Consider the following 72,089-nt stretch of genomic DNA (forward strand, 5'->3'; position numbering starts at 1 on the left):
TGCTGCACACCGCTTCTGATTGAAGTGTTTGGACCCGCTTTGTATGTTCATGGAGTTTCGTGTTTTGGACCTGGTTTCTTGTCTCTTGTATTGCCTCGACCTTGCCCTCTTGTCTTCCTGCTTCCGCCTGCCCCTTCCTTATCTCGTCCTTGCTGCTGATCTCCCCGTTAACAGGACTCATTTTGTGGCTTACCGGACTGCCTCTGCTTTGTGATTTTGTCCTTCATTGCCCGCACGCTGCTAACCCATTCCTGCATACCGGAATGCCTCTGCTTTACGATTCTGTCCTTCATTGCCTGCACGCTGCCAATCCATTTCTGCATACCGAACTACCTCTGCTTTTGTGTTTCTGTTCTACATTGCTTGCACATTACCAGACCCATTTACCCTAACGGAATCCTTCGGACTGCTGCTACTACCATCTGTGTGCCTTGGTTGGAACCACTCCTTCCACAAGGAAACTACTAGCCACTCTACTTGCAGAAATACCAGCCTCCTTGGACCCTTGGAACAGTTCCTGGAACCACCTCAGCTTTCCACCGCACAGGATAATCAAAGACTATAGACCTTCTTTTGCTATATTCCTAGGCGTCCTTGTGCCGTCGGGATAGACCTTGGATATTGGGACTTGCTGAAACTCTCAGGCGTCCTCATGCCGTTGAGGTAGGGCTTTGGACCTTTGAACCTAGACCTGGGATCACAGACAGACTAAGAAACACCTAATGGTAAGAGCCATTCCCCCTTCCATGTATATTGTACTCTGAGAATTCTTACGAACAAATGCCTTGAAAACCTTTCATTTTGTTCTTGTACTTGCCTGCTTAGGAATTCCCTGGCTCTACTGAGGATACCTCCACTACCCTTCTGTGATATCGGCACTGATTGTAGCCATTCAGGTTGGTGTAGTTTTAGTATTCTGTTACTTATGTTCATACAAAAATAACACCATTACTGATCTTGGTTTTTCTCTGTTGTTCCCAGTTGGTGTCCACGGGTTTGTGTGTCTCCTCTTCCAACTATTAGATCCTTCTGTCTGTAACTTTTACACAGTAGATGGTTACAATTGTGGGAAGAATTCTACAGCGACTCCCAGAGCTTTTTGCAACCAGTGCTCCTGCCGTATTTGCATTCCGGTGGTGATTCCTAACAATATGACTCATCATATAATATCAAGCGCGTCGAGACTATAATAAATGGTAAAAAGGTGCTATATAAATGACAATTACAATATTTATTTTCCAATATTCCATCACAACTGCCGTGCAAATTCTTCTCGGAGTTGAAATCAATTCTGAAATTTGTCTGGGAGGTGGGGGTAGGAGCAGCAAAGTTGGGAACCTCTACCACTCCCATTTAAACTGAATATTCCTGATCCGGAAGTTTATGCTTAAGTGTGTATGGCGCAATATTCTTTCGAATGGTTTGAGTCCCACTCTAATAGTCTCGTTTTATACTCGAAAATGGCTTCACGCGCTGCCTGACCCCACTAGAGTTTACCATTCTATCTCCTCCCAAAACCTGACCTGGTGAGATCAACGCGATCCAAATCGTGAATTGGACACTGCAGAGGCAACACACTAAACATAAGCATCGGATCCATTTGCAGGCTTATTCCTCACATTCGACAGAGGTATCACAACTGAACTGCGTAAGCTAGACGTAATCAAGCTAGAGGACCTACCTATTGATAGCACTTGTATTACCTTGCTGTGTGGAGCAGCGACTTTCATACACATGTTAATGTATCGCAGAACAAGGGTGAAATGACTGCTAAGTTCCACACGTTCCCTACATCACCTACCCCAAGCTCCATTCTGACATATATATTCCAACCCAGCTTGCATGGGCGCAATGTATCAACGATGCCATGTCATCAGATTGGAGAATGGAGACTTCTTCTGGTTTCAGAAGGAAATGGGAAGGGGCACTGGGCAATGTATTAGAACAGAAAATATAGGGGAGGCGTGCATTCAGACCAGCCACATATCGATATGAACTATAGCGACCACACGGGGGCCAGGATCATGGAGTTCTATTTGACGGCTCCCAGAGCCTGTTCTGAAGTGCAAGAGGGATGTAGACCTTCTACACCTGGCATTGTCATGCCCGTCTGTGCAAAGCTTCGAGTCTGACATCACTGATATGCTGCCTCACGTGGTGACCGAGACAGAACCCTACGGGACCCGTTCCCATGCCTGCTTGGCACACCCCCCAAACCCTATTGGAAAGACCAAGAGCAGGTTCATACATTTAGCATTTCTGTTTGCTCAAAAACAAATTGCGCTTACCTTGATACTCACACCACTTAAAAAACCATGCATTAGGGTACTTTAAAGAGCAAATAACTCTGAAAAAACAAACAGACAGCTAGCCCATTCTCGCTCATGCACGAAGAACATATGGTGGGCACTTGAAGCCTCCTTATGCAATTCTACCCATTAATGTGCATTCCCTTGGGACTTGAATAACTCCTTGGTGACTTCTTGGAGTATGAGGCTTACATCTTGTAACCCTTTTTATCATGGCTCCCCCGATATGTAATACAATCTGGATACATTGTTATGTACACATTTTTTTTAATTCTATGCATTTTCTGTGTAATGCCCTGATCTTCCAAAGGCCGAAGCCTTACGGAACTTGTAACACTAAAACTTACTGGTATTGATTGTTATTGTTGTTGATTTATGATAACAACTTGAATACAAAATTAAAAAAAGGCCTCTTTACTCTGCCCTCAAGACCCAGAAGTCCTGACTACACCAAAAAGCTGGGTGAAAAGAGCAGCCATGAAATTGGCTATCAAGGAATTGCAGGAAAAAGAGGTGCCCCTGAAACAGAGTGGGCAGAAATATTATTCCAAAATGTTTCTTGTCTTAAAGCCATCAGACAAGTTCAGACTAGTTTTGGCTCTCAAGGCACTGATGCTGTTTGTGAACAGGGAGATATTCAAGATGGAAATGTTGCAGATAATAATCCCTCTGATGCAAGGGGAGACTGGGTGCATTATCTATCTCTCTATCTATTTATCTAGGTTTTTGTATTGCGCCACTAACCCGAAGGACTCAGGGCGCACACAGAAGAAGAAAAGAGACAGACAACAGTGACCAACAGAGAAACAAAGAACAGAGAACCGTGATAATACAGTACTCACAGAGGCCAAAATGGTGGTAGGATATGGCGGGAAACAAGATTCAGTGCAAGAGCACTGTACCAAAAGAACAGATGTGTCCTAACCTTTGTCAAACAGGAAGGTCTTTAATTGTTTCTTAAAGATAAACAAGGAGTCACTAATAGCAAGATATTTAGGAAGTAAATTCCATAGAGCCGGTGCTCAAGAGTCAAAGCTTGCACCTCCAAATCTTTTCAGGGTAAATGGAGGTTGAACCAAGACAATATTACTGCTTGAGCGCAGAGGATGGGTAACTAGTTTCTTTTTTAGCATAGCAGTAAGATAAGATGGAGCTTTACCACATAGGCATTTAAACACAATGGTTAAACTTTAGCATTAGCATTAATAAATCTGCAGGATGGCTACACCCATATATCAGTCAAACCAGGTCACCAGAGGTTTCTCAGATTTGTCACAGGAGAGAAGTAGTATCAGTTCTTGGTTCTTCCCTTTGGGCTAAAACCAGCTAAGAGGGTGTTTATGATTCTAGTGGCCCCATCAATAGGATACTAGTGGCCCTTTTGGTAGCTCATCTCCACCTGCAGGGTATCAAAATCTTTCCATATGATTGTTTAGTCAAGGGGATGGTGGAGGCCCGCCTTCAGAGACTATGCCATGCATTGGCAGATTGGGGCTTTCTGGCAGTCTAGGAAAAGTCTCAGTTATCCCTCTCCCAGGACCTGACATTTATAGGAGCCATGGTTTGTACCAGACAGGGGAAGGTGTTTCTTCCATTGGATAGGACCACGCGACTTCAGTCAATTCTATCAAGAATCTATCAAGGGGAGAGAGGCATCTGCAAGGGAATTATTGTTGAAACAGGCTCATATGGCATCATTTATCTTGGGCCAGGATTTATCTCAGGCGTCTAGTGCCACATTTACACAGACACTGATCGCCAGAGTTGCAAGCGTTTGAGGGGCACCTCCCCAATAACCTAGGAGATGATATCAAAACTGGGTTAGTGGCTGAAGTTAGAAAATATTCCCATAAGGATCACACTTACTACAGATGCCAAGAGCTTGTGCTCGGGAGCCACAATGTGGGAGAAACATTACGAGGAAAAGTGGGATCCCTCCGAAAATCCATTCCTCACATTGGAGGAAATTGGAAGTTCTTGGCCCTGAGGACCTTTGGACACGAAGTTGGGGTCAGGTGATCTTAATGTAGGCAGACAACTCCACGGCAACAACATTCATAAACCACCAGGGTGGAGACGAGCATGTTGGAGACCAAGCCTGAGAGATAGGGGAATGGGCAGAGTTACATCTAAAGTCCCTGGGAGCAGTTTACATTCATCAGGTGGATATTGTGTAAGCAGACATGTATTTCTCAGCTCTACGGAAGTATCCTTGTTAAAGGAGACATTTCGAGAAGTGTGCGAGAGGTTTGGTGTTCACAAAGTGAACATGCTTGCATCTCTGAAATCAGCTAAGGTGCACAGTTTGGCTTGAGGTTTTCAGACAGAGGTGGCATAGGGGAGGATGCAATGACCCTAGACTGGCCTCCGACTTTGGTGTTTGCATTCCTTCCTGTTCCTATAATTCCTATGGGAATATGAAAGGTCAAGGACAGCAGGTCTGTGGTAATTCTGGTGGGCGCTTATTGATACAGAAGGGGTTGTTTCCCGACTGATAGCTGCCAAACCTCCTGTCTCTGAATCTCTATCGAAATGTCCCTGTCCTCTACAGAGGGGTCAGGGAAGCAAAGTGACCAGCAAAATTCAATGGTTGATACGAAAATTGAGCAGAGAAGGATACAGGAAGTAGGTTTGTCGGATCCAGTAGCAGAGACGATTCTGCGTTTTAAAGAACAGCCTCTATCAAATTCATGTAACAGACATTGGAGGAATTTCATTGCATGGTGCAATATGCATAGTGCTGCTGCCTTGAAATGTGCATTCGCAGCAGTGTTGCAGTTACTATGGAACGTGTTCCAGAAAGGGCTGTCAGTCCCTTCTCTAAGAGCACAATGGGCTTCAATTAAAGCACTCAGAGAGGATGGGGAGAACTAGATGGGAGGAGAGAAATTGTTGGAGGGACCATCAAGAACAGCCTTTCTCAATACCACCACCTCGCCATGAAGGTTCGGAGAAATTAGGGCTCTTCTTTGTTGACATCCCTTTCTTAAGGTGCAACCAGAGGCATTGGTCCTAGGATGTGAGCCAGGATTTTACTAAAGGTAGTCTCTATGCATTATAGGTCACACAATGTGTCCTGCTTTCTTTCAGGATCCACAGTCTCTGGAAGGCAAAGCACAGCCTAAATGTGAAGAGAACAGTCTTGGAGTATATTCAAAGGACTGAAAATGGCAGGAGATTGGATAACTTATTGGTGACCATTGGCGCTTCTGGGCATGGGATAAAAACATCAGTATTATCAGTCGATGGATTAGACTGGTCATAATTGGCTTATGAGGAAGCTGGGCTGCAGCTACCGGATAACATACAGGGTTCCACAAGAGGAATGGCAACTTCCTAGGCTGAAGCTTAGGGTGGAACGGGGTTCTATATCTGTAGGGAACAAATGACCCAAATACTTTTATCACACACTATAAACTGAATGTGAACAATGCAACAGACAGTTCTTAAGGTGTTGTGCTCAGACTTAGTATTCACTTAGGGTTCTGGGAGAGAAATGTTTTAGCAATAAAGTGGTGAATGGGTGAAGCAGTATACTGAGGGTTGGCATGCATATAATTTTCCCCTTATATATCTACAGGTTTAGTCGACTTCAAAGGTAAGTACTGCAACGAGGAAGAGGCACATGGAGGTAATGGCACGATTACTTACTGGTAATCTTCATTAATCCTTGTCCTTTTTTTCCTCGTCACAATAATAGCGTTGCTCCTCAAACTCCCACAATATGGAAGGGTCAATGATTCTATTCGGAAGAATGATGGGATTGTGGATTGTGGTGATGTTATACAGTATGCTTCCACAGGGGGAGTGGCAGCCTCAAAGAAGTTGGAAAAGCTGTCCCGGCTGTGCCTCTTTAAAGCTATGTAAAGTGACGTGTGTTGTAAGCCGTGGGGCCTTCAGATACGGTAGCCCCTGACACCCCCACAGAAGACACAGGGGCACTGCTTCTCGGTCTGTTGCTCGTGCACTGACGTGCCGATTCGGTGACGCCCCAATGGGGTGACGCCCCATTTATTGATGTGGCAGAGTTACATCATTCTGTTGCGACCATCTTTAAGCGGCACCAACATACTCCTTCTTTTTCATAAGAACAACGAGTAATAACCAATAACCAAAATAGTTGTGCCTCCCCCTCAGAGAGAAACATGACATAACTTGTAAACGGTTTATTCAACAGGCACCCTTATGCATCCAGCACACAGTCATTCAAACAGGATGGCTGGCTCCTTGACACTCGTTGGGGGTATCTCCTGCCACCCCCCCAACTTGATCCTCCATCATCCCCCGGCCCTGGGTCAACAGGCTCTTGAGGAATCCATCCATCCTCAGCTCCCCCACCTTCTTCTTCATTCTGACTCATCAAGGTTATCTCTGTAAGATCACTTTTGCCCAACCTCTTGAAGAAGCTTGGGTTCCTTGTTACTGTTGCCCTTCCATCTGTAGCCGTTACCATGGACTCTTTTACATCCACCACGTCCATGGCCAGGGGCTCATAGGTCACTGGGAGTTTTCCTTCAGGGTGTCTGTTTCTCACCAATACTTCATCTCCCAGTGACAGATCATGTGACTGCAGTCCTCGACAGATGTTCTCCCTCTCATTCTTCGCTCTCCTCTCTTCTGACACTCTCACATCATCGATCTCACCCAGTGCCCTCCTTTCCAGGTCCAGCAACAACCTGCAAGGGCATCTCCTGACCAATGCCTCTGGAGGGGCTACTCCACTTGAGCAGTGGGAAGTTGCCCTATACTCTCTCAGAAACTGGTAAAGGGCCCTTTTTAGGCACTGTCCCTGGCCATGGGCAATCCTAAACACCTTGTTTACGGTCCGCATAAAACATTCTGTCTCGCCATTTGCACTCGGCCACTCTGGGGAAATCTTGCAGTGTCTTAACTTCACCATGAACTGTGCAAAACTGTCCCCTTGGAACGGCGCCCCATTATCTGAGCGTATTTCCTCTGGGAAACCATGTGAAGCAAAAACCTTTTCCATTATCGACAATATGTCAGCAAAGGACGTGGAATACACAAATTCCATTTCCGGATACCTTGCTCACTGATCAATGAACACCAGAAAATGTGTGTCTGTGCCTGCGGACCCAAAGTCCACATGTACCTTCTCCCCCGGGTGCAAGCTCCTTGGCATGGACTCAATCTCTGGCTCCCGTCAACACAACTCTCTAGGTTCGGGAACCACACCGTAAGTCTCAGGCGCGGTGTCGTCTTAGCCAAGCCCTGATGTATCTGATGGGCCAATGCAACCACATGTGGAATCAGGACTGAGGGGACCACCATCTTCTGCCCTCTTAGTAACAGTCCTGAACTGGTGAACGATAGTTCATTTGCGACCTTCCACAACTGTTCAAGTACTACACAAGCCTCCTGAGTACATTAGTCGAGTCCCATGAGGACCAGCTTCCACTCGCCTTTATGCAATGCTTCTCGAAGAAGGCGGAAACATACGTCCCCTCCCGATGCGTCAGCCAACTCCTGCACTGACATAAACTTCGGAGTAGCAGAGTAGAGTCAGCAACCAATTGGACTAACTCCTCCGCCTCAGCTTCACCAACCCAGGGTAAATCAAGAGATAGTCTGCCGCATTGTTCGACCCAGGCGGTATACCAAGGACACCCCATGCTCCAGCAGGGCAAGCATCCACCACTCAATGCGGGCCAGTGGTTTTGACGATGATCCGGCATTATGGGCTAGGGGTGTCACGGTATTAGTTTTATGACGATACAATAACCTTCTTGCCAAATGACGGTATATCATGGTTATCGCGGTATAACAGGTGGAGTGAACTAATCTTAACACATATTTTCTAAAAAAGGTCAGATTTATCATCACAAACAAAACCAGGCACCAAGGGCCAGAATTGGGCTTTTCAACATACTTTCCACTGAAATGCCACTCCTTGCTTCCACCAAACACACGTGTGGAAGAGGAGGAGGGGGGGGAGCCTTTCTGCAACTGGCAGAGCAAACTGAATAGCTCTTCTTAAGTAGTCATTTAGGCTATTAGCTCCCCCACTGGCTACTTGTGAAGATGAACATGTTGCCATCTTGATAACCTGCATGTCACAGATCAATGGAGGCTGATGGTAGTATACGCTTGTGCGCATACACACACACACACACACTATCTTTACGTTACAGCCTTTAGTTTACTTGCGGGCCAAAAGGTGATCAGTAATCACGGACAGGTTACCCTTTGGTATGGCAGCAGAGAATACCCACAGAGATGAGTGAATTCTGTGGTGTGACTTATTATATGTAAATTCAATGATGGAACCAGGGAAATCCCCCATTGTCATATGTTTAGCAAACATTATCCATTATAAATATATGAACTCCAAAGCCGCCATCCCAAAGTAAACCCTTTTCCTTCTTGGCACTGTATTTATTCTTCCTATTGCTAACATATTGATTTTATGTCAGGCAAGTGTAGTTTATGGAATGGCATTAAAAACTGCTCCAACTGAAACTACTTGGCAGACGGCACATCCAACAGTGCAAGACCAAGACAGTGCAGCACTTGCTTACTGCAGCCTTTCCAAATCAGATTGAAAAGCACACTTAACGGTATAAACGGTATACCGGTATAAACAATGTGAAAGTTATTATTGTTCAATGAAGTGGTTCACGGTATCTTTAACGGTATACCGTTATACCGTTACATCCCTATTATGGGCACCAGGGGTTTGTTGTCTGTGACCACCGTTAGAAGCCTCCCAAAAATGTATAAGTGAAAATGACAGCACCCCCATAGCACTGTCGGAACCTCCCTCTCTATCTGGGAGAATCGCTGCTCTGTCTCAGACAGAGCCCTGCTTGCAAATGCTACTAGTTTTACGACTCCATTCGAGTCTTGCTGAGTCAATAATGCACCTAACCCAAACATGTTTGCATCCGCCACAATCTCATATGCCAAGGTCGGATCAAAGAACACTATGGTGCTGCTGCTGTGAGAGCGTCTTTGATATCGTCAAATGTAGACTGTTCTGATGGGCTCCATAGCCACACAGTGTCCTTTTTGGTCAGATTTTTCAGGGGAATCTGACAACGTGGCCAAGTTCTTAATGAAGTGCCCACAGTATGTCATCATACAGAGGAAGCTGCGTGCTTCTGACACAGTCTCCGGTGGCTTTGCATCTTTTATGTCCTTCACGTTTACCGGGTCCAGTGACACACACTCTTTTTGAAACACAAATCCAAAGAACTCAATCTTTTCTTGGAAGAACTCACACTTTTCCTTATGTAGCATGAGCCCCAGCGATCTTAACCTTCCCAGGGTCTTCTCCAGTCTTTCCATGTATTCTCTTTCTGACCTTGCAAAGACCGGAATGTCTTCACTTATGTTTAACTCACTGTGCAGTTTAGCCAGCACCCCTCTAATAATGTTTAGAAATACCTCAGCCGCTGACAAGACACCAAAGCTGAGCTGCTTATCGCAGTAGAGGCCTGTGTGTGTGGTGAACGTTGTAATGTACCTCGACTCAGGGTGCAGGAGTACCTGGTGGTATCCTGCCCTTAGATTGCGCTTCGAGAAAAACGTTGCACCCTGTAGGTACGCAGCAATGTCATCAATGCTGGGCATCAGGTGCCGTTCTCATTTTATGGCCTTGTTTGGTAGGCGCATGTCTACACAAATGAGAACCGATTCTGGTGGTTTGGGTTTCCGTGCCACCACAATAGGAGAAAACCATGGGTCGGTCCTTCCACTTTCTCAATAATGTCCAGCTGAATTAGGTGGTCTAGCTCCTTGTCAACCTGTTCCCTCACGTGAAATGGGGTCCTCCTATGCTTCAGGGCCACTGGACGTATGGATTAATATATATGAAGTTTCAGGGGTTCGCCCACAAGCTTTACAATTCCCGCGAACATGTCTGCAAACTTCTCCAACACACCCTGAATATCTTCCATGTAGACCCAAAAAGCAAAACTCACGATCTCCACGCCTCTGCAGCAGCACAGCTCAGCAGCATGTCCTCGCTGACATCCGTGACAATAAATCTTGCCTTAATGGTGTTCTTTCCATGGTCAACGTTCAAAACAAATACACCCTGGAGTGGCAGGGGCCTGTGGCCTCCAAATGCAAATATCTGAACCTTTGATCGATTTAGCGCTGGAGAACCAGGCAATGCTTTATAGTGTCTCAGTGCCATAACATTAACGGAGGCACCAATATCGACCAACACTGGCACCTCATACCCATTGACACTGACCCACACCTTGGCTGCCGTCGCTTCCTTGCTTTAAGTTTGCACAGGCTGGAGATGAAAAAGGCCTCTTCATCTTCTTCTTCCTCTTCCAACCCTTGACCCATCTGATCCTTCTCGTGACCCATCTGGGCTACATTTTGGGGATGGGTGTGGGCAAATGTACCCATTCTGGCATGTCCCCTGTGCTTAGCACCAGGACTGGAGCTCAGTACATCCATGCAAAATGGTTGGGCGACCCAGACCTTCCGCACGTACGCCCTTTTGCTGGACACTCAGCCGCATGTGGGATGTCATATCCACACTGTAGGCATGGCGCTGACATGTCTGGCCCCTTTTCCTTACGAGGAACCGCACTTCTCTGTGCTGTCCTGGTCCCTTGTTGATGCCCTACGACACATACCTTATCAATCTTCACAGTCTACATGGCTGCACCCATTTCTGATGCCCTTGTGTTCGCTAGCTCATGAGAATGGCCCAACTCCAGAATGCGCGCCAGAGTCAAAACCGTTTCTCTTAGCACCTGGTGTCTAAATTTTCCTGACACACATCCTTGTATCAGATGCTGTCGTACCAGTCCTTCTTCATTGTCCCATGCGCAAGTGGACACCAGTTGCCTGAGCCTGCCATGGAATGTGTTGAGTGACTCCTTATGGTCTTTTTGCTTTGCGGCATACATGACAAACATTTCATAGTTCAAATTTACTAGCGGCATGAAATACTCTCTCAAACAGTTCTTTGTTGCCACATATGAGTCGTCTGCTGGCTGCAATGTCTCAAATATCTTGTGCACCGCTGGACCAGCAGCATAGATCAGTGTCGACTTCATCCCCTGGTCATTCACCTCACCAACAGCATTAAAGTACATTTCCAGGCGTTTCATCCACAGGTTCGACCTCCGTACTAGGCTTGACGGCGCACCAGATACATCAATCTCCGGCATGGGTGCAAGTGAACCTTGCTGACTGGGCATCTGCACCACAGCAGGGGCTGCCACGGCCACCAAAGGGACATTGCCTTGGCCCCCATCCATGATCCCATTGCCACCAGTGGATTAGCAGACCTTCTGAGCATGCAGGCACCCCCAAAATGAGGGCTGCAACTCAGCAGCATGTGACGTGCCCCCCTTGCACAGGCACCTTAGCCACCCCTCCACGAGGATGACAGGGAAAAATCGAGCCACTTCTCCACTAGTCGACTCCACAAAGAACAGATATTCACCATGGGCACATGAATGGCTGACAGCAAAAGAAAAAAAAGCTTCACTTTTTTTAAAATACGCGCCTCACTGGTGCTCCAACAATTGTCCCCTGTGGCGCATGCGCACTCCCCTCATGGGTAGCCGCCACCTCGGAATGGTGGGCACTGCAGGGTGTGTCTCACCTCCTCTCCCGTGCAACGGCAGTATGACAGATCAGATCCACAACTCCAATTGTAGCCAACGGAGGGCATCAGTGCTCACTGATGCATCCAAGCACGTGGGTAGATGACAGCGACTCCCTCATCGCCATTGTTGTAAGCCGTGGGGCCTTCAGATACGGTAGCCCCGGACCCGCTCCACAGAAGGCACAGAAGGCACAGGGACACTGCTTCTCGGTACGGGCTCTGCTCGTGCACTGACATGCCGACTCAGTGATGCCCCATTTATTGACGCAGCAGAGTTACATCACTCTGTGTCCCTGTTAAAGTGGCAGCACCACCATATTGTAGAAGAGTAGGACTAGGAGTAATGAAGAATATTGTTAAGTAATCCCACCATTTACTTGCATAGTACAATATTTAAAACTGTTATTATTACTCCTGGCACAGGATCATGATTCATATGTTTTATGATATTGCATTGCATTACATACAGTTATATTATAGAAAATAATGTGCTATCTCAAGTTCACCCACCAGATGGTAGCAAAAGACTACTGAAAAACTTTTTTTTCCCTTAGGCTTTTCTTCCAGTGTAGAAACTGCACAGTTGCTTTGGCGTTTTTTTTAAATTATATAATTGTGTGTTCTTTTGCTCTGGGCGGTGATACCTTGTATTGAAGCAACATAAATAGCAAACAAGTGTAATTGTGTCTAAATTGTCAAGGCTATGCAGAGTCCTTCTGGTGCTTGGATGTATGTCCTCTGAGGTCGCAGACCTTAATGTGAAAATAACTGGATTGCACTGTTTCAATTGGGCAAATCGAACAGATGGGACCCCGCAATGCACACAACTATTTTACAGAAAAAGAATGTGAAGGCAAACAGGGACTAACATCCGAGACGTTCCTGGCAATGTCTATGTCGGCTCGTTGCAGGGCAAGCGTTGTACGGTCTCCAACCCTTTGCGTGTGCTAACTTCAACACACATGTTAGGTCATTTACTGGCCATTCTTGCATTTTTCCTGGGTAAGGTAATGATGCACGTGGAAGGCAGCGTCAAACTAAATCCTCCCACATGCTTACAAATATTGGCAAAATATTTTCGTTATTGCATGAGCAGCAACCCTTGCCAGGTTTATGTCAGAAAATAGACAACTAAGCGTTCCTAACCTGAAGAATCTACAAACAAAATAAGCCATTCATTAGCACTATAATTTGTTTCCTCAAAATCCCCTTTTACAGTTTGAAGGCAACTGAAATAGTTATGTACTATAAAGTGGTTTCTTGTAATACTCTTCTGCCATATTTGTTGACTCCGCTGCACTTGAAGACAAAAATGCATAATTTATGTACACCAATCTCTAAAGATATATATATTCAGTAAAAAACTTTGTAAAGGGACGTTATGGTTAAGTTGCGCTACTAAAAACCTATGAAATTCAGTAAATAAACTTTGTTAAAGGGACGTTATGGTTCAAAATAAAACCGAAAAACCCCTGAAATTTGCTAGTTATGGTAAGCTAAGCAACCATAACTCACGCCACCACCGTGCATTGCTAAGACTAACACCCAGGACATCAAAGGTGACATCATAAATGTCATTGATGACATCACTGATGACATCACATATCTAACTCTTTTTTGCTTTAATGATATATCTTGGCCAGTAATAGTTTGGAACAAAACATTCAAAAAGTACTATACTTGTAGACTTATACTTCAAATATGTTCTTACAATAATTCACTTAGGGTCCACTGACAGCATATGAAACATATACTTAAGGAAAATACACACTTGAAAGACAGCAATGCTTTCTGTGTATGAAGAGAATCAGTAAGGTTATCAACACTTTCTTATTGTTCTGCTGTTTTTTTATTACTCTTTTTCTGGATATGCTCATATTTGTATTTGCATTACTTTCTTTAGGATGCAGTCACATCATGTGATAGTTATTCATAGGGAAGTAGTAGGTTTGAAGCAGAGCAATCATTTCTGTGCATACAGATAATCAGTTAGGTTATGAACACTTTCTGGTTGTACTGCTGTTTCTTTGCGTACTTCATTTTCTCTTTATATACTCATATTTCTATGTATTGTTCTGTCTTTGTGTTTTGTATGTAATAATGAACTTATGTAGTAAGTGGGTTTTATTAGTTACTTATTACATGTTGCACAGTACACAAAACTCTAATAAAAAAGCATTTATCATTTCACTATTCAACATGGGAAGATTATGAATATTGCACCTCCATCATGTATGTTGCAAACAATGCTTATGTTTATATATGAGTAGCTTACTATACTGTAAAGAACTTCATAATAGAATGCCATTTCTATCAATGCATTGCTTAATGCACTACATAGCTCATGATATTTATTCCAATGATCCTTGACACTTTTTTGTCAACATTATAATAAGAATCCCTTGTACAGACTTTTCATGAAAAGTAAATGCACATGTGATGTCATCAGTGATGTCATCAATGACATTTGTGATGGCATCTTTGATGTCCTGGGAGTTAGTCTTAGCAGTGCAGGGTGGTGGCGTGAGTTATGGTTTATTTTGAACCATAACGTCCCTTTAACAAGGGTTTTTTTTTACTGAATTTCAAAGGTTTTTAGTAGTGCAACTTAACCATAACGTCCCTTTATCAAATTTTATTTGACTGAATATACATATTCATATTGTGAATTTGATACATGTTTCCTAGGATTCCCTGACTTTATGTACATTTAACATAGAACATACTGAACCCTGAGCTAGTGATTTTGATGTCCGCGGACTGTGCGTATGTCCGCGGATGGACGCGGACAACAGCAACACTACCCAAAAAGTCAGGGGGTATCTTAAATTGTTCTATCATGTCATATAAACACTGCACACGTTCAAAAAGCAGCACGTAAACACATTATATGTAATAATAAATAATATGTGGAATCTATATATCTAACACATCAAGCATCCATTTAAATACCACATGTACTAAAATGGAATATACCAAAACAAAAAAGATATGCTTTCAACATAATTACCTCACAGAAACTGCACAGCTAGAAGCAACAGCACGCCTACAGAACAGTAAGAACACAACTTACCAGAAGCCAATAAGTAAACTTCATTTTTCTTATATATTTCTAAACTTTCTGTATTAGGTACACTAAAAGTAATATATATTCATTATTTTTACGCAGAAATGGCCAGCACTTTTGAATGGCTTGAGGAACATTTCCCACATGAGGAAATGACTGAAGAGAGTGATACTAATGGTAGACACTTCTGTATATAAACAAATTAATAATCATTACGTTATGTGTACTTAACATTTATATTTTTTTTAACAGACCATACAAACATTGAGAATAATACACCAAAAGAGAGCCTAGAAAATACTGTGCAGCGCATGGAACAAAAAATGGAAATGCTCATGGAAAACTTCAATCTTCTGAAACATTTTGTGGAGGACCACATAAAAGAAAACATTAAATATCATTGTCCCACATGCACCTGTTCCCCCTCTCCATGTCCCAGTCTGCTATCCCCAAACCCTCACCACCAAGAAAAACGTTAACGATGAGACTTCCATCCCTTCATCTCCTCTCATCCATCCTCTCCAAACCTCCAATTCCCCTGTGTTTGTGTCAGTTTCTGCTTCCCCCTCTCTTTCATACATTTTATATCTGTATAAAAATAAAAAAAATATGATATCTGTTTTTAATTCAGTCCTTTGTGTCTTATTTTTTTTTTTAAAAGGCAGTTAAGATGTCAGTGGACAGAACGGGTGTCCGGAATGTCCGTACTTATCCAAAATGGGGGTTGTCCTAAGGACACTATTCCTGTCTGTACTGTCTGCCGTCAAGTTGAAACTGTTCTAAGAACAAGCGCGGTGTCTGGGATGTCCATAATGATCCAAAATGGGGGTGTCCTAAGAACACTAAACCTGTCCGTAATGTCCACAGGAAAGTTGAAACTATTCTAAGAACGCACGTGGTGTCCGGTATGTTCGTAATGATCCAAAATGGGCGTGTCCTAAGGATACTAAACCTGTCCGTAATGTCCGCAGGCAAGTTGAAACTGTTCTAAGAACACGCGCAGTGTCCGGGATGTCCACAATGAAACAAAATGAAGGTGTTCTAAGGACACTATACCTGTCCGTAATGTCCGCAGGCAAGTTGAAACTGTTCTAAGAACACGGGCGGTGTCCGGGATGTCCGTAATTAAACAAAATGGAGATGTCCTAAGGACACTGTCCCTGTCCGGACTGCCTGTAGAACATCTACGCACATGCGCACCACACCCATAAGTCCTACGAACATCGCGCCTGTCCGTAACTGTCTGTCTCACTTGTGTCATACTTTTAATTAGTTTCAGGACCCGAAACACTGTCCGTAGAACACCCACGTGCATGCGCACAGCTGTTCCTGTACATTTGGTGTCCTGCGGACACCCGTTCCCTTCGCGGACGTGTTCGCGACATCATCATGTGACCGCACCCATGCTGAGCATGTGTCCTGAATTGTGGACAGTGTGCGGGTCCCCGAACATTTTAAAAGTACTTTTTCAGACAATACAAAGTATTTTATAGTAAAAATTCACCATAGCACATGTCCCAGACAATGACCCTGACATTCTACATACTTTTTGTAACTTTGTGAGCCTTTTTTAGGTGTTCGATCTGTCTGCGGACAGCGCGGGTGTCCGTGAAGTACGCACCCACACCCCTATAAAAGGCCACACCCCAGAGCTCATTCTCATTGTGCATTTGGCTATCTGACAAAGCATTGTCTACTTTGGCTGGTATTTTGCTGCTCTTGCTGCTGCTTTCCATCTGCCCTGATGGCATTGATGCTTGCTGCTCCAGCTGGTGCTACATCTGTCTCAGCACCACCCCCACCCCCTTGACCCCACCACCTCCCCAAGGGCCTGAAGAGGGGAACAGGCGTGAGGGTGTAGAGGAGGAGGATGAAGAGGATGATGAGGATGAGGTAGTGGAAGTCCCTACTACCAGCACTCGCCGTGAGTCTTGGGTGTGGCGGTTATTTACCATTCATGGTGATGTACCAAAAGCACGTGCAAACAAGGTCACCTGCAACCAGTGCAAAATGGTGCTGAGTCGTGGGAGGCCTGGTTCGTACAGCTTTGGTACGACATCTATGAAGCAACACCTAAGGTCGTTCCACGGTGGGGCCGTTCGCAAGGTTGTACCTTGCGATCAACGTAGTAGGTTGAGTTCCTCTACCACATCCTCCTTGTCCGCTCCTCTCACCACAAGAGACACTCCTGTGGGAAAGCGCATCCCTCCAGCTGCCTCACAGGCCATTCACGATGCTGTTGACCCTTACCTTTCGAGGGTCACAGTTTTGTGTATGTACTGCGACACAGTACTCTGCAGGGGGGAGAATCTTCAAAGTGCTTTCGAGACTGCGGTCAAGGAGCACGAGAAGACCTGCTAACTACCTAAGTAAGGTCCACCCTACATCTTCCTCTCTCCACCTGCCCTTTCTTATCCCTGTGGTTGGTGTCCCCTACCTTCCTTTCCCCACCTCTCCTAGTGTGTTGTGTGTAAACAAATAAAAAAATATATAAAACAACAAAAATCCAACAAAAAACAGGCTCTTTTCAGAGCCGCCATTCACAGTCTAAAAATAGAAGTGGCAAATAAATGGATCAGGGCCCTGTGCATTTTTTAGAAGTCCGCGGACAGTCTGCGGACATCTAAAATTTTGGGATGCTGCCCTATTAAAACCATTGCACTTTTCTCTGGGAGGAAGTGTGGCTCTGAAAAGAGCCTTTTGGTGGTGTTTTTGTGTGTTTGAATAACTTGAAATATCTCAACACCTACTGCAAAATGGATGACTGTAATTCCAAAAAAGGTTGCAATGCATTTTGTACATTTCTCAGAAAAATCTGATTACCAGCATAAGTAAGATGAACTCCATCTCTGCGAAAAATGTATGTGCTACGAAACATAATATTTTCAATGTTAAAAGAGGACATGCCAACATCTCTTAGAAAGGCACAAACAGCCTTATTGACATTGCACCTCGCTTTCTCCATTTGTGGACCAAATGTAGAAGAACGCGGCCACATTTGTCAATACGAGAAAAAATTACTCGGGAATTTGGAAACATGTCCATGACCTTCCCAAGTCCTTCTTTCATCGCAAATTGCAAAGAAATTCCAGACACATGTCCTAAACTGTTCCCTCCACAATGAATTATAATTATGTCTGGATGATGCCCTGTCTCCAAACTAGCACAGAGAGGTACCAAGTCCAACCACTTCATTCCACGCACTCCATGCCAGTGCACTTCCACATGAGGGAATCCAATAAATGCAGCTACTCCACAGTGTTCTGCATGCACCTCCAAACAATCTATCCATGAGTCTCCCAAAATCCCGATAATCTGTTTCTGAAACATGCATCCATAGCTAACTGTTCTTCTTTCAGGAAAAAGACTTTCTGACAAACTCTCTCCTTACGCAACACACCCAGTAAACTTTACTGACCAATCCATTGCTCTGTTCATTCTCATTTGCATGCCTCTCCACCCCAAAATCCCCATATGTAATATGCGATGTCCGCGGACAACCGCCATGTCCGCGGACATATCAAAATCTGAGCGTGGTGAATGTAAATTTAAATAGTGTGCCCCATTTCCCCTTTGAGGTTGGCTCTGAAAAGAGACGTTTTTTTTTGTTTTTTTGCAGATGCTTGACAAACACCTGTTATTTTGTATTTTTTTTGTTTACATTTCCTTACTTTACTCCTAAAACATTCCCATAACCTTCTCCAAAGCAACCCTTACATTCCAAAACAGAATGGCATTTCCCATAAAAGATAAGGAAATGCCATCTTCTTTAAGATAAAGAGCATTACTGGAATCAATATTCTCATTATTTCAGAAAAACATACCAGTTCTAAGCATGATAGCACACATGCCTCAGTTGATTGCACACCTAGCAATGTTTTGCTGAGGACAAAAAACAGAATTACTGTCCCATATTGCCCTAGGTACTAATGCAGAAAAAATTACTTTGGCATTTGGAAGGATGTTCATTACTGCTTGAACCAAGTGTTCCAAATCTGCCAACAAAGTCGGGGCACTGACATAGCCCAAATGGAAAACTCCATAACGCAAAACTACCACATGGGCACTGTTCATCCTGCCCATATCTCCACAAACTTGTACAATTCCTTGTACATTGCAATCAGGCACAGTGCTCCACACCACCTCCACTCCTTTAACATCAAAATTGTTTGCCACACGCCTGCATTGAGCATACTGCTGAAAACCATTCACAAACATATCTCCAAGCACCAACACCCTGACTTTCTCCACCTCTGCCATCTTCACAACACTCAGAGGGTAATTCATAGAATCCAGCGCACAAGTAGCGCACGCGGCTGGCGCACAGCGTGCGCCTGCGATAGTCTGCGCCAGGCACGTGCGCTAAAACTGATTTCCGCGCACAGCGTATTCATGGATTTCATGCTCCCAAACCAGCCGTGGCGCAGAGAATCGCAGCGAGCCTGCAGCAGCGCCAGTAACGCCCCCAAGAACGCCCTCGCGCAAGGAAAAGCCATCAAAATCGCCAAATCATCGCTAAGGGCTGCGCTAACCCTGGACCACTTCACAGGGCAGGCAAACAAGGAAAGCAAAGCGGGCAATCTTCAAATCAGGAGTACGCGGGAAGTTCTACACGCGACTAGGCAGGGAACGTGAATTACAGGGGTACGCGGGAATTATCACACGCGAACAGCCAGGGTGCGTGTATTACAGGGGTAGCGGGAAGTTCAACACGCGATTGGCCAGGGTACGTGTATTACAGGGGTACGCGTGAAGTAGAACACGCGATAGGCCAGGGAACGTGTATTACAGGGGTACGCGGGAATTATCACACGCGAACAGCCAGGGTGCGTGTATTACAGGGGTAGCGGGAAGTTTAACACGCGATTGGCCAGGGAACGTGTATTACAGGGGTACGCGTGAAGTAGAACACGCGATAGGCCAGGGAACGTGTATCACAGGGGTGCGTGGGAATTATCACACGCGAATAGGCTGGGTGGGCCCTCACAGGTGTACCCTGTACACCCTCCACGGCCCCTGCAGGCAGCCCACAAAACAGGGGACTACCCTGCACACCTGATCATGTCCCCCTGCACCCCCATCCACCAGGGGCACCCTCCACCAGGCCCCCACCCATGTCTCCCACCACCCCCACCCCCCAGCAGTGCAGGGGCACCTGCCAGCAGGCCCCCACCCATGTCTCCCACCACCCCCACCCCTCATCCACCAGGGGCACCCTCCACCAGGCCCCCACCCATGTCTCCCACCACCCCCACCCACCAGCACTGTGGGGCACGTGGCCAGCAGGCAGTCAGGCAGCAGCAGATGGCAGGTGGGAGCGTGCTCAGGGCTCTGGGGGACTGTAATTTGGCCTCCTGGCCAGGAGCGTGGTCTTTCGTGTTTGAACGCGTGGACAGCCTGATAGGGAGTGATTTTGCACGTGAAAACCCCACACTCAGCGAATCGCGCGAAAACCCGTCACCAGCATATGTGCGTCTATAGTTACCTGCACGTGCAGTGTCAAAGCGTGTGATTGGTGAAAATGGATCTACACGCAGGAGTGACAAAGCGTGTGATTGGTGAAAATGGATCTACACGCAGGAGTGACAAAGCGTGTGATTGGTGAAAAGTGAGCTACACGCAGGAGTGTCAAAGCGTGTGATTGGTGAAAAAGGATCCACACGCAGAAGTGACAAAGCGTGTGATTGGTGAACATGGGCCAAGCACGTACACGCCGTAAGTGACGCTGTACGTGTGGGCCTGTATATAAGGTAGTGTAGAACACCATTTCCTTGTACGTGCTTTTCGTGGAGAGCGAGTGGGTGAATTCTGAACTTCTTGTCGTTTCACACGCGATTTACTTCACGCCGTTTCCAGTTCGTACTCCCTGTTACCTCTGACAGCTTTTTCTCTTTTTCCTCTTGTACTGGTTTACCTGGGCCTGTTCCCTCAAACAGTGTCCCCTTCTACTGTTGTCCTGTCTCCTCAGACAGCGTACACATCTTCTTTTGGCGGGGGTGTTGCCAACCAAACGCGCTCATTTTTCACGCTCTTTTACCTGGCAGACGGTGAGTCACGCACGTATCTAACTTCTGTGCTTGCCCCGTGTGTAGCCTACCCCTTCAGAGGTCATTCTAGGCTGCGTGTGACACACATACGTTCATTGTGTTACTGGATGCCACAGCGTAGTGCAGGGTTTTCCATCAGCACACGTGGTCTAGGAGGGGTATTGTGCACGTTCCTTAACTTTTCTGGGGTGCCTGTGCGTTGCGTGACCCGTCATCTTTCCCCAGGGGTGTCATATAGCCTTGCCACTGCACTAGGGTACGAATACCATCTGGTACCCAACCCCTTTGACACCCAATTGCCCAGGACAATTGTGCACACCGACTCCCATACGCACAATAACATCAGTGCCATGGTTGGGAGGCGTGCAAGCCGTAAGGGTGGCAAAGGTGGCCGAGCCACACGTGGTGGCCGTGGAGGATCCACTAGGGGACGTGGTTGTGACTTGCAGGGTGCCCCTGTCCCCCCCAGTCTGGAGGACCAGTCAGGGACACCCATGCCCCCCCCCCCCAGTTGAGGGTCATGTGGCTGATACCAACCCTGATCAGCCCGTGTCGGACCAGCCCATTGTGGCAGCAGACCTGTCCGAGGGTGATCCCATTGCTGACATCCAGGTCAGCAGGTCCACTGCACGTGCACCGGTGCACATTGGTGTCATCAGGGCACGCGCATCTATGCCAGATAGGTCATCTGCTGGCCCCCGTAGCCAGGGTGTGGCTCCATCCACCCCACCTCTCATACACCCTGCCAAGACTGTGTCGGTCCTAGTTCATGCACCTCAGATCAGGCCTGACCCCATCCCACTACCCCCAATGCCTGCACCTACTCCCATGCTGAGTGTGCAATCCCACACACCCAGTACTGAGTCCACCACGGCTCCTGCCCCTAGTGTCCACAGCGGCGTAGGACACTCTGGATCCCCACCCCCTTCCAAGCGCAAGAGGAAGAGTGCACGTCCGGCACAGGCTGATGCCCCAGGCACGGCTGCACAGTCCGGCCCATCAAGGAAGCCAAGCTTCACAGACGCCGAACTGAATGCACTTGTTCAGTATGTGTCAGATCATGATAGGGAAATGGTCATCGTTGCAGGGTCCAAGACCACACATGCCAGACGCCAGGCACACTGGCAGACCATTGCTGACAGAATAAGTGCCCTTGGAGTAGTGAGGCGCACAGCTAGTGATTGCCAGAAACGCTGGAATGACCTTAAGCGCAGGGCAAAGGATAAGCTGGCCTCAAGTCATGCCGCAACCTTGGTGACTGGAGGTGGGTCCCCAGCACAGGAAATAGAACTCACACCACACGAGTCCGTAGCTGGATCCTACGTCACCGAGGGACAACTCCAAGGTGTGGGAGATCTCCCTGATTACGAGGCATCATCCGGTGAGTGCACATGCATGTGTGTATTATCCATGTGCATGGTGTGTGTGTGAAGCATACATGTTGGGTGCCTGTCAAGGGGGTGTGTGGCAGAGTTGATAGTGGCACCCATGTGCCTCATCCAGTATGTTCAGTGCAACACCATCTGCCCACAGCACTATCCCAACTGGCAACAGTGCACATATGGCCCTACACCATGGAAGTTGCCCTTGAATTGTCATTTTGTCACTACATTGTTGCTCATACTCCCCTGTCTATTCATCTGATGTCTTACATACCATTCCTATACTTTCCCCCAGCCAATCAAGTTTCATCTTCACATGCCTGACATGCAATGATACCACATGCTAATGCGTCCTCTGTATATAAATGCCAACCAACATGCTGTCATACTGTGGATGTTGCCTTGACATCCACCTCCTACCTGTGTGCTTTGGTACCGTCTGGTTTCGAGCCCCATTCCCTCACACTCCATGCTGCTCTTCATGGTCTATCTTCCCTGACTTCTACAGTTCAGACCATCGTGCCCTACTCACGACACCTGCTTGCTAACCGTCAAATGAGGGCACCCTGCCCTCCAATGCGACCCACCCTATTGCTGACAAGTGCATCTGAGCCTACTCAAAGCCAACTCTCACTGACATCTGCTCATACATGCCTTTGCCTGTCCCATAGACCCTTCACATGGTCCCTGTCCTCTCTCCTTGCTCCTCTTCCACCATCAATGGTGGGACCCGTTGGGGTGTACTCCTGGCCTCCTTCCAATCCTCAGAGGCCACAATTGATGTGCATGGTAATGGGAGCATCTCAGTCCAAGGCCCTTAGGCCAACCTCATTCTCCTTGAGAAATGCTACCCACATCTCATCAACTTCCTTTCCTCTCCTGCTGTCCCCCCTCCTCTCTCCTCATCAATCCTGCACTGCCTCCCTGCACCCTCCCATGATCCTTCTCCGCCTCCCACTCCAACTCCTACACATGCTGCACCTCTGATCTCTAGCACTCCCCGTAAGTCCTCCAAGGCTGTCAACCTCCTCCACAATTACACTCCTTTCACTGCGGCTGCATCAGGCATTCCTCCGATATCTGTCACTTACATGAGGTTATGCACCTTGACATCCTTGGTCTCATGGAAACATGTCTGACGGCCAGCTCTGTCTGCATCCTTCACACACTCCTACCTGATGTTCAGGAGACCCTCTCCTTGGCCCGCCACTACTGTGCAGGGGGGGTGTGCCCTTGGCTTCCCTGAGGGTATTCCTGCCACTGTCACTCCTACTTAGACCTACTCCACTCTGGAATGGCTTGTGTGACGTCTCTCTCTACCACACCTTGACATTCACAAACTGTGCGTACTGTGTCTGGGAAAACTGGTCAAATGTACTACTTCCTTTCTGAGTGTCCTCACCTCTCCTCCTCACTCATGTCCCCAGACACAGAAATCCTCTTCCTTGGTGCTGTACGCATCCACCTGCATGCTTGTTGACCCCCCCACGTGACCTTTCTGTGACCTCAGCTACTCCCTCTCACCCTCTAGACTCCCGTCTGTCCCTACTCATTCTGCAGGGCACACTCTTGATGCTCTGATCTCATCTGACTTTCCCCTCTCCGTCCATCTCTGCACTCCTCTCTCCTGGAGTGATCACATTCTCATCTCCTACAAGCTCACCCTCACCACCCCACAGGCAAAGCCACCCTCACCACTGTCACACACCTTCTTGGTATTCCAACCCATGAAGTGTGTGTCAGTCGAGGCTCATGCTGCCAAAATCTCCCCCCCATCCAGCTCCCCCTTAGGCTCACTCCCATCCTGACAGGGCCCACTCCATGCTCCACTCTATGTCAGGTACACTGGATGTCTTTGCCACGGTCATGACCACCTGTCTGAAGCCCCATGCCAATGCAGAGTCCTGGCATGACTCGGATCTTGTGAACCCAGACCACAGGTGCCGGGTGGCAGAGAGGGAATGTCCTGCATCATGCTCATCCTCTGGCAAACTGGCCTGCCACATGCTCCAAAGGCAATAGCGCCTCACCCTTTTCACCAAGATGAGATCCCCAATCCAAGGGCACATATCTGCGGCATGTGACAACTCTGCAGGACACATAGAAATCTGCAAGGACCTTGCCGAGCCAGATGCAGTGTGTACCTCCCCTGTCCCCTCCGAGCCCACAGCACTGCATGATTGTCTCTGTACCCCTATAGGCCACCCCCCCCGCACTTGTCTGCGCCTAACACCATCTGCCCTTGACGTTAACTCCTACTTACCTTGTACAGCACTTCCAGCCGCCACTTCACCTTGCACTTCATTGTGCCACCCACCCCTGCACTTGCGTGACATGAATGACACCAGCACCAGTAGGATTGTTGACTGGCATCCCCTACTGCCCCACCACCTCTCAGTGCTCCGCTGTACCTTCATACATTTCTGGACCGGTGCTTCACGAATGCTATATGATTCCTTTACAGGTGATGGGGAGGTGGAATCTCATTGTTTACTGCATTTTGTTGATGTAGACAAGGCACTGTGCATCGTGGCCAATTTGGACTAGCAGATCCATGTACAACATGTTAACTTATTGATGTGATGATGCAATGTCAGGACCAGAGTGGTTGAAATCCAAAAAAGTTGCCCTCCTCTCCCTCTTCACTTGGTGGCTATGTCACATGCCATGTGTGTGATGGCATGTGCCTTTGACATGGCAATCACCGGCCAATGTGTGATGGCAGTGCTAGGCAGCATGGTGAGCAGGCGTTGCTCTCCAATCTGTACATTGTATGCCCTGAGCCTCCCCTACAGACCCAGTGATGGTGAATGCATAGGAGGTCTCCCAGTCATGTGGGACATGTGTCGTAGAACTACTGCCTCTGTTGTTCATCAGCCCTTGTTGCATGCCATGGTGCTAATGCCTGTTTCCATTTTTCTCTTTCATGTCTTTGCAGGGGACGAAGCACTTGTTGATGCTGGGGATGTGGTGGTTGAGCCGTCCCAGGAGGGCAACCCGGGCCGACCTTCCACAAGTGAGGGACGTGGTGTGTTTGTGGGTGAAAACCCACAAGTGCTGCAGGTCGTGCTGTCGAGGGGTGTCTCTGGGGGTTCCTCCCCCGAGCAGTATTCAGGTGTAGACTCGGAGGATGACACCTATGTGCAGTCGCAGGTGAGTGTTCTTGGGAGAGAATCTCCTCTGTCCGACCCACCTGCAGCCGGGCCATTGCCCTCAATGGGGATGTCAGTGTCGGCAGCTCAGCCTCCGGTGGTTACGGATGCAGGGCCACACCACACAATCTCTGATCCTGTTCCTGGGGCTGCAGATCAGAGAGGGAATGCAGTCCTGCAGCCTGATGCCTTGCCGGCACAGCAAGGCGCAGTCCGCCTTGCCCCAGGCAGGTGTGGTGCCCGTCAACGTGGTGGCCGTATGCCACCTGGCAATACCGCTTGGGAGCAATCCATCTACGGTATGGCCAACCAACAGGCAGCATCATCCGAGATGATTGCACAGGCCATGGATAGGGTGGCCACTTCCATTGTCCCCCCAGAAAGGCTGATGGAGCGACTGGAGCAGGCTACAGAGTCCATCTGCCAGGCACACAGGGAGGATATGTTGGCGTCCAACAAGGACAGGCGGGCGGCACTGGCGACTCTGCGGGAATCACTTTCCATGGAGTCCCAGCGCCACAGGGAAGGCCTGAGGGAAGAATTCCATCACCTCAGGTCGACCCTGTTAGAGCTTGAGGCTTCATCCCATAGAAGGACAGAGGAGCAGCTGGAGCGTCTGACACGGACGCTCTCGGCCGAGATGCGGGCAACTCGTGCGGAGGTCAGGTCATCCCGGAAGTTACTCCATGGGGACCTCCGCATGATTATAACCCAGAACCAGAACTACCAGACCCGCCTGCTTGCAGCCATGGAGGAGCAAACTCGTGCTTTGCGTGGGCTGCCTCCCATTGTCACACCATCTTCTGAGGCAGCTCCCCCACCTCCTGAGTCAGCTGCAGGGTCTGGCCAGAGCGATAGCGACTCATCTCCCACAACAGAGTAGCCGTGTGGGCCACGAGCCTATGGGGTGTTTTAGTTTCCCATGATCCACACAGGTGGATTGTGGCGTGCATCCTGTCCTCGGACCTCATAGGTGCCCCCCCCCCCCCCCGCCGGCCCTTTCATGGCCATTTTTTCTCAATTTTCTTTTTTCTTTTCCAAGAGTGTTGCCTTGTGTGGGTACCTGGGCATACACTGTATTGTGGCTGGGCACATGCAGGCTTGTCCTGAGTTTGGTTTCGATGCTTGGGTAGCAGACATCCACACCCCTCCTGCTTCCGTTTCCATGGGCTTGCAAAGGGTGTGCCCAAGTGACAGCAAATTACACGGTGACATTGGACTCCCATGAGCTGTTGGCCAGTCCATAGTCAATACTGTGTAGACATTCATAGTGTACATTGTTGTTGCACCTAACTATGCATGATGGTTTGATATGTGCCTCTACTTACATATGTTGCTCATGTTTTGCAGGTATTTCACACAGTTCTTCACACGGGCATACTCTCTGGAGTCAGACTACATGTCGGTAGATGTGCACTGACACTTTTGCGTGGCGCCATCACTGTACATCTGGACGGTGAGGACATACCAGCAGAATCAGGTAATGAGACTACCATTGATTACATGCATTGTGTCTTGTTTGGGTGGGCTTCAGGGTGGGTTGGTGTGTAATTTGATTGAAATTACTCTTACACAGGTGTGTAGTAGTGGCTCCAGCGCGGTTAGCTGTTCAAGTGCGGCTATGTTCCATTTGGGGCACTGCTATTTGTGACACCGGTGTCATGTTGTGATGGCCAGTTTGTTTGCTCTCACATACCATGACATGGTGTCCTCAGTGGCGGGACTGTGAAGGGAATGGGTGACATGGCAATGTTGTCATGTAGTGAATCGCCTGTGGCAATGCATATTTGATTGATGGAGTTGTGTCTTTTCGTTGTGATGCATTGCTGGTGTATGTGTAGGTAGGGGTGCACACATAGTGACACTTCCATGTTAACAATCTCAGGCTGATGTGTATCTGACAGTTTATTGTCAAGTAATTATGTGACATTGTCAGGTAGTGTCATCATTGATTGTCAGATGGTATGTGCCAGAGCAGTGTGCACTAGCCAGCACTGTGATTCCTAGGTGAAGAAGTTGGCCACCAGTTGCGTACGGGCTGCCACCCCCCATGCCCTTTCCCCTCCCATGCGCAGCGGGCGTGCATGTGGTTGTGGATGTGGGGGCACCACCATGTCCACGGGCAGGCCCCGGCGTGTTGCAACGTTGGCCAGGACACATGCTGCCACTATGATCCTGCACACTATTCGGGGAGCATATAACAGCTGCCCGCCAGAACGGTCAAGGGAGCGAAAGCGTGACTTCAGCACTCCGAATGTGCGCTCCACTATGCCCCGTGTTGCAATGTGGGCTGTGTTGTACCTTACCTCGGGTGGCGTGGTGGGGTTCCAGATTGGGGTCATCATGTGGGGGCTGATAGGGTAGGCACTGTCCCCTGCGGAGGTGGTGATGGGTATCATTAGTGGTGTTGTGTCATGACCCAGTATCTGACATGCATGCATGTGCAGTGGCATTCATGCTCACCAAGCAGCCATGTATCTCCATGCTGGCCAGCCTCTAGGTCCCGGCATAGGGTAGACATTCTGTAGATGAAGCTGTCGTGGGTGGACCCGGGATAGTTGGCATATACTGATGTGATTATTCCCTTGGCATTGCATACAACTTGCACGTTGATGGAATGCCAGTGCTTGCGGTTTCTATAGATGTGCTCTGTTGCCCTGGGTGGACGTATGGCACTTGTCCGCTGAAAGGATCCAGTGGCCAAGAAGTGCAGTACATTCAGGACCTTCTGCAGGGGGCTGAGTGCTTGGGAGCACAGGGTGGGTGATGTGAGGTCATCCTCCCACTCACTGACCAGGTCCAGTATGATGTGTGCTGGAAACCTGTACCTCCCATACACCTGGTCATCAGGCATCCCGAATAGGCTGGTTCTGGGTGTGAATATTCTGGCCCTGACTCTCCTCCTCCTCCTCCTTTGGTAGCCCACTGCCACTGCTGCTAGGAACGGTATGTTCATCCTGGCATCTGGCTTGTTTATTGATAAGTGCGCAAATTAATGCCTTGCGCGTGTTCTAGGCGAGCGTGTGACCCTCGCACCCCTGGAATCTAGTTCCCACTCCAATAGCGTGTGGAAATTCCCACGCAGCAGGCATACAGGTGCGCTGACGTACTTGCGTGTGTAAGTGCCCGCGCACCCCTGAAATACACGTACATAGGCCAATGGCGTGTACGCGCACTTTCGGCCAATTACACGCGATGAAATACACGTACATAGGCCAATCGCGTGTACGCGCACTTTTGGCCAATTACACGCGATGAAATACACGTACATAGGCCAATCGCGTGTACGCGCACTTTTGGCCAATTACACGCGATGTAATACACGTACATAGGCCAATCGCGTGTACGCGCACTTTTGGCCAATTACACGCGATGACACTCTGACGTGCAGTATTTCCACGTGTGCTCCGTCATCACGTGCTGAGTGGGGAACGCCCGTGCGGATCACGTCAGACGCGCTTACGCGGTGAGGGACTCTGGTCCAATAGAATCGCGTATGCGTGCTGACGCACTTACGCGGTAAGGGCCTTTCCTCGGATTTCACGCTGACGTGCAGGAATTTCACGTGCCAAATCACTCCGTATCAAGCTGGCCACCCGAAAACACACGGAACACCACGCTCCTGCCCAGAAGGCCGAGTTACTGCCCCCACAGTGCCCTGAGCAGCCTCCCACGTGCTATCTGCTGCTTCCTGCCTGCCTGCCTGCCTGCTGCCACCGTGCCCTGCCATTTGGTGCCTGCACATCAGCCATCTGCAGGGGTCCAGTTGCTGTCTCCACCCCTGCTGGAACTGAAGACTCCCAACTGGTATTACATCGCTCCACAGCCCAGCCCCAGGACCCAGTTGCCCACCCACACCTGCCTCTGGGGTTGCCATGTCGGGCACTTCCACATCTGGCACCAGTGGCAACCCCAGGCCAGAGGGGCAGAGGGGCACCAGCTTCACTGCCACCGAAGTTGGTGTCCTGGTGGAGCATGTCCTGGGGCAGTATGATGCCCTCTTTGGATCGTCCCGCGCCAGCAAGGAAGGACGGGAGAGGATCTGGGCCGACTGTGTGGTTGCCATCAACGCGGAGGGGGTGGCAACCCGCAACGTCCAGAAGATCAAGAAGCGCTGGGAGGACTTGAGGTCCAGGACCCTTGTGAAGGCCCGGCGCCTCGTGGAGGGGGGCCGGGGCCGCATGAGTTCCATCCAGAAGAGGGTCCTGGAACGCGTACGCCCAGCGCTCCACGCCCAGGTCCTTGAGAGGGAGGCCCGTCTGGAGTTGAGCGGTAAGTGTGCAAGCATTACTGTGTGAGACAGGGCATGTTGCGGTGTGCTGGTTCTATGATACTTGCCTGTATGTGTGCCATGGGCCATGTATGCATGTATGTGTGCAGGGACATCATGGTAATGCATGTGCGACCAGTGATGTGTGACCCACATGGTTGTTGCATGTGTTGAAATGCGGCATGGGGAGCCCTATGCAGATTTAGGACATGAGAGCATGCCAGTCTCTGTACCTGGACATGGATGGGGGTGAAGGATGGGTGCTGATGCCAGGTACATATATGGTAGCCATGTCTGTGTGCCTGACCTGCGTGTCTGTGACTTGTGCATGCCATGGATGCATGACACATGTGTGTGACAATGCACAGATTCAGTGACGCACCCAACTTACCCTTGTTTCGCCTGTGTTCGTAGTGTTTGGGGCCAGATGGATGTAACTGAGGTGAAGTGTGTGCATGTGATATGCATGAGCCATGATGCATGTGAGTTACATATCATTGAATGTTTCAAGAGTCAATTGGACATGCATGGAAATGTGCATGGCATGCACCATGCCTGTTACTGTGTGTGTTTTGCCTGGACTGACCCATGTGTTGTGGAGGGACATGATGGAAGTGTACTTTGACAGGGGTGCTCATCTGCTATTGCTTCCTGTCTAGGGGACCATTTTACAGTAGCCTGATGCTTGTGTCCTTTGTCTCCCTCTACGCAGCGGCTAGTGAAGAAGAGGGCGGAGACGGCGCTGTGGAGCAAGGCGGCGGGGATGCCCCCACGGCTGCAGCGGAAGGGGTGGGTGAGCCCCCACAGGGGCCTGCTACGGCGGAAGACGGTGAGGAGCCATCCAGGTTGGTGGTTTGCACAGAGGAGGAGGAGGCCGACACTGGTGCACACATGGGGCCTGGTGGGAGCATCCCTGCTGGTGCAAGTGGTGCAGTCCAGGGCCAGGGGCAGGAGGCAGCACAGGTAACCGTGGAGGTGCCTGTGCATGTCGCTGTCCCTGACCTGTGAGTGCACCACCATGCACCAGCAGGGATGCCCCGTCCCAGGCCCGTCCGCAGATAGAGGGGATGTCCATGTCAACTGACTCCCCTCCACCTGCGGCCGTGGGAACCCCTGGCCGCGTGGAGCAGGTCCTGATTGGGGTCGCGATGCGCACGGCTGTGATTCGTGATGCCGTGCGTGCTTCCCGGGAGGAGCACGCACGTCATCACGAAGTGCACCGTGCCGACGTGGCCCAATTGGGATCGGCCATGTTCGGGGGGTTCCTGCATGTGTTGGCCAATCTGACGGCCCTCTCCTCCTCTGTGCAGGCTATCCACCGGTCGTTCTCCTTGCCGTCTTCCGGCCCAGATGCCACCATGGCCCCCTGTGGACCTGCCCCGACCAATGCAGCCAGCTCGGTGGGGATCCCATCCCTGCCACAGTTGGGAGTCGGAGGTCCAGCAGGGGTGGACAACACAGCAAGTGGACCCCAGCAGATGGAAGATGTGCCGGCATCATCGGGCAGGGCACGTGCACGACGGCGTCGGTGGTTACCATCAGCCTGGATGCCGTCGTGCTGGCAGAGGCAGTGGCGTCGGAGGCAGCAGCGGGCTCGACGTGGGAGGCATCATGGCTCAGGGCCATCAAGATCAGAGGGGCAGGCATCGGCCGGAGGGCAGGGCAACCCTGGCATGGCGGTGTGTTCCGTGTGGGAGGAGTTTGGCCAGCGGATAGGTGCGGAGCGGCAGCGGGCGGAAGAGGAGCGGCTCGCCATGGCCAGGGCGGAGATCTCCATGCGTCGGGCATTGAGGCGGGCTGAGTGCCTCGAGGAGGCTCGCAGGGATTTTGGTGAGCACATGGGGTTGTCCCTGCGAGACCTCGGGGCCAGGACAGAGTCCCGCCTCCAGGACATTGACATGGAGTTCGAGGATGCCCTGGCCAGCATCACCAAGTGAGCCGCAGGACTAGCCCGCTGCCTTTGTATATAGTTTTTTAGTTAGTTAGTGCTAGGTTTCCTTTATTTATTTTAATTATTTTGGACCGCTCGGACAATGGCCACTTTTTTGTACATATTTTTTTTATTAGTTAGTATTAGGTTTCATTTGTGGTGTTGGGCTCATGGACCCTGGAACATTCCTGTATATATTGTTATTTTTTGGGAGATACATTTTTTTATTTTCTTATTGTTTACACCATGACGTAATGGTTTTTCTTTGATTTCCTACTACATGGTTTTGCTTTGGACAAATTCTATTGATTTTTTAATCCTTTGTTTTTTGGTTTATCATTTTGTTCTCGGACATGGACCTTTTATTTACTTTGCCACATAGTTGTATGTTTTGTTGGTTTACTTAATTTTTGTTTTTAATACATTTTTATATTATCTTACACTTGTGTTATTTTCTCTTTGGTTTCTTACATGTCATGATATGGGTTTTCACATTCACTTGCACCCATTGTGTATGTGTGTGTGACTGACATGTGTTCTTTTGCATACTTGCCTTTGGGGTTGTGTCATGTGATTGCATTCACTATGTGGGTGCATGCAATCCTTGCCTGGGTGTTTGTGCTGGGTATGCTGGCCATTACTGCCATGAATGTGTATCGTCAGGACCTGGGGCCAGGGGGACATGGGTGGGGGCCTGCTGGCAGGTTCCCCACAGTGCTGGGGGTGGGGGTGGTGGGAGACATGGGTGGGGGCCTGGTGGAGGATGTCCCTGGTGGATGGGGGGTGGGGGTGGTGGGAGACATGGGTTGGACATGGGTGGGGGCCTGCTGGCAGGTTCCCCACAGTGCTGGGGGTGGGGGTGGTGGGAGACATGGGTGGGGGCCTGGTGGAGGGTGTCCCTGGTGGATGGGGGGTGGGGGTGGTGGGAGACATGGGTTGGACATGGGTGGGGGCCTGCTGGCAGGTTCCCCACAGTGCTGGGGGTGGGGGTGGTGGGAGACATGGGTGGGGGCCTGGTGGAGGGTGTCCCTGGTGGATGGGGCGTGGGGGTGGTGGGAGACATGGGTTGGACATGGGTGGGGGCCTGCTGGCAGGTTCCCCACAGTGCTGGGGGTGGGGGTGGTGGGAGACATGGGTGGGGGCCTGGTGGAGGGTGTCCCTGGTGGATGGGGGGTGGGGGTGGTGGGAGACATGGGTTGGACATGGGTGGGGGCCTGCTGGCAGGTTCCCCACAGTGCTGGGGGTGGGGGTGGTGGGAGACATGGGTGGGGGCCTGGTGGAGGGTGTCCCTGGTGGATGGGGGGTGGGGGTGGTGGGAGACATGGGTTGGACATGGGTGGGGGCCTGCTGGCAGGTTCCCCACAGTGCTGGGGGTGGGGGTGGTGGGAGACATGGGTGGGGGCCTGGTGGAGGGTGTCCCTGGGGGGTGGGGGGTGGGGGTGGTGGGAGACATGGGTGGGGGCCTGGTGGAGGGTGTCCCTGGTGGATGGGGGGTGGGGGTGGTGGGAGACATGAGCAGGTGTGCAGGGTAGTTCCCTGTGGTGTGTGCTGCCTGCAGGGGCCGTGGAGGGTGTACAGGTAATGCCTGGGAGCACACAGCCAATTCGCGTGTGGAACTTCCCGCGCACCCCTGAAATCCACGTAGCCGGCCATATCGCGTGTGGAACTTCCCGCGCACCCCTGAAATCCACATAGCCGGCCATATCGCGTGTGGAACTTCCCGCGCACCCCTGAAATCCACGTACCCTGCCATATCGCGTGTGGAACTTCCCGCGCACCCCTGAAATCCACGTAGCCGGCCATATCGCGTGTGGAACTTCCCGCGCACCCCTGAAATCCACGTAGCCGGCCATATCGCATGTGGAACTTCCCGCGCACCCCTGAAATCCACGTAGCCGGCCATATCGCGTGTGGAACTTCCCGCGCACCCCTGAAATCCACGTAGCCGGCCATATCGCGTGTGGAACTTCCCGCGCACCCCTGAAATCCACGTACCCTGCCATATCGCGTGTGGAACTTCCCGCGCACCCCTGAAATCCACGTAGCCGGCCATATCGCGTGTGGAACTTCCCGCGCACCCCTGAAATCCACGTAGCCGGCCATATCGCGTGTGGAACTTCCCGCGCACCCCTGAAATCCACGTACCCGGCCATATCGCGTGTGGAACTTCCCGCGCACCCCTGAAATCCACGTAGCCGGCCATATCGCGTGTGGAACTTCCCGCGCACCCCTGAAATCCACGTACCCTGCCATATCGCGTGTGGAACTTCCCGCGCACCCCTGAAATCCACGTAGCCGGCCATATCGCGTGTGGAACTTCCCGCGCACCCCTGAAATCCACGTAGCCGGCCATATCGCGTGTGGAACTTCCCGCGCACCCCTGAAATCCACGTAGCCGGCCATATCGCGTGTGGAACTTCCCGCGCACCCCTGAAATCCACGTACCCGGCCATATCGCGTGTGGAACTTCCCGCGCACCCCTGCAATCCACGTACCCTGACTAATCGCGTGTGGAACTTCCCGCGCAACCCTGAAATCCACGTACCCGGACATATCGCGTGTGGAACTTCCCGCGCACCCCTGCAATCCACGTACCCTGACTAATCGCGTGTGGAACTTCCCGCGCACCCCTGAAATCCACGTACCCGGCCATATCGCGTGTGGAACTTCCCGCGCACCCCTGCAATCCACGTACCCTGACTAATCGCGTGTGGAACTTCCCGCGCACCCCTGAAATCCACGTACCCGGACATATCGCGTGTGGGACTTCCCGCGCACCCCTGCAATCCACGTACCCTGACTAATCGCGTGTGGAACTTCCCGCGCACCCCTGAAATCCACGTACCCGGACATATCGCGTGTGCAACTTCCCGCGCACCCCTGCAATCCACGTACCCTGACTAATCGCGTGTGGAACTTCCCGCGCACCCCTGAAATCCACGTACCCGGCCATATCGCGTGTGCAACTTCCCGCGCACCCCGGTATACACGCACACGTTTATTTTTTCTCTCAGCGCGTGTCTGTGTTTGTGGGTACCCCTTTGTACGTCATTTGTCCTGGAGGGCCACAGTATTGGACATTGATCATGTCTGTATATAGGTGCTATTTGTTGGCGCACCTTTTAGCGCACATTTCTTGCAGGCGCAGAGACGCTACCGCCTGCTTTCTTGTGGCGGTCGTGTTTGTGCCTGTTTGTGCCTGTGCGCTGCTTTGAGCGTGCGCTTTTTTGCCCTATTCTATTCCATGAATACGTGTTGTATGCGAGCGTGTGGGCGTTCCGCGCACTTGCCTCCTAAACTTTCCCCGTGCCGCCCACATTCTTCCCCATTCCGAGTGTTGTGCCCCATTTTATTCCCCATTCCGAGTGTCCCGCCCTGTGTTCCGCCTACTTTAGAGCTGTGCGCTGCGCTCGGAGTGATAGCGCAGTGGCCGTGGCGCACGACGTTGGTTGACCTGTGCGCCGGCCTGCGCCGCGCGCTTTTTCAGCGCACGTCCTCTGCTTTTCTTGCGCACGGACTTCCATGAATCGACGTGCGCTGGTTTCCCTGCGCTTTTCGCTAATTTTCGGCGCAGCGCACGTATTGGCCCCTCTGCGCCGGGATTTTCGGCGCACATTTATTCCATGAATCGGCCTGTCAGTCTCTCAACACAAATCCACAACCTCAACATCTGATTGGCTGATCCCTACAGTACCCTTTCCATGCTGGATTTGCTGGAAAACACCCGGATGTGGCACGCCCTGTCCGTGGACAGCGGCGGTGTCCGCGGACCACGTAACTCTTGGACAGCCCTTCTACCCTTACCACTTCACTCACAGTCACACAACCATCCACCAATCACATCCAAGACCTCTACATCTAACTCCATCATCAGAGTTCAGCACTTCAAATTTAGTTTTGATCACTCTGAGTATAAGTCTCATATCATTGGAAAGCACCTACTGCAAAAACTACTGTGCAAGTCTCCAAGATTTCTACTTACAGCTGCATGTACATGCATAAATACAAACTAGAGGTATGCATATTTTATTCAGAGAACATGTACAACTCTTATGAATGCATACATACAGAGTAATGCCACTTAACCTATATAACCTATAAAATGAACTTACTGTAATTTTTCCCATCTGCTATAATCAACTGTCACTCCCAAACTTGTCTGTTATCTAAATTTTTTTTTTACACACAAACCTATCTAAAAAATTATAATATTAGAAGATGGGAGAAATAACAGTATAATTGTGGAAAAACACTTACAAGTGTATTATAAAATTACACATAGCCAGGAAAAGGTCATGCATCTTCATAAACTCACACACATAGACACTATCATTGAAAAGCTCCCAGCTGCAATAACAACACTGCCTGTAAATCACATCCTTCTACTTTATTACCCACACCTTCACAAATGCATACATTCCATGTTTTTCTATACAGTTTCTCCCATTTACCTTATAAAAATTGCAAAATAAATATATCATTATTTCTTCTTTCTCCTAACATTCTATAACACAGCTTTAAAAAGCCAAATTACTTTCATACACTTAATATTCTACTCATTTGCAAAGCATGTTGAACTGACATATTGTAAATAAAATATAAAGGCTGCATATAGTCAAATGAAACTGCATGTATACACTATGTTCACATATTAAACAAGAACACTGCTACAAAAACAAAAAAATCAACGTCTAAATTAACATCAGTGCTATAAACGCAAAAAATGACTAACTTATTTCTTTTACAATTGCAGTGAAGACCACTCTCCTGGAAATCAGCAGCATCTGATCAGCAGCATCTGAACTACCAACAACAACTCCAAAGAAACCTGCTCATTCCACAAAAAAGGAGTAAGTACAATACTACCTTAATATTCTTACTTTTACTCAAACACATTGTGCGGTTGATTCATGTAATTTGTGCACCAAAAAAACTGAGATTTGTGCACCATTCTGCCCACAAACCTTCATTTATTAAACAGGGATTAGCAGGCCGAATGGCACACAAATCCCCGTTTTTCGGAACACAAATAACATAACTCAGCCCCTAGAATGTTAGTATTACAAAACAAAGAACTGTTTAATTTTATACCATTAGATTTACTATTAGTGCATCTCCTCAGCACTAGCTCACTTTCTACTGTCATCTGAACCGCAGTATAGTAACACACAAATAGAAGAATAGCCTTCCCAACTAATTGTAGCTGCCCAATGCACAATCACACACCACCACATACATCTTTACCATCATACTCAGACACTCATACACATAGCACACATACATTGCAGAACAGCACAACCCATACCTTCTTTTTTTGTTTCAACAGACCCCAAAGAATGCCTACCAAAAAGCAAATCCGTAGAAAGCAACGCAGAAATAGAGCAAATGAAAATAAAAGTGTCCAAAATAAGCATCCATCTCTAGCAGAGTATGTACAAAAAGTTCAAACAAAACAGCTAATACAGTCATTTAGCGAAACAAAACAAGCTTCCAGTACAGAAACTTTGCCTCCTCTATCAAAATGTAAACCAAAACAGAAAATGATTAACAAAAATTCAGCTACCACTACTGCTAAAACTGCTCCTATAAATCTTGATACAGTGGCAAGTAACCATACCAAAAAAAGTATTTTAGGTAAAATGTTCCGTCACAGACTCCTTCAGAATCTTATAAAAACAGGAGACATATCATGTGCAACCCTTAAAACCTACCGTAGAAAATTTATCTTAGAAGCTTTGATAGACAGTGCAATCCTTCTCAAAAGAAAGTTATTTATTTTTAGTGTCGAACAGAATGAAACCACTAACAAAACTAACTACTATATTACAAAAAAGACTTCTCAATAAACAGAATGTCAACAGAAATAACTTCTTAAATATCTGTGGAGGTGAATGGAGTCACACCACGAGCACAGAACCATATTTTAATGAAGAAGCATTCTAACAAAATCAAACAAACATAGCAGTGGACGAGGTTATGAAAAACTTAATACCATAATGCAACAAGAAATACTGCTTCCAAAAATATCCCAAGAAAACTCAGTATCACCTCTCCATTCGACTGAACCAGAACGTCCAGTATACAAAGGGCCATGCACGTCAATGTGTAACATTGCCAAAAAACCTTTCAAATCTTTACGCCAGTTCCTTAATCAGTATGTGAAAGGAAAAGAAAAAATCAAAACGAAACTGCTGCAAAATATGGATACCTGTCCAGTGCGCAAATACACAGCACTGCAAGGCCATTCATTGGCCTGCATTTCAGGACCTATTTGCAAAAGCACCTTCCATCATATCAAAATGATATCAACACATCATTCAACTATAGGAAATCTAGTCTATAAACTGTACTATGCTAAAAGTCCTGCTTTAGCACTAGCCAATTTAAATAACAATCTTCTACATGGTACAGCCATAGGCCTACTAGAAGGAATAGAGCATATCCAGAACAAATATTTTGGAAGTGAAAGCCACTTACAAAATACAGTAGCTTTACAACAGACTAGCAACAATTGTACAGATGGCAACCTTCTACTACACACATATAAAAAAGAAATACTAAAATTTAAAAGTACATCCGCTGAAGTACCAAACCATGTGTGTGTGTGTGCCGCAGAACTTTTTATAAAAGTAACACAAAAACTGTAGACGTAACATACAAAATAGAAAACAATGAAGATTCCAAATGGTTTGAATTAGCTCTCTATGTTATAGCAGAAAACAAATACGAAATAACTGACCCCTTAATACTTTGCAGCTACTGCACTACAAAACTTGACAATAATCAAACTCCTTCACGTGCTATCATAAATAATTTGGAATTATTCCCACTACCAAAACCCCTGCAACAACTCAATTTATATGAGAGCATCATAATTCAAACAGTGCAGCCATTTCAAGCAATAATACGCCTTCAATCAAAAACGGCAAAATGACCTCCCTCTGAATTAGTGAAAGGCATTCGTGGCAAAGTAGTTTATTTACCATTAGATCTAAAAGAAAATGTGCACACTCTGGGAGTGCAACGTCCAATAGAGCAATTTTTAATTGTCTTAGTAAATGGTGTACCTACAAAAGACAACAAAAATTGGCAACAACTCGTAGACTTACATAAAGTTAGACAAGCCTTGCAATACTTAAAAGACAATAATGAATACTACAAAGAAATTAATATTGCAGAAAACTTAAGGGAAACAACTGAAATAATTCAAGAATCACCAGAAACTGGTCAATTTTAACTTCTAGATCCTGCTACAGTATCCAATATTTTAGACCATTATACAACTCATCCATTACACTCTAATGACACCATAGATGATGCACTAGAAAAGTACCAAATGCGACAAATGAAAGGATCACTAATCGGCATATGGGAAAAAAGTATAGAAGCACGTGCTTTTTCTCTACTCTTTCCTACTGGCAAAGGAGGAAGGTACGATGATAGACCTATTCAGATAACAGCATCAGAATACCGCACGTTATGAATGTATTCAGAAAATCCCAGATTTAGACAAAATGTGGAATGCATATTCCACCTACTCTTTGAAAGTGAACTAGCAACTCGATGTTACAGAGTTGCACACACATTGAAATCAGGAACCCACTTTCAAAATATGTCAGCTACGCAATTACTACAGAAAGTGCAAGAAAAAGATGAAGTTTTACAATCAAGCATTACGAATCTGTTAGCAAACATGCGTGGTACTAAAGAGTAGTGGTTCCAACATCACGGAGATGTACGTTGTATGATAAGAAACCTTGGCCCACCCACTTGGTTTGTTACAATAAGTTGTGCAGAATATGCATGGGAAGATTTACATGATTTCCTACGTATATCAAACAAAAACAAAACAAACATAAATATACTAACACCTGGAGAACTTTGCTCTCTAGATCCTGTTACTGTCTCAAGATATTTCCATCATCGTTTCATTACTATGCTACACTTTATTTGTAATAAAACTGTTCCACCCCTCGGAGAAGTGCAACACTTCTTTTGGAGAAAAGAATACCAAGCCAGAGGAGCACCAGATATCCACATGCTTTTATGGATTAAAGATGCTCCTAAATTTGGTCAAGACAGTGATGCACTGTTTTACAGTTTATCAAAAACTATGTCACTTGTGAAATTCCATCAGAAGCAACAAATAGTGATCTTCATGCACAAATTGTACAATTTCAAAGACACAAATGTGGAAATATTGTCGTCGCAAATACAAAAACAAAGGGAAATACTGCAACAAATGCCGCTTTGGCTTCCCTAGAACAGTTACAGAAAAAGGTGAAGTGAACAACTTCATGTCTTCAGTTAGACATAGTGTTAAAGGTAAATCACCTAAGAACACATATTACATATTCCACATAGAACATTGCCCTCATTACCCTCTTATGGAATGCAAACGTAGATGTGCAGTACATTGCAGACAATTCCACTGCAGTTGCATGATATGTTACAGCCTACTTAACCAAAGCAGAAAAAACAGAGCTTCAAGACCTCTGGAATGACCTATCATCGGACAAAACACTGTCTCAGAAATTGTACAGCTTAGGCATAAAAATGCTCTCCCACAGAGAATGTGGCTGCTATGAAGCTGCAGATCGTTTAACCGGTACTGCTTTGTATGGAAAATCTGAAAATATAGTATGGCTAAGTCTTGGTCCTGCTAAATCTAGAAAAAGAGTTCTCAAATCATACGACAACATAGAAACAACAGCCAAAAATGATCCCAACAGCCAAGACATTTTGAAAAACAATTTACTAGACACATACTACCCAAACAGGAGTACCACTTTGGAAACCATGTGTCTATACCACATAGCCCAAAACTTCACATACAAAAATAATATAAAACCTGATGAAAAAAAGTTAGATACAGAGTGACAAATTGTGAAGGCAGCTTGGTAAAACTTACCAAACCAAGCTAAATTGATCATATCAAATTGTCATTAAAAACTCCTCAACATAAAGAACTATACCACATGTCCCTGCTACAACCTTTTAAACCATGGAGAAAAGAAGAAGAGATACTTGATAACTATGACTCTTATGAAGACACTTTCAAAGCAAATGAAAGCACTATAACCGATGTAAACTTTACACAGTACAAAACAATGTTGCACAATGAACAGCAACACGAAGAAGAACTCCAGGCCCAACTAGGTAAGGACACTCCCAACAGTAGTCAACCTTCTGTAACAGGAAGCCAAGAACCACTGGGACAACCACTAATTGCAAATGAGGCAGAATTAGCTATGACAGAAGTAGAAAACACCATGTGTCACTATGAAGAAGATACAGAAGACTTAACTGTACTCAATCAAAATTGAACAAAGAGCAGCGTACCATTTTTCAAGAAATAACAAAAGGAATTGCACATGGTGTATAACATGAAAATAAAGAATGTACCTGCCAAAATTACAAACCTATACTACTATACGTCAGTGGTCAAGCTGGTTCAGGCAAAACATTCTTAATCTAAATCATCAGCAAGTTCCTTCAACAATTGACAAACTACAAACTGTCAGATGTTGTAACTTCCCCCACAGGTTTAGCTGCCTACAACATAGGCGGTGTCACTTTACACCGATTACTACTCCTTCCAGTAGAACACCAAAACAAATTAGAATATTACAAACTTTCTACAGAAGCTGCAATGGAACTACGCAGAGTGTTTAAACAAATGAAAATGCTACTAATAGATGAAGTGAGCATGGTCTCCAACCTAATGCTGGCTTTGATTCACCTCGGATTACAAGAAGTACTTAAAACAAACTACGAAGAGCTCTTTGAAGGAAAACACAGTGTTGTCGGAGATCTTCGACAATTGACACCAGTGAAAGGTGAACATATTTTTAAAACCTTAGGACACAAACTCTGCTGTAAAACTGTTGGCAGCATAGGAAATGTCAACCTTTGGCAACATTTCCAATACAGAGAATTAACACAAAACATGCGCCAATCTGCAGACCTCACTTACGCCAACATTTTAAAAAGCATTAGAGTTGGTGTACTATCTCAAGAAGCACATGCAATATTAAAAACCCGGCACATCCATGAACTTTATGGCCATAACCCATGCGCTACTGATGTCATGGAACAATTAGCACACAAAAATGGCAATTGTATGTCCTTGATGCCAACTCTTGCAAGTTGTTCCCAATTCAATGAAACAATGTTAAAAAAAGCAATGCAACCAATAATTGAAACTTGCTCCACAGACAAACTGGACGTACATGGTATGACACTACCCATGTGTCAACAAGCCACAACAAGACTAAATACCTTAGAAAATTCTATCTCCAACACAGCTGGTTCGGAGAAAATATTAAAATTATCTTTAAACTGTAGAGTAATGCTTAAACGTAACCTTGACGTGGCCCAAGGACTAGTTAATGGAGCACTTGGTACAGTTGTTGGCTTTCAAACATACCCACGTGACAACAACATTCAGTTTGTCAATATTCTCTTTGACAAACTATTAGAAGTAAAAAAGGATTGGACGCTCAACAGCTCGATTTCTTCTTTTCAAAGACATGTATGTACGCAGAGAACAATCTTCTCTAACTCTTGCATACGCAGTCACCATTCACAAATCACAAGGTCTTACCTTAGATAAAGCATTGATAGATATTGGGAACAAAGTCTTTAAAGAAGGCATGAGCTACGTAGCACTATCACGCTTACGTACACTTGACGGTCTATTTCTAATCAACTTTGATGCAAGTAAAGTAAACGCTGATATTCCTTGCATTTTAGAATGCAATAGACTACGTTCACTATACACCCCCATCTAAAAACATATCCTGTTCCGCAAAAAGCAAAACGTTGTAAAAGAAAACTAGTTCAAACAGAAATGCAACAGGATCTCACTGCAAATCCTCCAAAGAGAGTAAAAGAAGCTAATACTTCATCAATTACTACAACCAAAGAAGAATCTATTACTCAAAGTAACTCAGGTACTTCTTCAAAGAAGCAACACACACTGAGAAAGAATGACTTGGACACAGAACTATCTGGTCCATTCAAATTTTCTAATATAACTGGTGTAAATTGCTATGCAAATGTAGCAATCAATATTCTATTTCAATTGCCATCAATTGTTGACAACATTTACTTACACAGTACAGACCAATTGTGTTTGCAAATGCTAGTCCTTCATAGAAATGTAACCAACAATCCTGACAACACATATAGTGTTCATGGCATAAGACAAGAATTGGACTACTGTGCTGGAATGGTGAAATTCACAAGAAACTCACAAGAAGATCCATAAGACTTTCTAATGTACTTACTACAAGTACTGGAAAACAAAAACATACCTATAAATGAAATCTTCCAGATTTCATACATGTGGAAACATACATGCACTCTGCGCAACAATATGCAACACGAAGAAAACCCTAATGAACGTTTTGTGTATGTATCCATACCTAACTGTGAATCTGTTCAATTTCAGCAACTTGTACAAAATGCAAACCATGGCAGATTATGTACTACCTGCAATTCAGATAATCGCTCCACCTTACTAATACAAACACATAGTAAATACGTAATACTAATGCTTCTACGTTACAATGCAAATGGTACTAATAACAACTGCAAGCTGACTGGATTCACACATGGTCAAGTATCACTTGGTAAGAAAACCTTCACAACCATAGGTATAATCTACCATGCAGGAACCACAACCAATGCAGGTCACTACACTGCATATACAAAAAAGAATTGTGGATGGATTGATTGTAATGATAGTACCATTACGTTAAAGCAAAAATTACCAGCAAATCTTATAAACACTTATTTAATATTCTTAAAACCAAAATTTAATAACTAATCTTTGCATAAACATTAATAAAACTTCAATTAGAAAACTATGAACAGTTAGAATACGACAACAGGTATCTAACTGCCCCAAGATTCTGCAACAACCAAACAGATAAATCAATACCACTAAAAATAACAAGAAATAAACAGTTAGAATATGCCAACAGGTATCTAACTTCCCCAAGATTTTGCAACAACCAAACAGATAGATTAGTATCTAACAATCTGCAAAAAGCCAACACATAGAACATTAGCCAGAAACAACAAATAAACACTGAAAACACAGAAATAAATGTACTGTATCAAAAACAAAAAAAGTTTTTTTATCCAACATGGATTTTTTTTCCCACAGACCCAATAATTTAAGCAACAAACACAGAAACTGAGCAAATTGCACAGTACACTGGTTTGTAAAGTGCTGTACATGAGGGTCGAAATGAATCAAAAATGTCTATTATTCAATGTTATAAGTCTTTATAAACTACCGACACTAACTATCTAACTAAATACAGCATTTCACCCATCTCTTACTCCCCCACCCTCCCCAAACACTCTTACACACCAACACACTTGCCAAAGTGGTATTTCTCCCCCATTTGTTACTGCGCTGTCCGCAAATATCCGCGGATCCAAGATGGCGGGTGCACCGAAACAATCTGACGCACTTCACAATCCTCACCACCCAATCAGCGAACACATCACATGTCCGCGGACATGACGCAAGCCGATTAGCCAATCGGTGTCCTGTCCGCGGAGCGAACAGGGAAATGTGTCCACGGAACGGACATAGATATCACAATTTTTTTGTGACCTACTTTTTGGTCATTTTAAAAAAAAATACTGGCCGGATTGTCACCAAATTTACAAAAGCACGCTTTCGGGACGAAGCCGCTGCTCCTGTCGCAAATTTGGTGAAAATCCATCCAGCGGTTTGGGCTGTAGGCGTGAGCAAAGTTTTTTCCCCATTCAGTCTATGAGAAAAAAAGAAGTTTTGGGTCCCCCCCTATAACTTTGCCCCCCTGGACCAAACGGTTTGCAAAATAATTCAGATTGGGCCATATACTCTTTTTGCAAAGTTTGGTGAGGATTCGTCCAGGGGGAGCGAAGTTATAAGCCACCCAAAAAGTGCTCTTCCTATCGGATTAGCAACTTAACCATAACTACACAGCCACGAACGTGGCTGTGTAATATATCTGTGAAAGTGTATTTGCATGTTCGGGGTTGGCTTCAGCCCCATAACAGTTGGTGGCCTGAAATCTAGGCCCAAGGTCGGCATACCAGTTGGGCGATTGTAAAATCTGACCAACCCCACCCATTTGCCCTGCACAGGGCAGGGTCCGGCCTTGAGCTATCAATATTGGCGATTTCAGGAGATTGCCGATTTTGCGACTTTTTCAAAAATAGGAAGTCAGGATACAAGGTCGACATACCAGTCTGGGGTGTACTGGCGATAGAGAAATTTACCCACCCCATCACCCATTTGCCCTGCACAGGGGTGGAATGGGGTTTGGCCCTGCGCTATCAGTATAGGAGATTTCGGGAGCTTGATGAGTTTGCAATTTTTCAAAACTAAGAAGTTATGACACAATAAAACATATACAAGGCTATAGCAGACCCCACGTGCATGTTAGCTACAGACCTGTGCAACGCCGGGGAGTACTGCTAGTGAAAATAATCATATGGCTTTGAAGATCTTCCTCTCTGCTTTCGAGACACATTTGCGGCTGGCGACTTTTTTTTTTAATAAGAGCGGTGTAAATATTTCCCACAAATTATGGGAGCAAACTAGTTGAGGAATAGATCCTGGAGGAACTGGCGTTTGGAGGGGCTGGGGTTATGGAGGTGGAGGGCAGAGGGGGGGGCTTCTGCCACGAGAGTTTTTTTTAAATAATTGTGCATATTCATGCTGGCTGTACCTAATAAAGGCAGTAATGGCACTGTAAGAAAACATATTGAAGTTGGCTGTGCCACTATATGCCAGTATCGCCACATAAGAACTCACTGATGTTAGCTTAACATACTAAAACCACTCTAACAAATCTTGCCAGTATTTGCTATGCAACAACACAATGATGTTGACTTTACCCATAATGCACTAATGCCTCTGTAACAAATCATGCTCATCCTGGCTCTTCTAGTATACCGTAAAAGCCATGTAAAAACACACACTATTTTAGCTTTGCCTAAAATGCTGTTAGAGAAATCATGCTCACACATCAATTTTGGGTGATGGCAACCAGAGATAGCATTATTGTTGTCTTGCAATACATGTAAACTAGCATCATCTGTCTATCAGAAACTGACTTCTCTAACTTGACCCACATCCTAGATGCATCACCTTTAGAGATCACTTCACCTGACAGGTTAGAGAAAGCTTTCTGGTAACCATGACTTGTCCTCCTGTAGAGGAGGTCCCAGACATGACCTGCACCCCTGCCCCCCAATTCGAGGTAACAGGAGAGTACTCGCCAAGGTACGTGACGTATGTGGAGCAGATGAACCACCAAAGAGCTGCAATGGGACTCTGCCCAGTGTACATCAGAAGATCCATACCTATTGAAGCACCCATAACCAGACAACCCTGGGCAGCACGGCACCCTATCAGACAGCTGTACCAGCCACTGAGACGAAATGAAGAGTACCTGCAGACGGTCCATGAAGAGACCCAAAGAGCCATAATGGAAGGCCAAAGGAAATAACACACGGGCCTGAACAGACTCGCGAATGAACAAGGCGGCTATCTGAGATAACACATCGATGCGAGCAGTTAAGAATAGATATATATATAATGGACGCAGGAGAGAGACAATGTTAAAATGTAAGAAAACGTTTTGCAAGATAAGATGGAAGCAACAGCCCAGTTAAACGTGTGTAAATAGGCTTAGAATACAAGATACTAAGAAATCGATACTTCTTGCAGTGCTTAGTAGAAGATAGAGCGGCAAGCGCCAACCATATATCTACCTCAAGAAGCACATGATACAAGTGCAACTCCATTTTGTAAAGCAGAAGTATGCCCAGGCTGCCAGAGGCCTAACAGGCCAAGTTGCGCAACCCAGCTTGAGCTGAAAAGAAGAGCAGAATCGAAACTCAACAGAGAGAGCGGCAACGCTGGAGAATCAAAACTTCAGAGCATACCAGCCTGCCAGTGAAGCTCAGGTTAAAGAGGCTACAGGCAGGTGGCGAGGCTATGGAAGAATCAAATACACGAATAAGAGGGAAACTGAAGCAGATTCACAGTGAACAGACACATGACCAGTCAGGCGCGAAGATGCACCACCGCCTGATGTCATCCAGAACTCGAGGATGCCATAACTTTTCCTGATAAGAGGCTACAGATCTGAGGCCATACCCAACCAACTAATTGACACATAGCCCTAAGATACTGATTGATAGAGTGGAGGCTGGGTGAAACTTGGGACACCAGGCACCTGGGTGTCCATTCTGCATGCTGCTAATTAAAATGGGGATTTATGTCTAGGATTGTAACCCGCCCAATAACAAGGGACCAAGTTATCTGGGTCCTATAGATAGTAGAACCAATAGGATGTCATACTTTTAGTGACGTCAATCAGGTGTGATGTACAGGAAGGAGCGTAGACGCCCACCCGATAAGAGTTATCCAATCTGCATGCTCGATTATACTATACAGATATAGCACCTACACTTAAGTTACCCTTCCTGGCCAATTGTATTGCATGACAAGTTTTGTAGAGTTAGACGTCAATGATGACGAGTTCTATGCATAAAAGTTGCTGTTCAACTGAAGTCCGTGAAAGTCGGAGCGAGACAGGAGATTGATCGCAAGGATGCTGATTCCCATTTGTTTCCCTGTATGATGTACATGTAATTAAACAGACTTCCCTTTGCCAAACTACTGAGTCCTCGTTATTGAGTTGTGTTGGAGTAAGTGAATCCTGCACCCCCATTCCTCACACGGTGCAGCTATCTTGTTTTAAAAAGCTCTAGAGGGTGAGCACTGGCCTATGGGCCCGTCAGTGATGTCCTCCCCTCAAGAATACTCCCACCAATACAATACATCCTTTCATTCAAATATAGTCCTTCAACAATATCATCTTCCAGTAACCGTGTCAAATGAGAACTCCTCCTCGAAAAGCATCACGCCAAGGGGCCTTCACTGCGCACCCATCCTGCCTTCACTTACACTCTCTGAGCGATCCTTTGTCCATACCGGACATAGGCAGTTCATATAGTCACATGGGTCGAAAAGTCCTGGCCTCCAATTACTGCAAGACAGCATTTTCCAGTCCTCTGTAATGTGCATGCTTGAGAGTCTGCTAGGGGAACAAGAAATGGCAAAGCCAATAGAACATCACAATATCATAAAGTATGCTGGGATGCAATGACAATTGGATGCTTTTTCGAATGTATGTAGTTAGAAACAGTTAAAAGCAACATAGCCAAAAAGAAAACTATGATATTGACAAGGAATAAGGTAAACAGGTACCATAACCCACGATTCTATATATATATATATATTTTCTTATTTGTTGTGCAGCCGTGGATATTGAAAAAATAATGAGGACAAAGAGACAGAACAATTGTATTACATTTAAAAAAAATAAAAGAGAAAGCTGTCAAGATTTTCCAAGTTTCAATAATTCTCAAAAATGTTTTGTTGCTTCAATCCGGCTGCTGCAGTGCTGACAATGGATTCTTCTCCAAATAAGGTAGACCAAAACTGATCATCATGGGCCACAGCCTTGATGTTGGCAACAAATCTACCATATCCTTTTTGGTAATGGTCTTCAAGGAAAATACAGTTAGTTAGTAGATGACGACCTGTCTCCACTTGGATATGGCAGAGATGACAAATGTGTTTCTCTAATGGAATTCGCTTCCAAGAGCCAATATGCTCCATGGTGGGAAGGAGGTTTAGGCGTAGCCGTATTATGAAGCGTTTACGTTCAATTGGACAATATTTGGTTAAGTATGAACACAGCTTATGGGGATGAAAGCTCTGGTGAGAATATTCATAATGCCTTCTGTTCCCTTGCAATTTTTCGATATTTTTTGCTAGGTCCCATTGAGCTGATTTAATTTTAATGCTCTTTTCGTAATTAGGATTTGAGTTGATAATGTCCTCAGTTAGATTTAAATTTTCCAGATGTGCCGTAGTTTAGGACTGTAGCTCATTAACAAAATTATTGTCATGTGCCGATGCCACATTTTTCCTCATCAATTGCAACAAGACGTTGGAGTTTTGACTTGTGGCCAGAAGTTTAAAATAGAATATGGTTCTTTGGATGGACCAGCTTGTCAGCAAAGAGGCTTGCCCGTATTCGAGCCTAAGTGCCTCGACCAGCACCGATTTGGGCAGATTTATAATAGATTGCAGGATTTTTCCTTCCAAACCATCTATCCATGTTAGTAGTTGTGGAGGAAGTGCTGCAAGGGCGTACAATATACCAGGTATAATACATGTACTAGATCACCAGTAGGCTCTCAATGTTATAACCGCCCTCATGTATTATATAGTGCCTTACCACCATATAAATATGTTCTATATTGATGGGAGCTGCTACAGATTGTAACAAGTTCTAATTATTTGGGGGTACGTATGAACCGTAAAATTGGATGGAAAGAGCAAGTTTGAAAAAGTGTGACAACTTTAGTTAGGAGAGTGATGGCAATTAATAACCTTGCCTTGCGGTGCGAGAGCCACACCTTGTCACATGCAGGGACTGTTTCCAAAATGCAAGCTATCCCAGCAGCCTCCTTTGGGGCAGAACTATGGGGACACAGCAATCTTGAAAGCATAGAAATCGAAGAAAATAAGATCTTAAAACGACTTCAAGGATTACCTGGCAGTGCCCCAAGTGGTGTGGCAAAACGTGAATGGGGGGGCCCATTTAGTGCCTAATGAGAAGCAATGAACAAACCTCTGATGTATTGGTTAAAAATATGGAACGTGGCGCCGCACTCGCTAGAACACTTGGAAGGTATACAGCATATTATGAGGCAGAAAGGTGCACTGAAGATATAATGGCCCAGAAGCTTGATCTGCCTAGCCTTTGGGATAATCCCAGTGCCTTTTGGTTCTCATTATAAAATACGTTTACAAGACAGTTTTAAAAGGCGGATTATAAAGGAGGTAGGCAGCAAAGGTGCCAGGGCAGGTCTAATCTCCTTATACTTAATACTAAAAGATAGCAGAGGATTTGAAAAGGATCTCGATTTACCATGTTCTCAATCTGCTGAAGCATGATGACCAAATTAAGATTGGGTATATTACCACTATCCAGCTATCTGCCACGTTGGGGAGGAGAGACCTAGACAACCCAATTGCGAATATTGCAAATATATGTAATTTCTAGTTCGTATGTCCTCTATATAAAAGAAAATAAGAAGACGATATTTTAGACCGGTATTAAATCTAAATAGAACCAGGAAAGTAACAAATGCAAGATTTTTGTTTGTGCGTTCAAAGGATAAAATGAAACAAAATGCCCTGGCAAATTGTATTGAAAAAGCATGGTGGATAAGAATGAGCTTTATAAGCAAAATAAATAAATAAGGAATCATGTCAAAATAACCCAATGTCTGCTATCATATTTATGACATTCTGAATCATAATGGACCGGGTTTTAAATGAAGAGTTTCCTTTATTGTTCTGCATGTGATTATATTTCATTGTTACCTGATGGCAATGTTACCACACTTAGGACATTTTGAATTACAATGGATTGGAGCTGAAAACTGTCAGGTTCCCTATATCGTCGTGTATGGGGGTATATTGCATTTTTGTATTTCGATCATTTTGTTACCATTTCTCATCAATTCACAACTTTGCTTATTCCATTTTTTACATCATTATCAGAACCATAAGCGGTATTAGCAAAAATACACAGATTGTAACAACACAATAAAAAGCAACCTAAAACAGTCAAAAAGCAGCGTTTATGTGCGTACCCGTATATACTGTGCTCAGTAGCACGTGAACGAACCATCTCAGCACCCCACAGGGCATGGGCACTTGGATCACCAGAGGGGGGGGGGCATCTCAATCCAATCCCATCAGCCACCCAACCTGGAGTGTGGTATTAGGAAATTTCTAGAAGACCCAGCGCCCTCAGTTTATTAGGACAGGTGTGATCCTTGTTGTTGGCGCTGGCGTGGATCAGAACACAGTTCCATCTCGCAAAACACTTTGGGGCAGTGTCCTGCGTAAAGTGTCGTACCTTCTCATTTATCAGTAAAGCCCACAGGCGTATCCAGCAATCATCCAGCGTGGGGGTTCTGCTGCTTCCAACATTGCTGCAATTGCAACTTTAGTCACCAGGAGCATGGCTTTCAGGATAGATATATCTGACCTAAGCTTAGGCATATTTTGTCCCCCAAAACACCCAGGACGCATATCAAGGGGTCCCCTGGGATGGCTTCCTTGGTTAACATGTTAATTGTGTGTACTACCTCTGTCCAATAATGCAGGAGTTTGGGGCAACGGCACCAAATGCCCCTGTTCCCCTACATCCCTGCGAGCATAGCCCATTTCCACCTCCTTGACCCACATATTTAAGTCTATCTAGGAACCGAAAGCCTCTCTCCACGTATTGTACACAACAGGTGGTGGTATGCAGCCCCTTCCAGACCTCCCGCCTGTTCATTCCCGTCATCTCCCTGCGTAAATCTTTATGCCAGCCATGAACATACGAGGGGATGTACTCATCATGTTTGGTTATTAGACACATTTACAGGCGCAAAACCATATCCATATTCTCCTCAGGGAGAAATGTTGGGCGTTGTTCTCAAATTCAGTAAGTGACCGAGTGGCTGTCCTCCTGTAATGGGGATGCAATGCCCAGTGCCCCAACTGCCAAAATTGGAAGCACTCCCTCTCGGCCACCTCGAACGTTGTCTTACGGGATTGAAACGACCTAATGCAATCATTATTGTGGTGTGTTGTCCCTTTTAATTATTGTGGTGTGTTGCCCCTTTAACTGGGGCGTGTTGCCCCTTTAAGAACACAAGTCATGTGTCATGACTCGAGGCAATGAAAAGGGCCTCTGCGTGCGCGTGTAGGCACTGCTGCAGAGACCCAGAAAACAGCAACCCTGGCTCTGTATCCTTTGTGTGAACACAGCCTGTGTTGGATCCTCGGCCTGTGTGACCACAGAGCTGAGGAGCCCCAACACTGGGTGATCCCAGTGTTGACATCCTCTTGGCTGATCCTGACCCTTGCAAGGTGACCCCTCCTGTGTGCTAAGCTGCCGCAAACAAAGGAAAGCGTTGTCGCCGCAAATCGAAGAAAGGCACAACCGGGGTGGTCTGGAAGCTCCCGGGCCCACCACCGGTGAGGGTGAGAGGAGCTCTATGCCGAGGCCGGCGGTCGCCAGCATTTTCCTGCGCCGCAGGGTGTGGAGGAGCAGAGTGTTCATTTGCACCCATTCCCCACCACACCTGGGCCGAGCGCCAGCATTTCCCTGCGCAGCAGGGCGTGGAGGAGCTGCATGTTCACTTGCGCCCATCCCCCACCACGCCTGGGCCAAGCGGCAGTGACGGGGTATATGGGTGCCTTGTGCTGGAGCGTTTGGCCTGCAGCTGCCAGCAGTCCCTGGAAGACGGGGAAGGCAAGAATCACGTGGATGCCCGTGTCCATTATCCGCTGTACCTGGAGCAGGAAAACAAGAAAAAGGACACCCCATACAGCCACTTAACCGGGCCACCCAGCAATGAGTTCCACTGTGATCCGTGTTGGAGCAACCCTGAGGGGGGAGAAGACCCCCGCACCTGCACCCCCAGATCTGAGAGGGATGTGAAAATCTTCCTTCCTGGTGGGGGTGCGGTCATAAGGGCACATGCATGCAGCCCTGATATTGCTGCATGGGTGCTGTGGATGACTGCGCTCTGCCGGCTCAAGAAGCAGGGGACCTCAGGGACATCCAGTTGAAGTGATTACATGTGAGGAGCCCAGGTATCCTGAAGGCTGCGTGGGTGAGGTGATACTCTTGCATGGGCGAGTGAACACCACAGGGTAGCGGCCCCCAGGGAGTGCTTGTGCGCCCTTGTGATAGGACACAGTGCAACATCAGGCACCCATCATGGGGGATGAGGAGAATGATGCCCAAGAGGCATATGGACAGAATGGACAGCTTGCACCACTCTACGCCATTGATGTGGTAGAAGCACCTGCCAGTCTAGGACCCCGTTGGACGGCGTGGGTGGAGAACCTCAAGCTGTATTTTGAGGCAGTTTAGATCAAGGAAAGGGCAAACCGTGCAACCTCGTTATACTCAGCAGGTCACACAGTCCAGAAAAATGTTAAGACTTTGCAGCCCCGAGACCAAACATATGCTGCAGCCATTGCCACATTGAATGAATACTTTATGCCCATGATCAACGACGACTATGAATGGTTCAGGATGAGATGCGTGAGGCAACAGGAAGGGGAGAGCTTAGATATTTTCATGGCAAACTTCGTAACATCGTGCTCTCCTGCGCTCTGGGCAACTTTAAAGATGACGAGGTCAGGACTAAGTTAATTTATGGATGCAGCTCTGGCAAGTTGCGGAAGCAGGTCCTCAGGGAGCCAGGGATACCCTTAGACCAAATCCTAGAGTTGGGACGCATCCAGGAGTTGGCAGAGGCACATGTCTCTGCCATGGACATATCCAGGCAGCAGCTCAAGTTGGACGCCCCCATACATCGGGGGGAAGCTGGGGGAGGTGTGTGTCATGGTAAAATGACAGGGAAGTAAGCCAAACATTTTAGTAGATAAAATCTGGAAGCAGTCTTGGCGCACGGTCGACAACCAAAGCCTGGTTACCTCGATTCGAGCAAAGTGCTGTACTGATTCATTGCCGTCACTATCACTTCTGTCTCAGTCACTCTTAGAGGCCACTAACATAGCTGCCCACTACGTTTGATTCAACCTCGTAGACTACCTCAAGAATCTTGGTAAACTGACCTTTTGAAAGAGGCCTGCCTTAAACAACATCAGGCTGAATGCAAATGGCGGAACGCATATGATCCTGTCCTCAAACTTCAATACAAAGCATGTTCTGCCACTTACTCTGCTAAAATCAAAGTTGGGAAAATTCTGTATGACACCACTAATATCGAGTCCTCCTTGTCACAGCCAAGCGTTATTTTCCCAGCTGTTAAGGCTCTGGCCTCATCAGAGAGATTGATCCCCATGGTCACCCCAACCCAAGAGCTATGCAGCAATGCCTTATCACAATATTTTATTAGTAAGATTGACACCATTCAGCAAAGCATCTCCACATCAGTTACTGTAGGCTTATCCATCGACAATACCTTGCCCCCTCCTACTACCACAGCGCCTTCTGAGGCTAAGAACTGGACTACTTTTCCCAGTTTCTCAAAAGAGACAGTCCTGGCAGCGATTCTTAAAATTAAATTTTGCTCCCCTTCGGATGCTATTTCATTACGAGTCATGAAAGACATTGCACCGAATCTGCTTTCAGAGATTCTGGGGGCCATCAATGACTCACTTCAGTCAGGACTGGTCCCGCAGGAATTAAAGGCAGCCATGGTAATTCCTCACCTGAAGAAACCATCCCTGGATCCCACTGTTCTATCTAATTTCCAACCTATCTCACTTCTGCCTCTTCTGTCTAAACTCCTAGAATCACTGGTGTCTCCTCTGCTGTCTACTTTTCTTGAATCTTCCAATCTCCTGGACACTGCTCAATCTAGCTTTCGTCCTGGTAGGGGCATGGAGCGCTCATGGAGAGACTTCTGGTCACCATCCAGGATGACATGGCCAGGCTGGTGGATGCAGGTGGAGTGGGAGCCCTGATATTATTACCACTCCATTTTGTTAACCCGTCTTGCCCAGTTTGGTATATCAGGGCAAGTACTAGCCTGGTTCACATAATTCCTGGTGGATCAGACTCAGACCCTCTCCATGCCCCCCTTTCTCTCTATTCCTTCTCACCTCAGCTGTGGAGTGCCGCAAGGCTCCTCCCTATCTCCTATTATGTTTAACATCTATATTTGGGCCCTTGCATGTCTTATCCGCTCCTTCGGCATCAGATGCTACTCGTACGCAGACGACACTCAAATGCTGATCCGATTAGACCTGGATCCGGCTGACATGTCATCGTGCCTGTGGAAGTGTCTGGAAGCCATTGTACTATAATTAGCTCAAATTAAATAGAGATAAAACTGAGGTGATGGTGGTGGGCTGCCCCCCTGATCTCACGCTCTGGGTGTCTTCCTTTTGGCCCTCATCTCTAGGCCCTCTTCCTGTCCCAGTTTGCAAAGTAAAAAAATCTGGGTGTTGTGCTTTCAGCATCACTATCCATGGACAAATAGGTCACTGCGGTGTGCCAAGCTGGTCATCTCCAGTTGATAATTCTGAGGAAGGTCTTGCCTTTGATCCCTGCTCCGCTGCGTCCTCTGGTAGTAGCAGCCATGGTTATATCACGGCTTGACTATTGCAACTCTTTGTATCTGGCCCAACCTAAGGGTTTGACCAAACGGTTGCAGTGGCTTCAGAACCTAGCCGCTCGGGTGGCAACTTGCACGCCTTTTGGTGCGCACATCTCCCCCGTGCTTCGGACTCTCCACTGGCTTCCTGTGGCTCAGCGGGTTGAATTTAAGGCATTATGTATAGTCAATCGCGCCGTTCATAACCAGGGCACTGAATATCTTCAAGCCAAATTCTCCCGCTACTACCCTACGCGTAGTCTTCGCTCTGCCACTGCCGAACAACTGGTAGTGCCAAGATACAAACGGTCTCGGGTTGGTGGCCAGGCTTTTTCCATTGCCGCAGCAACTCTATGGAATGAGCACGCGCTTTTCATTAAGAAAACATCCAACTAACTAGCCTTCAGAAGGCTTGTGAAAACCCACTTATTTTAGGACTGTACTTAGTGACCTACTTCTCCTCTCTCAAAGCGCCAAGATACTTCCGGGTGTCCGTGCGCTCTATAAGTTATTATAACATAACATAACATAACATAACATAACATAACATAAGCTGGTAAGAAAAGGGGAGTGGCCACGAAAAGAGGCGGGCGCAACGTTATGCCCTCAGTGTGAATGGGGCCTGCCGCAAGCACATGAGCAACCAACCAAAGGACATACGCGTGGGAGGTGCGGGGAAGGGGAGGAGATGAGACAAGCAACGGGAAAGAAACCACCCAAAACAGCCATGATCCAGCTGGCAGAGCAACAGAGAAGGCAGTTTGACTATGCTGAGGATGACAAAGACGAGGAGGTATTCTTCCTGTCCTGCAACAATAGAAGTGGCCAGGGGCATCTCCAGGAAAGCCAGGATGACCGGAGCATGATGCCCTGAGGCGGACAGTTTGATCCAGGAATATAGGGCTGCTGTGATTCACATGGGTTGTGGGGCTCTCTTGAAGATATTAGCTGTGTGGGTGCGCGGACTGGAAATCACCAAAGTTTGTTGTGGTTAGATACCTGGGTAATAGTACTGGTGTGCAGACTGGAATGCACCAAAGTTGTGGGCTCGGTTGTAGGGCCAGTGTTTCTGTTTTGTTTGGTTATAGTAAAGGAGGGGTGTGGTGTTCCGCCCCTTTAACTGGGGCGTGTTGCCCCTTTAAGAACACAAGTCATGACGTTGTCATGATTCGAGGCAATAAAAGGGGCATCTGCGCGCACGTGCAGGCACTGCAGCAGAGACCCAGAAAATTACAACCCTGTCTCTGTGTCTTTTATCAGTGTGTATCTCCCATGTGACCACGGCCTGTGTAGGATTTTCGGCCTGTATGACCACAGAGCCGAGGAGCCCCAACATTAGGTGATCCCAGTGTTGACATCCTGTCGGGTGTTCCCGACCCCTGCAGGGTGACCCCTGCCATGGGCTAAACTGTGTGACCGCAGCCCGCTTGTCCAGCCGGGTGATCCCAAGCTGAGTGTCCCGCTAGGGTTCCCCCTGAGCGGGACACAACAATTATGAAAATGGTGGGCCAGGTACTACCCTCCCCTCCATTTCACAAAAGTAACTCCATCATATGCTGGCCGAAAGAAAGTCTAAATTAAAATGGAAAGGGGTGCAAGGAGAAGGGAAGGATGAAAGGTTAAGCCTGCAGACTGCACTATCCAAAGCCAGCAGAGTTGCCCTGATGGACGGAAACTCATACATACTTAAGGTCCTGCCCACTTTTGAGAGCCACATCATATACCTCAGGGTTCTGTCTGTCACGTCCTCCTCCAGGTGATGGCACACTTTAGTTGGGAGGGGATTGACCCATTCGTGGATAGCTCTCAGCTGCACTGCTAGGAAGTATTTCTGAATATTCGGGAGAGCCACTCCCCCTCTGTATCTGCTTTTATAAAGGGTTGAACTAGCTAACCCTTGCTCTCCCACTTTGCCAAATGAACGACAGGAGGTCCTGTTGAAGTCTAATGAGGTCCTGACGGGGGATAGGAATTGGTAGGGCCAGGAAGTAATCTAGCATCCGCAGTAAGAAATTCATTTTAAGAATTAATCTTCCCAAACAAGGATAACGCTCGTCTGCCCACAACCTCAGATCAGCCCTAATGCCTTTGAACAGCTATGGGTAGTTTGCCCGGTACAAATCAGCGCCCTGAGGCATCAGGTGAACCCCCATATACTTCAAAGAATCTGCAACCCAACGGAAGGGGCTGATTGTTTTATTAGTTCCAACGATCTTTGGTCCATATTAATATCCAGAGCTTTGCTCTTACCAAGATTCACCTTGTAGCCAGATATTTCTCTGAATGTTTCTAGGACTTGTAAGAGTGCGGGGGTCCGGGACCTCTGCGTTCGTAAGAGTTAAAATGTTGTCATCCGCAAAAAGAGCCATTTTGTGGGCTTCTTCATGATTTGGAATGCCTTTGATCCCATTGGCCAGGGTGAACAGAAATAACGAGAGGGGACAGCCCTGTCATATGCCCCTGGACAAATCAAATCTTGTAGACAGAAATCCGTTAGTTGTCACTTTCACTCTGGGTGCAGAGTATAAGGAAAACACCCCTCATAAAAATATCCCCCATGTTGAATCTATTGAGCACCTCCCTCCACAACATAGAGGGGATATGCATCCAATGGGCAATATCGGTGATGCCAATCATCTTCCTGGCATTATCTGCACACTGCTTCCCCCTCACAAAGCCTTCCTGTTCAGCCCCCACAAGGTGCAGGAGTACTTTATCAATCCTGGACGCCAGAATCTCAGCATATATATTTATATAGCCGCATCCAGGACCGCAATGGGACAGTAGGAGAAGTATGTTGTGGGATCGTTCCCTGCCTTGGGAATCACAGTTATCTTGGCTTCGCTCAATCAATGGTCTAGTCTATGCAGGCATAATGCTATGCTATGCTAGGCAATTGCATCTACAGGATAGCGTGCGGTTCGGTGTGGATAAGTCAGTGGTGTACTAGCCGGATAGTCATACAGTGTTCTAACATACAGGGCTGGACTGCCTCACCGGGACACCGGGACATCCCCCGGAAGGCCTCGGGTCAAAGGGCCTCTTTTCACAGAACTCGGAAGGATACATATAAAGAATGAATAACAACGATCCGACTGGGTCGTTCGCATGGAACTGGCTGCGGGTGCTGCGCATGTCTTTTCTTCAGCCCCCTCCAGGGCTGACGAGCCAGACTGCATCTGCGCCTGAGGCCAGGAACTGCACGTGCCCTGCCTTACAGCCTGCCTCTGCACAGTGCACACATGCGCAGCAGCCAGGCAAGTGACAGGGGCAGGCTGCGAGTGACCTGGCTGGCTGGCTGCTCTGCTCCGACCAGCGAGCTAGGAAGGCCACGCTGAGGAGGATTGCTGAACTGCGTCTGCGTCTGCGAGGGAGGTATGCTGGTGGCTACGAACATGGCGTGTGCGCAGGGAGGTCAGGGGCTGCTCTGAGCAGGGCTTAGCAAGCACGGGGCACTGAATTCACCCCTTTTTCATCTCTCATCTCTCCCTGGTGCTAATAACATCGCACTCTCACCGCCTCCCTGGTAAGCACCACCCCGAAAATATTCATTGGGGAGAACTTTTCGTTATCTTTGGTGTGCGGGAGTTGCTGGGCCAGGATTAGCGGCCCATTGCAGGGTGCTGAGTCTATTGTTGGGAGCATCTAGAACACCCGAGTATCCGGGGTGAAGTTCCTTCCTTCCTTCCTTCCTTCCTTCCTTCCTTCCTTCCTTCCTTCCTTCCTTCCTTCCTTCCTTCCTTCCTTCCTTCCTTCCTTCCTTCCTTCCTTCCTTCCTTCCTTCCTTCCTTCCTTCCTTCCTTCCTTCCTTCCTTCCTTCCTTCCTTCCTTCCTTCCTTCCTTCCTTCCTTCCTTCCTTCCTTCCTTCCTTCCTTCCTTCCTTCCTCCCTTGCCTTCTTTCTTTGCTTCTCTCATTCCTGAAGTGTATTTCTCCCCTCCTTTTATTCCTTCTATAGTCCTTTGTTTGCTTGTTTTTTTCTTTCTTAGTTAATTTCTTTTTATTTCTCACACACTTCCTCTTTCTGCCTTTACTTCTTCTCCCTTCCTTTCTTTCTTTCTTGTTTCTCTCATTTGTCTCTTTTTTCTTCCTTCCCTTCTTTCTAAATATTGGTCGGAATCCATGTGTTACTGTGTTTCTTGCACGGCATGTGTTTCAAATAAAAGTTAATGTCATTTTTATTTAAAGTAGTATTAATCTTTGCAGGCAGTGTGTACTCCTCTGGGTGCCATTATATATCTGGGAGACTTTCATTTCAGCTTGACAATTAATTGGGGTTCAGGAATGGGGTGGAGGGCCCCTCACAATAAACCTGAGCAAACCCACCAGCAAATCTAAGTGTTGGGGGGCTTGGAGGAAGTGGGCCTGGTCTTGGCCGGGAACTCAAGCGCAATAGATTCTGGAATCCTGGAGTTTTGACATAGTGACCTAATGGCATTGCTATGCAGAGCGCATCGTGTAGAAACGTGGCCTAATGTTCACATGTACACCATGTACTTCATTGTAAGTATCTGTGGCCCACATGGCCGGAGCAAGGTGTGACTCTGCGCCACTGGCAGATGCAGGCGCGTCAGTGAAACTGGCGTATGTTTGCACATCCACAGATTGCGCTGCTTGCAGAATACGGAGCAAGTTCAGTGTACGCCGGTGCCACAGACGTGAGTAACCTTAGCACAGACAGGCGGAAAATGCGGGTACATGGTTGCCCATATACCACATATGCATTGCAAGTGCAACATGCGTTTAACATATGCACATACTGAGTGCGCATAAAATACACACAACTGTAAATACGCATGCTAGGTTGGAAACAAGAACAACGCGCATTGGCAGAGCCAACAGTTTGGGCTTTTTTAGGCTGAATCTGTTCCTTGTGCCCAGGGCTGGACTGGCCTATACGTAACTCTGGAGATTTTTCTGTAGCCCCCTGCACCCTGTTCCTCTTTTGTGTGGTATTTCCAAATGTTCCCATAGGAAAAGGGTTGGGCTTGCTGAAAATGTGTAATATGGGGCCACTTTGAAAATAATTTCCAGGGCCTCTTTTGATTACCAGTCCACCCCTGCTAACATACAGTGTTAGATGGTCAACGTACGGTGCCTGAATCGGATTCCACGGTTGATTGGACTTACTTGCGTGTAATAAGGTTGCAAAATGTTCAAAGAGTTTCAGGGTCAGAGCGGGTGCAGGCCTCAACGTAGATTAGTTTTAGAGCGCCTTGGTGCAACAGGGGCAAACAGGGCCTTCAACTGGCCTTATACGCAGCCGGCTCTTCCGCCTGCCAGCGGATGTGGCTGAATATGTTGATCGCGTTGCTTAGCAACGCACATGAAGCCAAGCCTCATTTTCGCGCTGCATCGCGCCTGACATTTTCTTTGAAGAATTGGGTTGGTGCGGTGCGTGAGTGATTCCGGACACGTTCTGGGGGAAGGGGTAACAAGAGGGAGTGAGGGTTAATTCACCTGAGCATGGGTGAGCACTGCAACCACAGCAAAGCAGCTGGCCAATGGAGGCAGAAGTGCAGGTGCTCACAGGCACAAGCGGAGCAGTCGATGGTGCACACGGGCACGGAATGGTTGGTGCCTGAGATGGTGCGCAGTGGCACGGAAGGTGCCGTGGTAGTAGCAGAGACGGCAGGTGCTGCTAGCTGTAGTCGCAGGCAAGTAGCTGATGATGGTGGCTCCTGCTGGGGGGGCGGTTCCTGCCCTCTCCACCCTGGTGTGGGTACCTTGTGAGAGCATCATATTGAAGAGACTGCATAGGGGATTCACCAGGCATTTAGGATCTTTTTTGAAAAAATAGCAGAGAACCCATCTGAACCTGGAGCCTTCTTCACTTCAACAGGAAAACGGCCTTGAGGATTTCCTCCTTTCTTTTTTGTTGCTCCCCTGTAAGGCGAGGAAAGGAAATTCATTTAGGATTGCACATATTTTTGAGGTTTTCGGACGTTCGGAGGTTTAGAGATTTTTATAGTATTTGTCACATTCCCTTAGTCTGTTTTTTGCGAATAGACCATGTCCCCCTTATCATTTCGGATGCCCACAATTTGTCCCACTCTACGCTTTAGTTTGAGCTTCCAGGACAGAATTTAGCCAGCTTTGTTACCATACTCAAAGTACCTTTGTTACGCTCGAATCAGAGTGAATTTGGTCTTGGAGGACTGCAAAATGTTAACCTACCTCCTTAGGGCCTGAAGGGCCGTAAACACCCCCTGCACACTGTCACTCCAAATTCCTGTTCTTTTTCCCCAATGCTCCGTTCTTAACTTGATGTTAGTATTCATGGTATACATACTTAAATGCATCCCACCTAGTCGCCCTGGCCACCTGCTCTCCTGGATTGTTCAAGAAGAAGTCACACATGGCACTCTCCAGCTCTCTACGTACAATTGGGTCTTTCAATAAGGTCCGGTTAAGCTTCCATTTTCTCGAGCTGAGATAAAATGACTGAAGGGCGAGGGTCATAAGTACAGGGGCGTAATCTGAAAAATCTATAGTGTCTATTTCAACCTCCACTATGCTTGGGACCAAGGCACCGTCTACCCAGAAGTAGTCTATTCTCGAGGACACCCAGTGTGAGTGCAAAATAAATGTGTAGTCTATGACGCCAGGCATCTATTAGGCTGTAGTCTTCCAACTGCCTTATAAGAGCACCCTCCAGGAAACCCCTTGGACATGTCCCAATTGGTTTCCACAGGAAGGTTAAAGTCACACCCAATTATAATACGGCCCTTCGCAAATGCCAACAGCTCACCCAACATTGCCCATAAACAATCATTCTGTCCCTAATTCGGCTGCCAATGTTACTTCCGTATCCCCTATGTGGCCGAGCACATTAAAATATCTCCCCTCCTTATCAGTTTTGGATCAGTCAAAATGAAAATGGATCTTACACACTATCAAAATCCCCACCCCTGTCTTTTTCATGTGATATGATGAGAAAAATTGGCACAGGAAGAGACCAGAGCACAACCTTATGGTGCCCACCCTTCTAAGATGGGTCTCCTGTATGAAGGACAAATCTATTTTCTGGCGTTTCATTTTCTGTTGCAAAATGGTACGTGTCCTAGGGGAGTTTAGGCCCCTTACATTATAGGTCATATAGACAACTCCATATCTCCAGTAGGAAACCAAGCCTGAGGACACTCTCCGATCTCGCCCAGGCACACCCACTGATGGGGTGTTGCTACCCCTCCGTCTGCCACATCCACCACCTGGTGCCCTCCCCCAGCTTCTTTCATTTTCCTCCCTGGGTTGAAACCAATGCGATGCCAAGGACCCTAGCAATCTCCTCTGGGGTTGTGCAATGCTGTTGTCTGCCCTCCCATTCGAAGATCAAGCCAAACGGAAAGGTCCATTTATATTTGATTTGATCCTTTTATAGTTTCCCTGTAATTGAGTGGAATGTCTATCTTTTCTGAAGGGTTAGAGCCGCCATGTCCTGACATTCAAGGAGCTTTTGCTTCCCATAGATTATTTCACCCATTGATTTGGAGGCTTGCAGGATCTTCTCCATGACTGTGAAGGTGTGGAATTTCATTATTATGTCTCTCAGTTGGGGTCCAGGCCCCTTGGGCAATGGATCTACCCTATGAACTTGGTCCAACTTAATGCGCTCCATTGCAATATCAGGGAAAGATTATTCAAAGAAATGGAGGACCCAATCCCTCAGGTCAGATCCCTTGCCCCTGATTCTCAGATTCTCCCTTCGGTGTCTGTTTTCGGGGTCCTCCATAGTTGATCCGAGGTCGCTCATTCCCTGCTTCGGCCCCCAGCCAGTTCTCCCTGGAGGTGAATAGCATCTTCCTGTAAGGAACTTATAGCCTCTTCCGTGTTGCCCACTCTAGTAGATACCTGCTTCAAGTCTCTGGAGAGATCCAGCAGGGTCTTCCTGATCACCTCAGTGGTTCCCACTATTTCCCTTTTAATTGTTTGAGAGATGGCTTCTTTTAGGGATGCCATGCAGTCCAGCCAGTTTTCTTTTGTGAGGTGCGATGATCTGGTTTCCTCCAGGACAGGGTCTGCTATCACCCCTTCTATCCCTTTCTTTTGGCTCTCTTTCACCCCCAGGCTGTTGGTGGGGACCAGACGGAGGTAATTGATCTGCCCTGCCCTGGGTCCTATGGGAGACATATACAATCAGTGCTCAATCTGTAATCCAGGTGTCTTCTTGTTTTAGTAGCACTACTGTGACCCGCTCACTTCTCCCAAGAGCCCCAGATAGTCAACCAGGGTGCCAGATAGGTGCCATTCTAGAACTAGTCCAAAATCAACCCCCCCCACCCCTGGACCGCTCCTCTCAGTATGGGGTGTTGACTGTAGAGTGCTTCAGAGGCTGTTCCGGGTGGCGTTTCACCTCATGTGCTCATATGTGATAGTCACAACACAGATTCAACAGCTTCCAGCCTTCCAGAGCCAATATTCAGACTCGGGCCCACCATAGCTATAGCTTATAGCCCCAGAAGAGGAGCTCACCTTCCAGAGCCGAACTCCTTGGACCAGGCAATCAGCTCACTGCAGCTGCAGTACAATAGCTCACTGTGGCTTTATGACCACTGGCTGGGCCATACAACAGCTCCTCCATGTTGCACAATGCTCTAACGTGGCTCCTGGGATCTGGAGACGCAAGGCCAGACGGAGCCCCACAAAGCTATTGTTGGCGGGCAGAACTGGCTTGTCCACCCCCCATGGGTAGTCCCAGCAGATAGGAGTCCCTTCAGCACTGGGCCAGGATGGCCGCTCTTCATGGTGCCTCTTCACCTCCTTGCCGGCTTGTTTGCTCGGGCAGTCGTCGGTTCCGGGGCTTCGCCCAGAGCTTCACTTCCCCCGGGGCCAGCGATGTGCCTGGCTCCCCAGTCCTTGCCTGCAGCTCCCACGCTGCCCCTTCCTCCTGGCTGTCCTGTGCCTTTCTGAGTTTGCCCCAGGGCCCCTGCTTCAGTTAGATGGTCCGCTGCATCTGGCTGGCGCTACGCAGACCCCTCTGCCCCGCTTCTCGCATCCGGATGGGGAGGGTTGGGAACGATCAATGACATGCCTCCTATTTTTCATTTTCATCTGGTGAACTGCCCTATATAGTCATTATTATTTTGATAGTGTAACATTGGAAGATGTCTGCATTATGAAGGCTTCTCTATAAAATATATTAAAGGGTCTCATTTTAGAACTAAACAAATTTTAATAAAATAGAAATTATAGTGCCGAAAGACTGCTGAGAATCAAACAGTTCCTATGTTACTGCTGTTGTTACTTATCCTACGCAAATTATGCTTTTTTAAATGAGTATACACAAATATGGCTATTTTAATTATGTTACATTCTATGTATTGTATACCTTATCATCCAAAGGAACAGACTAATGGTGACTAATGGTTTTTCTTTGGCTCTTTTAGTGATAAAATGTAACATGTCTGAGACGCTACCCAGGTGGCATACCAGTGTGCTATCTGGAACGCGTGTTTCTCTTCATCAAAGATTACCTCTAATACATGCAACTCCCTCTTACCGTCCTTTATTTTCTGTACCTGTGGCAACCATTTTAGATGTGCAAACGTGTGCAGCTTTAAACTGTTCGTATTCAGTTCAAACGTTGGGCGCAAGCTTACCACCAGAGTCCTCTCAGCTGACCAGAACATATTGTGTGTCCTTGTACTAGTTCTGAGCAGAAAATGAACATCTACTAATGACACCACAACCATTTCTATGCAGCTCTGATTTGCCTGAAACAAAACTGTACCTTGTACAGTTGTACCTTCAGCAGGTGCCTCCAAACATATTGTATTCCCCACAAGGAGGACCTGACCTCTAGCTAATTTACTAAGACATTGCAGCTGTGGAGGTTTAAGAGGCCATGATATAAATTGTGCCTAATCCTATCCACAAGCCAGGGGTTGTTCCTGGGACACTTTTCAGATATTGAGCCAAGCTTCTGGTATGTTTCTTCCTATACTTCACAATGAGTTACCCAGTCCGAGTAACAGTCTGCCCACAGGCCCTATCATCTGACTTGTCGGAGCCCGCATGCCATTGACTGGACCTGCATCCTTCAACATCTTACTCCAGAGCCAACGATCTTTGCTGAGCTATTTTGGCTAGGTTTGGTGTCTCACATATTCTCTGATCCAGATGAGTTGACTCTTTAGGAAATCTTGCACCTCAACACAGGTAACGGACCATTCTTCTTTAATTCTTTATTTAATCACTTGGCATAACAAGCATAACAAGCATGCCTACAAGGCATACATCACCTACATCTACATTTTAGTAGCACATGTGGATATCATGACATTGCATATACATTGTGAACAACCCCACGTTCCACCACTCTGATCGATCCACACTTGCTATATACACTTTAGCACTTAGGTGTTTGTCACCCCATCCACAGCATTGTCTCACTCCATCAGGTACACCCGATAGTACACCCAAATATCCTTGGAGTGGTTCATGACAGGCTGATGTGAGGCACAGATGCCCTCGTTATTGTTTTCCCAAGTTAAAGGGATGGTCTAGTAAAAAATGTTATTTAAAAAATAGATAGGCAACATAAATAAAAATACTAGCATTCTCCATTTTAAAACTTCCTATAAAAAGTTTTGAGCTATTCAAGCTCAAAATTCGCAAAAGCAAGCACATGGGCGCATCCATTTTGTGAAATGGAGGCCCTCCTGTGCTGGCTTTTGCTTTTGCGGCACTAATGAAGGAAAAGCCAGCCAGCTGTAGTAAACAAAAGCTACCGCTGGGTGGCTTTCCCTTCATTAGTGCTGTAGGCGGAGGACGGGGACCGGAGACCAGAGCAGGAAAGCTGCAGCTGAATCTCGGTAAGTGCTATTTATTTTTTTAAAAAAAATAAGCACTAGCTGCGTTTTTTTTTCTAAGTTTTCCGGGCTGGAGGAGCCCGGAAAACTTAGAAATAAAACCGCAGCTTTAAAAACGTATTTATGTTTGCGGTCACTTTTGAAGCGACCGCAAACATAAATACAACGTTATTGTGTTGGAAAACGCTGCGGTTTTTCTTTCCAAGTTTCTCAGGCTCCTCCGGCTCGGAGAAGCCTGAGAAACTCAGAAAGAAAAAACGCAGCGTTTTCCAACACAACCGCGTTGTTTCTGCCTGAATCTGCTTTCCCATTTGGGGCTCTCGGGCTGCGGGGAGCTCGAGAGCCCGAAATGGGAAAGCAGATTCAGGCAGAAACAACGCGGCATTGTGGAAAACAACTGCGTTGTTTCTGCCTGAATCTGCTTTCCCATTTGGGGCTCTCGGGCTCCCCACGGGGAGCCCGAGAGCCCCAAATGGGAAAGCAGATTTAGGCAGACACAACGCAGCATTTAGCATTTCCCATTTGGGTCCCTCGGGCTCCCCACGGGGAGCCCGAGAGCCCCAAATGGGAAATTAGCTGTAGGTAGAAACACTACGCGTCATGTAAACATAACCACGTTGTGTTTCTGCCTGTTGTGGCTTTCACTTTGGGTCTCCGAGCACCGGAGACCCAAAGTGATAGCCACAGCAGGCAGAAACACACGCGGTTGTGTTGGAAAACGCTGCGTTTTTTCTTTCCAAGTTTCTCAGGCTCCTCCGAGCAGGAGGAGCCTGAGAAACTTGGAAAGAAAAACCGCAGTGTTTTCCAACACAATAACGTTGTATTTATGTTTGCGGTCGCTTCAAAAGCTTTTTAAAGCTGCGGTTTTGTTTCTAAGTTTTCCGGACTCCTCCAGCCCGGAAAACTTAGAAAAAAACCTGCAGCTAGTGCTTATTTTTTAAAAATAAATAAATAGCACTTACCGAGATCCAGCTGCAGCTTTCCTGCTCTGGTCTCCGGTCCCCGTCCTCCGCCTACAGCACTAATGAAGGGAAAGCCACCCAGCAGTAGCTTTTGTTTACTACAGCTGGCAGGCTTTTCCTTCATTAGTGCCGCAAAAGAAAAAGCCAGCACAGGAGGGCCTCCATTTCACAAAATGGATGCGCCCATGTGCTTGCTTTTGCGAATTTTGAGCTTGAATAGCTCAAAATTTTACATAGGAAGTTTTAAAACAGAGAATGCTAGTATTTTTTTTATGTTGCCTATCTATTTTTTAAATAAAAATATTTACTAGACCATCCCTTTAAGTCCCTTAGCTAATGTTCCAGCTTGGCCAGTATATTTTGTTTCCATTTCTGCAAAATCACTCTTTTTGCTAAAAGGAATGCAACGTTCAGGAATTTAAAGTTGATCACCTCCATTTTGCCATAGCAGCCAGCATACTCCAACTGCGGTCCTTAGGCACCACTACTCCCAACATGGATGATAGTTCAATACATACCTTTGCCCAGTATGTCGCAAGCACTGGGTGCTTTTATAGTGAGCATGCATGCCCTGCACCACGCGCTATACACAATTATAGTGCTTAGGCCCTGGGCCCATCTATCAAGAGCCCTGGAGCTTGGTTCTTTAGTTGCAAACTGTACCAGTGTAGAGGAGCAGCTGCATGCCTCTGCAGGAAATCCCAACCCATACTTCCTATATATTGGAAGTCTGAGATTGTGCCATGTTTGACACCAGCAGTTGTGCCAATACCGCAGCAAATCTTTGAAAAAAGGCATCCACTGAGGAAACCTTATCGAATGTATCCCCGAAGAGATGACAATCTGAGGGAGGAACTCCTACAAGGAATATGCAAAGGAGTAAAAGAGAGAAGCTAGTGATGTCACAAGAGACAAGCGTGACGCCCTGAGAGTACTGGCTGAAGAGAATGCATAGACCTTACAGAACTTGATGACGAAGTTAAGAAACAAGTAAACTTTAATGTGCGAGTAGAAGATTGCACATGTGCGAAGTGCTACAGAAAATCAACTGTTCAATAATTGTACAGACGCTGAAACGCAAGAAGACCAAGTCATAATAGAAACTGGCTATATGTAGTGAATAGACTGCAGGCAAAGCTGCCATTGTATAGAAGCTGGACATCGTTGTCATGAATTTTAGTATGCCACAACCAATCAAGAAGAAAGACCGAGAATTGTGTCGCAGTAAAAATAAGCTGAAATCGTGAAAGTACCTGGCGAGGCTGTATGGCCCCCACTAAAGGTCCATCATAAATGCAGTGGTTGTTTTGCTTGCAATTTCACCATCTCCAAGAAATGGTTTGAACATGGGTCATATAAATGGGAGCTGGGGGCTCATACAAATTGTAAGAGTAAATGTGTTTATTTACATCATTGAATGCCCCTGCAAATTACTATATGTAGGAAAAACCATTTGGGAGGTGATACAGAGAATTCTGGAGCATCGCTCATGTATAAGAAACCAAGTGCCGGACAAACCACTTGTGGAACATTACAAACGCTTAGGGCCCACTGATCGAGACCTGGTATGGTTTGTGGTAAAGATACTAAACACACCCCAGAGGGGGTGATTTGGTAGCTCAACTATATAAGCTTGAGCAACAATGGATTTATAATTTCAACACTGGAAAAAATGGTTTGAACATTTCGGTTGAATGGAACAACCTCATTTTTGTCTGATTGGTGCTATTGTGCTAAGTGAGAACTGAAGTCCGACGAAATAGAATGTGGATCACTGTGCATTCAGCCTGTCTAAAACCTCTATGAAACGACACATGCTTTGATTGCTGCACTATAGTTGTATAGGTGTGAATAGACCAGCATATATGTACATTGTACCAAGGGAAACAGAAGTCCTTTGAATAAGAATGTGGATAACGATGGATTCTTCCTGCTCTGTTTATTAAAAAAAACTGTTGTGATATGTACTGATGCAGACTACTGTACTATAGTTGTATATTGTGACCATATTTGCATATATATGTGTATTCAGTAGGTTGGGAGAGACATGGGTTTTTGAGAACGTAGGCTGCCTCTCACTTAAAAAGATGTATTATACTGTGGTAAAGAAATGGGAATTTATGCATAACAGCTGATGTTTATTTATTTTTCTGTCATTCATTGTCTGTACGCATTCTGGTGTATTTTATGAACATTAACATACTGTTTTTTTGGTGCAAAATACCCCTAGCTAATTGCATCACAGAGAATGTGTATAGCTACATGCAGGCTTTATTTAATTGAGAGCATATATAACACTTTCACTTTAGAGGTAGTGTGTCATCAATGACTATTGTATTGCTGCCCAAGAGGAAATATAAATGAGCCGTGTTTAGCCATTCCAAGATGGCCACCGTGCTATCCCATACATTTAAATAGTGTGGTTTGTTAGGAGCAGTTGTTTAGCAACCTGTGCCGTAGCCATTGCTACATGCTGCAGGACTCATAAGTAGATTCAAGCTTGATATATAGCACGATGTGGGGGACAACACTATTGTTTAATTTTCTTTTTGGTACCCTCTATGAATAGTGACGAGTTCTATGCTATTCTTTAGCTCACGTGTTGTCCTCGGGCACGGGATGGTCACCTGGATGTTCCCACCAGTAGCTCCGTTCTAGCTGTGTTCCATAAAACAAATTCTGCATGACACTGTAATCGGACAGAGGCTCCTGGGTACTTTTGATAAGTATATGTAGCTATGCCCGCAACAGCATCACAGCATGTTGCCTTTTTCAAAATGTTCTTGGAAATTGCATTTTGCAAAATGGATAGAGATGGTCTGAACTGCTTATGTCTCTGGCCATCATATGGACAGGGATCTGCCCCCATATATTTAGAACAGACATCAGCGATGGACCACTGGACGTTAAAAATGATCCCTGCATAATATGGCTAGGTCCAAGATATAGTCATGGATTCACCACTAGGCAAGACAATAAGCATGTCAAAAGTGTAGAGTGCAGAGTGTAGAATAGTGGAACCTCTGCATGATATGTGTTTGATATAACAGACACACAGTGCCACTACTGATGGCCCCTCGCCTCAGTTTCTGCCCTTAGTCTCCTGTGCTCGCCTATTAATAGATGGACGGGGACCTGCCAGTCTGCACCTAGAAGGCTCTGCTATTTAATACTCTTGACGGCCGGCTACCCACACCTCTATAAGGTAGAAATAAGGCTGTGGTCACGCAATTTCTTACTGCGTATGACTTTTTACTGCGTATGAGCGCGAGTGTAATATGGGAGACTCAAAGTGATGCATTTCCTTTGTAGGGAGTTGGCGCTGAGTACGTCCATTAAGTGGATATTTTCCTAAAAATGGGGCTTGTCCCCGAATGGTGATTTGACTGGGCTACTACTCAACAAGGTAAGAAGCTGTCTCATTTGTTGGCTTATCAATTTTATGTTTAGATGCATTTATACGTCCTCTTCTAAGAAATATGTCACATCCCCTTGTGTTTTGTTCTCCTTGTAGACACAATACACCTTTGGCTGTCTCTCTCGAAACTATATTTTTCCCTGATGAAGACCTTTATATACAACTGCCTCCAGCACTGCTTACGTTAGGGCAGGTTTTACACAACAAAAAAAGGGAATTGAAATAAGACACTGGAAAATACCAGGGTCTGGATCTTGTGTCTGAAACAGATATGTGTTGTCATCATTGTACAAAATATTATATGAAGACCTTGTTCTTGACCAGCGATTGTGTATACATGAATTGTTTTTTAAAAAAACAGGTTTATATGTGTAATTCTGGTACAAAATAAAAAACAGATGTTTTTATGAGAAATTAAAAAATGAAAGAACACCAAAAGTGCCAGGTTTTATTTATTTAAGACATTTAAATGCTGCAGATTAGACCAAATTATGTTCTCCTGTCACGTGAGCCAAGGATGGAAATAGAGTTGAGCTTAGAGTCCTAGAACAATGATAGTGAGAGCCTGTACTCCCATATATTCTCACAGACAAGGATACTTTGCATGGCCAAGTTCAAAGACAATCTTCATGGCAGAAGGCATGGGTGATGAGAGATGTCTGGCTAATTGGGGGGGGGAGGTAAAATCAAGTCCACCTTCTGGCAGCTGGGTCTGAGCTTACGTGCTGCTAATTGAACCGAATGTTCCAGACATGGCACGAGCACTGCCAACCAATTTTAGAGGGCCGTATAAAGAAAGGCCTTATAGTTTGAGAACCAATGATAAACTGTGTACTTAATAGTGTTGAAGATGACATGTTTTAGAGGTAGGCATAAGTTGTCCACCTGACAGTAGGGCAGCCAATCACAAACCTAGTCCTTATGGAATGTATACTTAGATGTTCCCCTTGAACCAATTATAATCGCTTATAGGTTTTTCTTATTTGCCACGTAGTATGACGTTGCCTCTGCCGTATTTTTTGCATATAAGGATGTTTTTGTGAAAAAATTGACGAGAGTTGAGCGAACGTCTGTTGATGTCTGTTGTAACCTCCCTGTTTTAGATAATTGTTAACAAAAAAGCAAGCTTTGCCATCTTCCTGGGTTGGTTCGATTATTTGGACTCAGAGTTATTCTGTGAACCCATCCATTGCATGCACGTTACTAAAGAACCATACGTTCACCAGGTTGTAGAAATTAGGAATGTGGATATGAAGTGTTGGCAGGGTAGGGAGGAAAACATAAATTCCACACCATTATCTATCTCAGGCTCGCTAGGGCAGCAAGGCCAGGATTTTAACTGCAAGTACTGGTGCACTATCATGGAACTTGGGTCCAACTTCTCATGCAGCACTGGCAGTGTTAAGAATGCTCCATTTGGAAAGAGCGCCCTGAGGCACCGAAGACCCGCCCTTGCTCAGGATTCTCTGATCCTCCATCCATGCTCGGCTCCACATCAAGCATTCCCCAAATGGAGCTTTATGGCTATATGGGTGCTCTATATTTAATTGCTTTATTATCTTCTGCCAGGCTCTGAGCATGGGGATTAATGGGTCACAAGAACATGGGCCAGTGTACCCATTGCTCAGCATGGCTGGCCCCAGTGGCATGACTCTGGCTGCCCTTTCTTCAATTTTCACATGTGGGTAATAAGTATTGCAATCCTTCAAATAGGATTTAAAACTAACTTGATCCTGGGGGCGGCTATATGAGCGAGGATCACATGGGATGAGACAGCCTCCGGGAAGATGTCATGGGAAAGCTTGACCTCACTGTGAGTGACTTCCCCTGAGGGGACAAGGACTCCCATCAAAGGCAACCAGGGAGGGGTCGGGGTGGGGGCACACAGCATCACAGACAACCAG

Source organism: Ambystoma mexicanum, chromosome 7p (genome assembly GCF_040938575.1).
Source record: "Ambystoma mexicanum isolate Mex_15411 chromosome 7p, UKY_AmexF1_1, whole genome shotgun sequence".
Classification (NCBI taxonomy): domain Eukaryota; kingdom Metazoa; phylum Chordata; class Amphibia; order Caudata; family Ambystomatidae; genus Ambystoma; species Ambystoma mexicanum.